Consider the following 63,749-nt stretch of genomic DNA (forward strand, 5'->3'; position numbering starts at 1 on the left):
GAGGTATTTAGAACTTAGTGAGTTAATATCGATTCATCGCCGAGACTCACTTAATTCTGCCAAGATGTCCATGAGGCACTCGAGGCCACCAGTGCCCAAGAACACAGCTCAGTGCGGCCGTGTCCCCGGCGCGGCCTTGCAGCCCCAGAGCCACCCCACCAGGTGGGCGGGGCGGACGCAGGGTGGAGGAGATGAGGACAGAGCGCGTCGGTCCCCGTGGTGGGCAGTGGGCGACCTGCTCTTCCCGAATGCAGAGAGAGAAGAAAGCCAAAGGGTCTGAGGCAGGAGGAAGGGGCTGTGAGGGAGGTCGGGGCACTGGCAGCGCTTTTGGCAGAAGGTCCTGGGGCAGGAGGAGGAGCTGCTGAGGGCAGACTGGAAGGTGTGGCCCCGAAAGGAGGCGGGAAGGGCGAGAGGCTGGGTCAGGACACTGAGGGTTGTGCGCCAGGTGCCGGGCAGGAGGGCCCAGGGGAGGCTCCGCACTGGGGTGGGGGGACCGTGAGGTCACTAGAACGGGACTAGGACGCTGACTTGCAGACATTCTGGGGCCTCGGCAGCTGGACACACCAGTCCTGTGGCCCTGCAGAGGGTGGCACTGTTGGTCTCAAAGCTGCGACTGCAGAGTCAGGAGGCGCACAGCCGGGCGTCTACGGACTGGGCTGTCCTGACACTCGGGGTACCAGCACTGTGCTCTGCTGAGCTGTGTCTCGCCCGTCATAATACTGTAGATAGATGTCTGGACTGGTCCCGGGAAGTCGCCCAAGTCCCGAGCATAAATCTGCAGAAGATTGTCCTGGGAACAGCATGGAGGACCCGCCCTCTGAGTCCCGGCCTCTTTGCCCCCCTCAAGCCTCAGACAAAGTGTCCCCAGTGCTGTCAGCCAGAGTTCACGTGACACCAACGAAGTCCCAAGTCGGCACAGACGTTGGAGGGGAGCTTTTGGGAATTTTTAATCTATTAGTAGGAAACAGCAACTGTTTATAAAACAACAACAGCAAACACCTGATGGGTGGAAGGCACAAGCGTTAGCCACAGCTCCGCATGTGCTCATGGGGGTTGTGGCCACACAGGGTCCCAAGGGCACCTCTCCCATGCCTGTTTGAGGCCTGAAAATGCTCCCTGCCTTTTCTGTGTCTGCCCCACCCTTGGGTGCAGTCCCGGGCTGGGATCCCACCACAGGCTCCGCATCCACTCAGCTCGGGATGTTTTTAAGTTTGGAGATCGTCGCATTCAGCGTATTTTTCAAATACACAGGTACAAACTGGGTTTCTCTCCGTTTCCATGAAAATTTCTTATGTTCAGGGAGCAACTTTGGTTAGTTCCGGGTTTTGAGTCTTGGTTTAATGTTAATTCAAGTCCCAGCATATGTTCCCCACTGATGAAATCCACTTGGACCGTCCCCCCCAAAATAAAACCTTGCTACCTCCAGATGTAAGGCCTGAACTGGTCTGATTCCAAAGCGCTGTCCGGGGGCAACTTCCCAGCAAGTGGAATCCCGACTGGAGTTTCTAGCTCATGTCTGGGCTTTGGCCATGGGACACGGGATGAGTTTTATGGGACCTGAGGCCCTGAGGTGGGATGGCTGCTGATCTCCTGGGCAGGGAGAGGTCAGAGGGCGGGGCTGCCATGTCGGTGGTCTTTGGACACCTGGGCACCCACTAGCCTGGGGCATCCACCATGAGGAAAGCACACTGGTCACGGGCTTCCAGGCCCAGGGCCCCTGAGGACTGGCCTGTGTGTTTTGCCTGCTGTGAGCACCTCGGAGAAAAGGGTCCCGCAGCACCCACAGCAGGAGCTGCGTGCAGCGGGGGCCCTGGGACCCGCCCCGGGAGGCCAGCGACGTCTGCTTGGCTGGGTTTCAGGTTCCAGCAAATGGCCGGGTTCACAGGAAAGGACAGGGCAGTTTTTAAAAAGGATTTTTCCAATTCCATTGGTGAGTCATTCTAGTCGGCTCCTACGCTTTTAAATTGATGAAAGACCCTAGGGGGCTGGAAAGCAAACAAGTCAAAGGCTTTGACAGCAACTTGAAGATAATTCACCCTTTAAAGACTTAGATCAGGATTTTCGAGCTCAGAGGACTGGTAGGCGTCTCCTCGCTGGTCACGGCCCCGACAGGCAGAGAGGCAGCTGCAAAGCTGAGCCTGGAGGTGGCTCCTCTGATCTCCTTGTGAGGAGGGACTCGATCGCAGCCAGCCGTCCAGACCTGCCCGGGGTGGAGTGTGGCTTTGCTGCGATGCCAGTCTTTATCTGGTTCCGTGTCTTCCTGCCAGAACGCAGAGCAAGAAGCAGGGCCCTCATCTTCAAGGAACGAGAGTGAGCTCAGGAAGCGGAAGAGGGGAGCTACTGGAGGCCTCCGCAGGCCTCTGAGCTGGTCCCAGCAGGGCCCCCACAGCCTCATCTCGCCCCCACGAGCCAGCCCGGTCTTTTCTAGGCCCTTGCTCATGACCTCAGTGCCAGGCAGACGTCCCTCCTGGGGGCCACCTCCCAGCAATGTGGACGTAACTCTAGGGAGGGAGGGTACGGCCTCGCTGCTACTTCCCACCACACGCAAGGCTGGTGGCCCTTTACGTCCCCCAATGTCCCTTTAGGATGTTTGATCCCTCAGTTAAAAGTGGTCCCCAGGATATTGACTATAAAGCTCTTTTTTTACCTTTGCAGTTCTCAGGGAGTCTGGGGGGCTGCTGGCACCGTGTAAATTCTAGTTCAACATTTTACTGTCTAATGATGAATGATTCCTGAATTTCATCACATCAGCAGGAAATAATTTAATAATTCTATTAAAACTCAGAAGGCACCGTGCATGTAGAGTTGCTCAGACACTGTCTGCCGTAGGTCCGGTTATTTTTCAAAGCTGATTAAAAGGAACACGCCGCTAAGTGTATGCTTGGTGATATTGTTGGTGCACATTTAGTTCACAGAATAATTATTTGCCAGATAACTATCTCACGAATGGGCTTTCTGTTTGCAAAGCATTTAAACGCCCAATTCTGTCAGCCTGGTCCTCCTGTCGCTGACGGGCCTCTGTCCCCTCTGCCGTCATTCTGTCCCCTCCCAGCCTGCAGTGGTGTCTGGGACAACCTCACATGCTGGCGCCCGGCGGACGTTGGCGAAACCGTCACGGTGCCCTGCCCCACCGTGTTCAAGGTGTTCAGCAGCCTCTACAGCAAACCAGGTACTTGGTTGTGGGTTTCTGAGCTCCTGGGGGGTTGGTTTCTGCAGAGAGACAGCAAGAGCGGGAGTCCCTTCCTTTACTGTGTGAATCAGGGAACCGCTGAGCCTCGCGTGCCCGGCTGGCTTTAGGAGCAAAAGGACAAAAAGCTTCCTGCTGTGTCGTCCACCTCGGAGCAGCCTTAGGGAGAGGCTGCCAAGTGAGAGCACCGTGTGAGCCAGACACGCAGACCCGGGGCCTGAGCACCAGCGTGGGTGTGGGGGCGTGCAGACAAGGAGCCGAGGGCTTCGGGCACGGAGGCGAATGTAGATACAGCCCTTGAACCCTCAGAGGGAAGTGAGGCTCCCTGGCGCCCTGAGTCTGGGGACAGGGACAGTGAGGGGCGGGGACGGCAGCCAGCCTCCCTTCATCTGTCTTCACTGGACTGACTCCTCAGCTCCCCTTCTGAACGGGCTCCTGTGACTTGAACACCTGCTGTCTCTCTGAGTTTCCGGAAAGTCGAAAGGTGCTGATACAGGCTGGGGCCACCTCTTCCTGGGCTCACTCACTACAGAGTCTCTGGGCTGGTTCCCCAGAGGGTGCTTTTGTTTTTTGCCTTGTTTTAAACAGTCCAGATTTTCATAACATGAAGGAATCTGTCTGGAATCATGAAAAAGAGAAGACAGCCCGGCCAATTTGGCTCAGAGGATGAGAGTCATTCAATGCACCAATAGGTCCCCGGTTCGGTTCCCGGTCAGCACATGTGCCCGGGTTGCGGGCTCAGTCCCCAGTCGGGGGCGTGCAGGAGGCAGCTGATCAGTGACTCTCATCACTGATGTTTCTCTCTCCCTCCCCCTTCTTCTTTCTGAAATCAATGAAAACATATCTTAAAAAAGAGAAGACGCACCTGGAAGTCAGGAGGGCTCTGGAGAACTTACCTTCACCCTGGGCAGGTGTTAAGGGTAAAAACTTGGAGAACTGGACTGTTGACGTCCTGTAAATAGTCTTGTGGCCGAGACCGGGGTGGAGAGAAAGGAGACCCAGGAAGGAAAGACTTTCTTTCATCCCCGCAATCTGCACGTTCAGACACCTGAACTTTATCTTCCAGGAAACATCAGCAAGAATTGCACAAGTGAGGGGTGGTCGGAGACGTTTCCAGATTTCATGGACGCCTGCGGCTACAGTGACCCTGAGGCCGGGAGCAAGGTAAGCCCCGAGGCTGTCAAGTCTCCAGTCCATTCTCCGGAGGCGCACGTGAACCGGTCCTCTGCCCACGAGAGTCATTCGATCCCCTCTCCTTGGAGTAGCAGCCCTGCGTCTTCCTGGCCACCTCGAGCAAGTTCGCAATGTCACCTGCTGCAGGGCGGGGAGTTAGCTGTGGTTTTGGAGGCAGAAGAGGCTGATTCTCTTCACCTGCAGCCAGAGAGTCTGGGAGGCTCCACCTGCCTGATGAGCCCTAATGAGCGTCCTTTCTGCCTCTGGGGTTTCTCCATCCCGGTTTACGTTCTCCGTGACGTGGGCTAGCGAGAAGCCTCACAGTTCTCTTAGACCTGAGTCAGGGGTGGGAGATGGGCCCAACTCTAGAGTTTCTCTGCAAACCAAGAGGCGGAGTCTGTCCCACCCGGTACAGGCTGGCTGGGTGACTTGTCCCTGGGCCGTGTTGGGGGCTACGTCTTGGCAGGCGTCCCCTCCTCGGGGCACCGTGAGGCAGCATAATTCAGGAGGTGACAGGTGTGACCACATGAGCCCTTTTTGCAGGGAGCTTCAGGTCACCTGTGGCCTCGGCTCTGCCTGGGCCTCTCTGCCTCCTCGGCCTCAGCACAAGGCCATCGTTCTCTCCTGAGCTCACCCTGCAGCCGTGTGTGACTGTGGCTTTATTCTGCAGTATTGGCACCTACAGATGTGGGCGGACCATGCCCATGTCCTCAGTCTGCCCTGGGTCACCCCTGGGGGCATTCCCAGCAATACCATTTATGAAACTTCTGGGTTCACTGGGTCCTGCCTGCGAGAAGCAGGGAGCATCTGTAAATTCTGATACTTTCCCATCCATTTGGAAGAGCAATTTTTCTTCTTAATTAGACATTTCATAGATTCTGCAGATTTCATGAATGCAGAGCCCCTGCTAACGGATTAGAAAGTCAAAATATTTTAATGTATGAAAGCAAAGAAAATGAGCACAAAACCACAAAAATTAGCTTCCCTTCCTCACTGCGGTTTCCATGAACACTTCGCATACGTGGATGTTCAGGGAATTATTTCAGAGACGAAATCCACGAGGCGCGTGTGCGCCCAAGGGCCAGGACTGGTCCCAGGGTGGGAGAGGTGCCGTCACGGTGCCAGCCGGGTCCCCAGCGGTGGAGCGAGGGGCCTGTGATGAGACCCGGCTCTTGCCCCCGGGTGAACTCAAGCTCCAGATGTCAGACCTCATCTCGTCACCCGCTCACCTTCTCCCAGGTCCGTGGTTTTAATTGGATTTCCTGCTCTCCCACAGCCACACTCTGGCCTGGGTGTTTCTCGTACAGTCTTTGTTGGTTTCAAAATTAATTCAAGGGAAAACAAAGTAGCCTCCACGAAAGCCACAGGGTTGCCTACACGTGGTGAGGGACTTGAACGATGAAATGAAGTCAGGAGGAGGAAGCCCCTGAAGAGGGAAAGGGGTCGAAGCCCACAGGACGCTCAGACGGCCACTGCTTCTGACCCCGGGAGGCCCCAGAAATCACGGGGGTTTGTTGTGGTCTGGGCCATATCTTCCGGTGCAGAGAAAACCTGACGCGGCAGGCATGGCTCAGGAGCCACGTGTTCCCGTGTCCCACCTCCCACATGCCTGGTTTTCCACCAAACCAACCTTCAGACACGTGCCTTGTGTAGAGAGCATTTCCATCTGCTAATCACGGGATGAATCCTATGAAGAGAACTTAAGCCCCATCCCTGGTCCCCTGGGTGCCACACCAGCAGCTCCTCTCCCCTGTCCCATGTCACCTGCTGAACGCTGCAGGGAAAGCAGGTCAGACTGGACCATGAGACCCTCTCAGGGGCCCCACCAATCATGGGAGCTGAGCGTCTCCTGCACCCGGGAGGTTGTCCTGGCGTTGTGTTCTCAGCCCAGGGCCTTCCACCTGGGGTCGTCAGCCTGGCCACCTGCCCTCAGGCCCTCCTGGCCCTTCCTGCCCCGGACCCTGGAGCTCCCCTGACCCTGGCCTCCTGACTTCCTTCATGCACCGAAGGCTCTTGAGCTCCCTTAGGCCAGGACCCTGCCTTGGTTCCCACCTACAGCCCAACATCCCCACGTCTGTGATCTCCCAGGGGTGCTGAGAGCCGGAGAAAATGGAAACAAGTAGAAATTTAGCAGTAGGTTAGTCTCTGTGGCCTCAGAGTATAATCCTTTCTCCTGAGTGTCAGGAGTCTTCTGGATGAATCTGGAAGGACCAGAGCTGTGCCCGCCCTCCGGGCTTCATCTCGGACCCCGTGTGTGACTCTGCCCACGCTGCCACCATGGCCCGCTGCCTGGCTACCTCGCTGAGGGACAGCTGCCCCACAACACACAGGCACCTACACGGGCGCCGGGCCAGGCGGTGTGCTCCCGTGAGGCTGTTATATATGAGCTGACGCAGCTCTTAAGTAAAGAACACTTCTGCTAAATTTAGCCAAGAGAGCTGCTTGGCCTTTCAGCCATCCATGCATCAAGCAGACACATTTCTTCCATATTATGCCATATTCCTAAAAATACGTCTGCTCTCGCCTCAGCCTCAGACCACTGCCGTGACTCGCTCCCCAGAGCCGCCAATGTCAGCTCTGCGAGGTCTCACCCTTGACAGCAGAGACCACGCCACCCTGGGCACCCACGGGCCCTGCCCGACCGAGCAGCCCGCCCGTGGGAGGCAGGGACAGGGCCCTGAGGATGGCGAAGGGCGTCTCCAGGGAGCAAACTTGAGCGTCCTCGGACCCACGTTGCTTCTGTTACGGCTGCCGACCTAAGTCAGCTTTGTAACCAGTCCAGGGCAGCTTCTCCGTCGAACGGCAGGAGGAGCTGCCCCTCGTGGTTCTTAGGGCCTCGTGAGTGCCGTCCACGCTGCGCGGCTTATCAGCAATGGGGTGACCCCAGGAGCAGGGACAGTGAGGCAGACGGGACAAGACCCGGCATAACCAGAATGGAGAATTAAGTATAAAAGTGAATGTTTGCTCAGGGTAACAAATGAAATCACTGGTTCCTGGAGCGTGAACACTGAGGCCGACTTGTCACAGGCGTCCCCGCAGTTGCAGGGTCCATGAGCCAGGGACCCTGAGTCATCGCTTCCATCAGCTCCTGTCCCTGGTGGGGAAACTCGGCCTGGCCAAGTCAGGTTCCAGCTCCCGGTTTTCGTTCTGCATCGGGCGGCTATTTTGTCCCAGGATTACTTTTGCCTCCAGAATTCGTGCTGCAGGTCAGGCCTCAGAGTTTAAGAAGAGGAAACGTATGACATCTGTTCACCAGAGACAAAAACTAAGTAGGTCAAGCCGTGCGATGGGCCCGCTGGGGCTGCATCCCCTGCCTGGCTGGATTTTAGGTTTCGCCCGTGTTTCGGGCTGACGGTGTCAATAATCCGGAGGCTGTTTCCTTGAAACAAGTTGAAAAGCCAGCCTGCCTTCCTCGCTCCCCCTGCGACCGTGCACATCTCAGAGAAAACAGCAGCCGTGCTGTTCGGACCCCACGTTCGACTTATGAAGATCTGGACAACATGTAAGAACTGGGACATGAGACAGGGACCGACACTATCCCCCAGGCGAGGAGACAGCAGCCTCGTCAGGGAAGGAGCCGGCCGGGCCCCGTGTGCTGAGGCTCGGCTCGGCTCGGCTCGGCTCGGCTCGGCTCACCCCATCCTGTTTTTCATGGGTTTTCTCTCTTCGCCCAACATGACCTGAGATATCTTAGGGCTTCTGTGCTGGAAGTTCTTGGTCAAATATCAAGAAGGGCATCATATTGCTGTTGTCTCTGTTTTTCAGCTAAAGGTCCGAGAGCGGGGCCCAGACCTCAGTCTCTCTGAGGCCGCAAAGCTCGGTCCCCTGCCCGGGGGTCGGGGCTCTCACACCGGCCTCCCTACTTCACCTGAGTTTGAAGACCTGGGACGACGGGTTTGAAAACGGATACTCTGAGGGAGGGTGACGCGGGTTCCACAAGGACCGTGTGCAGACGAAGCGCTCATGGGCGCAGCGGTGCGCGGGCAGGAAGTGTGCCAGGTCGGCGGCGCCTGCAGAAGTGGAGGCCTGGCGCCTCCCCGTGACTCCGTTCAGCGCGGTTCTGGCTCTGCCATCTCGTAGCGGATGTGTTGCCCATGTTTAGTTTTCTGTGCTTTTGAAAAGGTCGAAATATTTCGTTTCCAACGGAACTCTTATTACAAGATGAAATGATGGAAAGTCATAACCCCTTAATCAGAAAAGAAAATAGCAAATGTTTCAAAAACCTAAAATTAGAATTTTTGAGGACATTTTCCAAACCCTGGCCTATCATCTACTCTCTTCTGAAACAAAGCCGTCAGGCGCTGCAGCCTTGAAGCCAAAAGGAATGACGTCATTTCCACATCCCGGACCTGTCACCTCAGAAGGAGGTCACCTCGGGGCAGGGTTTCCACAGCCCGTTCTTCACTGACATGGGGCCCGAATCACTGCGAGAATTAAGGGAAAGAAGCAGAGAGCACGCACACGCACACACGCACGCACACGCACGCATACATACACACGCACACGCACATTCTCGCACATATACACGCACACACATACACATGTGCACACATACACACACGCTCACACACGCACACACACATGCACACATGCACATGTACGCACATTTTTGCACATATACACATGCACACACATGCACACACATACACACACGCTCACACACACACACATGCTCACACACACGCTCACGCTCACACAGAAGCAGCAGCGCTCTCCTCCTGTAGGAAACCTCCTTTGTTTCTCACGGGAGATTGGAACCAGGTTGGTGCCATCGGGTTGGTGCCGTCAGCTGGGGCTTGGGGAAGAACATGGGGTTCAGCTGTGTTCCTTGTCCCCCCCTTTTTACTGCTGGATTTTCCACTTTCTTTGGCATGAATCGTGGTGTTTTCAGAATCCTTGGACCTGAGACTGTCCCCTGGCCCCACGCTGGCCACCAGCTGCTCACAGATGCGTTTCTTTCTCTGTAGATCACGTTTTATATTGTGGTGAAGGCCATTTACACCCTGGGCTACAGCGTCTCTCTGATTTCTCTTACAACCGGAAGCATAATTCTCTGCCTCTTCAGGTAAGCAGCGCAAATGAGCAATTCTGCAAGGAATCCGGGATGGGGACTGTCCATTTACGACACCTAAGCCCTCAGAGGAGGAGAGGAGATCGGGCCTCGAGCCCTCTCTGCGCTAAGCCGACAGGGCGCCCTCGGGAATGCCAGTGTGAAATGTGATGCCAGTAGTTACATTTTCATTTTAATATTCTGTACTCCTTCTGTAAAGAGATAATACTGACTGTGGACAAGAATTCAGATCAACCATTATTTACCAAATACAGCTGTTATGCAAATGCTGTGAAACTATAGAAACAACAGGTGCCGTTTGGGCCACCGGTGCTCCACCGAGAGACACTCTAATGTGTTTAATATGAAGGTGGGAGTCAGACTGCCTGGGTTCAAACCCCAGGTCAGTCTCTTAGCCGCTGTGTGACCTTGGACAGATTACTCAACCGCTCTGTGCATCTGTAAAATGTGGATGCTGGTGGCACGCGCATGGCATGTGGTAAGCACTCTACATTTTGCCTGTTTTTTCCCGTGGCAGTGAGGTTAGAGTCCCTGCCTCCCACCTGAACTTGGCAGCCTCTTTGGTAACTAGAGACATATGTTGTGTGTCAGGGTTGGAGGATAGAGGCTTCGGTCCGCAAACAGAAGCTTCTGTCTAGGAAATGCTAATAAGCGTATTTAGGATTAAACCCGTGTCTTAAGCATCACTGGCACTAAGTAAAATGAATGATATTCAGCTTATTTTAATGGGGTTTTGATCACCACATATCTCATTTCTCTTTGCTAAGATATAGTTCACATGTTGACAGTACTGAGGTAAAACCACTGACGTGTCTTTAACCCATTAGCAGATCCATGCTTGAAAGTGAAATAAATGAGTAGAGACTGGAGAGGAATATAGCTGAGAAATGCAGCAAACGTAATTAAGTTACACTCATCATTTTCCAGGCATCTCGCCTGTATCAGGGGCTGGTGATTCTCAGAAAAAATAAGTGTACATTGAAAACTGGGCAACATCTATCCTATTCTAGTTCTTTAAAAAAAAAAAAGCTGGTACCACATTAATATTTGTTGCACTATCTTCTGTGTTTTACTATATATTTTTAAATCTTCAAGTTTTTCAAGATAACAAAGAAAGAAAACTTCAGGAGGGGAGGCTGGCCCAGGATAACAAACTAGGAGAAACATTTCTGGTTATTTTCAAAGAACTAAACAACCCATGTTCTTGTCATTGGCGGTTTCCTCGGATTTGTTCTATGTGACGTACTTAATAGCCAGCCTAGTAGCGTTTTTGGAATTATCAGAAATACGGATGTGATCTCTTAAGAGAACCTTAAGTGGTTTTATGAGTATTAAGCACAACCCTCTATACGTGGACATCATCAGTCACCTGCTGCTGAGACATCTTCGTTACAGAGGACGTATCTGCCTCGGGTGTCGTTCTGCTGCTGACTCGATGTGTCCTGGTTGCTAGAAACAGCTCCTGGAGCCGGGGACCCTTCTCAGCTCTGCCTCCGTCTCGGCCATGGAATTGCGGCTCCCTTCCTGCCTCCATCTGTCAGACGTGCTTGTGTAGCTGAAGCCACTTCCCTGGATAGCTGAGAGTGCTGGATTCAGAAGCCCTGTTTATAAAGATAACAGGCTCCATTGTCCCCATAATTACACCCAGGAAGAGAATTCTTTGTAGTCTCCCAACATTGACTCTCCGTCCTGGCCCCATAAGCTATGAAAGCATTAAGCAACCTTGTCATTTTAAGCACAGAGAAAGGGGCCAGTTATCCAGGTCCCGAAGTGCAGTGTGGGCTGGGATGGCAAGCACACCGCCCAGGCGTGGCTGGGTGGTCATGGCACCTCCTATCCTGAGCGTGTCCTGTGGGCACAGCAGCTCTGATCCCTGCAGGCCCGGGAGTAACGGCAATAGCTGCCAACACAGATCATGCCACGCATTTTACAGGCGTCCATAAGTTAGTCCTCACGGCCTCTCCACCAGATACGTGCTGCTAGTGCTCGGTTTCACCAGTTGGAGAAGGAGCCCAGGTTCCCTGTGCTGAGCCTGTGAGAGCAGAGCCGCCAGCTTTGGGGACGGGCATGGCCTCTGTTCCCAGCATCACCAGTTGCAGCCTGGCTTTGAGTTGCGTCTGGCATCCACTCAGATCTGTACTTGGAGGTGAAACTTGTAGATGAGCCACGAGTGATGGAGAGCAAAGCTCGGCAAGCGTGGCGTTTGCGTGGCTCGGTGCACTCCTCTCTGACAGCGACAAACCCGGACCCACTCCACGGGAAGACGCGGTGAGAGAGCAGGAGAAGAGACAGAGGGCGGAGAGAAAGAAGGGGCGGCTGGAGAGATGAGCACAGCCCACCAGAGAAGCCACGGGGAGCAAAGCAGCATCGGCTGCAGGGACGTGGTTTCTGAGGAGCCCCGAGCCCCCAGCGGTTTACACCACAGCGTAGGAGTCACAGCAGCTTTAGAATTATTCCTGAGACACCCAGAAAAACTTACATCGCAGTTAGTGTCTTCAGTGACTGAGGCTCCGTGGCAGCTTTAAACATATTCCGTGGCGTGTCGGCGGCTTCCCCTGGAAGCTTGATGTGTCTCCGGATGCACACATGCCCAGGTCGGGACTTAGGACGCTGTTCGCGCCAGAGCCTCCCTCCTGACCCCGTGTTCGTAACCGCGCCCCCAGGAGGTAGCCGTCATTCGGGTTTCTGTAGATGAACTTTGCCTCTTTATGAACATCTTAGAATCACACAAAGGGAACTCCTCTGTCTGGATCCTTTCATTCAGCATCTTGCAGGGAAATCCCCCGGTGTTTTCGCACGTGGTCATCCTCTTCTCTCACTGCTGCGTGCATGTAACACAGTTCGTCTGTCCTTCATCGGCTCGTGGGGATACGGTGACTCTCGGTGTGGAGCTGTAACAGTGAAGCTGTGAATATTCTTATGCATCATCATGTACACACTTCTTTAGATATGTGTTGTGCTTATATGTGTGCACATGTATAGCAGTGCTTATTTCATATTTATGTTTCATTTACTGGCCGGCCATAGGCTGTGCATAGGGTCAGTCTTTCTAGGTACCGCCCACTGATTTCCCAGTGGTGGCCTCAGCCATCCCCACTGAGACTTGTATGAGACTTTATTTGCTCTGCATCCTTGTCACCACTTATTATTGTCAATTTTTAAAATTTAACCATCCAGTTGGGTCTATAACAACAATATGAAATTGTGTTTTTTAGTTTGCATTCCCTTGGTAGATAATGAAATCATATATTTGGAAATCTTTTTTTTTTTTTAAGTATTGTTTCAAGTGTTTGCTCATTTTTTTATTCTGTTGTGCCTCTCTTTATAAATTGATTTTTAGGAATCCTATAGTGGAGTCTCGTCAGATATAGGTATTAGAAATTTGATCTCCAGTCTTTTGGTTTGACTTTACAGTCTCTTAATGGGTTTTTCGATCAAGAAAAGTTCTTGATTATAATGAAGTCATTTATCACTTGTTTTTTTGTGGTCAGTGCTTCCTGAGTCCTGTTTGAGAAATTTGTGGCATATTCTGTTATCATTGAGATATTTTATAAATTTTAACTTTAGGTTTATGATCCATCTGTCATTTAGTTTTGTGTATAGCATGAGGTGGGGGTTCAGTTCCATTTGTCTTTTTCAGAACGTGTGTCCAGTTTATCCAGGACCATTTCGTGAAAAGGCCGTCCTTGACCACTGTGTTGCGACGTGACTGTATCGCAGGACTAGACGCTCTGTTGTTCCATTTGCCTCGACTGTCACTGTGTCATTTTTACATTGTTGTAATTTCTATACCTTTACCCTGAGTCTTGATTTCTACCAGCGTGACTCTGCCGACTTTCTTTCTCATCAGGAAGAGTTTGGCCATTTGCCCTCAACATGTGGATTTCTAAAAATCAACTTGTCAGTTGCCATTTTAAAGAACTTCTGCAGGATTTCGTTTTGGAGGCATTTAATCTATAGGTCTGCGTGGATAGACAAGTGTCATTCAATTTCGAATCATTCAACTGTGACGATCATAGATCCTCCTATTTCGGTTTTCTTTCATTTCTTTCAATGATGTTTTGTGGTTTGGGCTAAAGTCTTGCACCTCTTCAGATAGTCATTTCTAGGGAATTGTTTATGCCATTTTATATATTCTGTTAAATTCTAATTGTTTCAAGGAAGGAGCTGATTTCTGTATATTAATCTTGGTTCAGCAACCTTGCAAAAATTCACCCAGGAGTTCTAGAATTATTCTGCAAATTCACAGAATCAGTGTTTGATGATCTGTCCCTCCCCTCCCCACACAGGCGGCTGCACTGCACCCGGAACCACATCCACCTGAACCTGTTCCTGTCCTTCATCCTGAGAGCCATCTCGGTGCTGGTGAAGGACGATGTTCTGTACTCCGGCTCGAGCACACTGCACTGCCCCGACCAGCCGGCCTCCTGGGTAAGGCTGTCCCGGGGTACGGGGTCCTCCAGAGGGAAGGGTCGCCTTCAGAACTCCTGGGAAACGATTCATCTGCTGGTTTCTCTGGGTTTTCTCTTTACCTTTTTGTCTCTTGTTAGGAGAGGATAGTGAAGATGAACAGAGAAAAGGGGGTGCCTGCGGGTGGGGACGAGCTGGAGAGGAGGGCAGAGGGCAGGCGAGGAGCCAGGGGCCCGCAGTTCAGTGCCCTAGTTACGTGTCTGCTGCTCGGGGACCGCGGTGCACTCCCGCTGTGCCCGTGTTCACCTTCCAGTGAGCTCTGCGTGCCACCGCCGTGGGTGCTGAGGCCTCTCTAGCACACTCACACCCGCCGTCAGCGTCTCCGTGTTGGGGGTCCTGCTTCCTTACACAAATGGGCGGGGGTGCCGTGTCCCTGAGCAGCTGTGCCTGCCCTGAGTTGTTTCATCCAAACAGAACGCGCTCTCTTGCCCTTTGGCGTCCAGGTGGGCTGCAAGCTGAGCCTGGTCTTCTTCCAGTACTGCATCATGGCCAACTTCTACTGGCTGCTGGTGGAGGGGCTGTACCTGCACACCCTCCTGGTGGCCATCTTCTCCCCCAGTCGCCGCTTCCAGGCCTACCTCCTGATCGGATGGGGTAAGGACGCCCTCCCTGCCCACCCACTGTGTGCCTGTGTGTGCCCGACGCCCCGTCCGCTGCCCACGAACCCCCAGGTCCCTGCTCCTGTCCCCTCAGAGGACACTGTGCTGCCCCGTGGGGAGCATTTCCAGTCATTTGAGGAAGAGCTTTTCCAGGGCAACTAACACTCGATCTCCTGGGAATCAGGAGCCTGGGTTAAACTGCTCCACGTCCCGCTGCTGGAGGGAACCCACATGGGGAGTCAGACAGAAGGCCCGGGAGGAGGGGCAGGAGGTCCCAGTGACACACCTGTTAGTGAGCCCCCCCGAGCCAGACTCAGAAAGGGGGCAACGCTGTGGGACACCCCACTCAGTGAGGGGCACCGTCCATGGGCTGGTGGGCACAGCCCCTTCCACGCTTCATAAACACTCACCAGGCAGCCCCGAGGGTCAGGCCGCGAAGAGTCGGCTTTCAGACGCACGTGAGTTACCGCCGCTGTTAGCAAGGAGGAGCGCAAGCAGGTGGTTAATGAGGAGTTTCCACCGCACGTTTCCTCATTGAGCCCTGGCTTGGGAAGCTGCTCCGGGCTAAGAGCGAGGGGCTATGGGTAACCGGGTGTGTCCCTGGGTGACGGGTGTGTCGTCTCCACAGGCATCCCCACCGTGTGCACAGGCGCGTGGACCGTGGCCAGGCTCTCCTTGGAAGACACGGGGTGAGTGCTTCAGAAGAGAAGGAACGATACCAATGGTTCCTGGCATCCGGCCTTCCTTCGGTGTTGCTGGAACAGCATGCTCTGCACCAACCGCCACGTTAGACCCACAAGTTATTTGATTTCTATGGGACTTGACCTTCCCCCTCTCCTGGCTTCTGGGTTCCACTGCGGTGTCACCTCCCCATTAGCAGACTATCGTGTTGAGAATAATAAAATGAAATGGAATCACTGGAGAGGGACCGATCACGTCAAGGTCTCTAAACATACAGTCACTGTGCCCTTCTCGTGGGCATGTGGGGACAAGGCGGGACCGCAGAACAGACTGGGGAGGTGGCATCCTTGGGGGGGGCTGTCCACGGGCTCAGGGAGGGCGAGTCCACAGGCCGCACACTTGTCCTCCTTGCTTCGCGGACAGAATCGCTGGTGACATCACTTCCCTTCTCTCCTTCCTGCAGTTGCTGGGACACCAACGAGCACAGTGGTCCCTGGTGGGTCATCCGAACCCCGATTTTAGTCTCTATTATAGTGAGTAATCTGCACGGAAGTGGAGTTGCCAGCTGGGCTGCACATTCGGGCAGAGAGGGAGCCGTTGTCCTGTGTTACATGTAACATCCGGGTCCCACAGTCTGCAAGAGCAGAAGCTCACGGGAGGGTGCCCCTCGCATAGCGGACTCTGCGCCCTCGGGAGGAGGTCCCGGTGACAGGACAGAGCAGAGAGGGAGCCCCCGTGTGTCCCCCAGTGGGGGGTCCTCCGAGGAGCCACACTCAGGCTGACCCCTAGGACACGCCCGGTTGTCCTCTTTACTTCTCAACATTAATTTACACAGCTGGGGTCACAATACGTGATGCAGCCGACAGACAATGTCCGGCTCCACGCTGGGCAGGGCCAGCTCTTAGTAAACGCAAGGCCCGGGCCCCATGCCTTCGAGAAGGGGTGGACTCAGGGCGGAGCCTCCCCCACCCCGGCCACACCCGGCCTCCCATGCAGGGAAATCAGGAGCAGACGTTCGCCCCTTTCCTGCAGGTCAACTTTACCCTTTTCGTGAGTATCTTACGCATCTTACTGCAGAAGTTGACGTCCCCCGATGTCGGAGGCAGTGAGCAGTCCCAGTACAAGTGAGTGTCGCTTCTGTCGGCCAAGACGCCCTCACGGGCCTCCCAGCCTGGAAACCGCAAGTGCTGGGACGAAGCAAGTGTGTGGGGAGCAGAGAAGGCTCCCGGGCTCTGGAGTCCGGGTCTCGCCCCCGGCAGATGGCCTGAGTTTTCTCTCTGAGGCTCGTTACAGGGACCTGTGTGCACAGTGTTGCCCAGGGCGGGGGGGGCTCAGGTGGGGCCCCTTCTCCACCTCGCGTGGGGCCCTCCAGGGGGCCTGTGCACTGGGCCCGTTTGCCCACTTTCCTGCCTGGTCATCTGATTTTTCTCTGGTCACCGTCCATCTGTGTTTTACCTTGTCTTCCTTCCCCCCAGACCACAGGCTAGGCCAGCACTGCTGTTGGGCCTTATACTTAATAATGAGGATGGTTTTATTAATTTCCACCGAGATCGTGTAGGGGAAATAAAGCCCACACCTCGAGCGTGAAGTAATGGCTAGTGTCGTGTGGGGTGGTGGGCCCAGCCCTCGGAGCCGCGGGTCCAGGCGGACCAGGGGAGGAATCACAGCAGCGAGAGCTGTGTGACCCGGGGCAGGTACCCGTGTGCCCTGGGGGTGGGCTCCACTCGCCAATCTCCTCCCAGCCTGGGAGACCACAGGCAGCATCCCTGGGGTCAGGAGCCCGATGCTGGGGTGCCTGCCGGCTGGAGGCCTGGGGGCCTGTGAGTCCATGTCCTCACCTGTGGAATAATCATGAGCATGTCACTGAGGTTATGGAGGCTCATTGAGTTAACATTAGAGAGACATCAGGGCTGGGCACTAAGTATCGTGGAAGAGCAGTGGACAGATACGTGGGATTGTGCCTGGGATGGACAAGGAGCCCCTTTCTCTGCCGGCCCACCTGGCACCGGGCTTCCCCATCGGACAGCGAGGGGCCCAGCAGCATCACTGTGCTCACCCCGCTGCACCGCTCGGGCCCTTCTCTCTGCCAGGAGGCTGACCAAGTCCACCCTGCTGCTCATCCCGCTGTTTGGCATCCACTACATGGTGTTCGCTGTATTTCCCATGGGCATCTACTCCAACTACCAGCTCCTGTTCGAGCTGTGCGTGGGGTCCTTCCAGGTGCGTGTGGCAGGGGCTGGCCCCATCCCTGTCCCCCCCGCCCCAGGGTGCAGCGCCCCTGACGACCCCTTCTCGCTGCAGGGCCTGGTGGTGGCCATCCTCTACTGCTTCCTCAACAGCGAGGTAAGAGGTCCTCACACCTTGGGGCCAAGTATGGACACGCGGGCTGTGAGGGATTTCCTAAGTGCCCCCCAATCTGGACCAAGAGCCCCGTCTTCTGTCTTCTGTCTGCCCTTCCCACAGCCAGGCGTCTGTGGTCTCTCGGCCCAAACAGCCACGGCCCGCTCACCCTTCCCTCCAGCTGTGACCACACAGCCTCTCTCCCCACTCCAAGCATCGCCATGGCCCAGCCTCCGGCAGGATGGGGTGTCGGGAGGGACCCCACCTCTCTGCACAGTCACCCTCCTGCTCTTTGACCCCGGATGTGAGCCCAGAGAGGCAGGGGGCAGATACACCAATAGGAACCACCATGCCCCTAAGATCCAGCCTAGGGTGTGTCAGGAAGTGTATGCACGTGTCCCCCTGGTGGCCCCGTCCTCTGCTCTGTCCCCTGAATGTCACTCGTTTCCTATGCACCATCGGGACATCTGAGCTGCGGTCACCTTCCCGGCTCCCACGCGTCCCCACTCTGACTGCTCCTTTTTGCACCTGCTGGCTGGGTTCCTCCCCTCCCATGCACCAATGCTTCCCAAGTCCCGAGTCCCCACCGACCTCGGCAGCAGGAGTGACAGGGAGCGTCAGGCCAGGCCACCGCCAGCTCCTGCTCTTGAGTCTCTGCCGCCCCAGCTGCTGCTGCTGTGGCCCCTTCAGGGCTCACGTGTTCCAAAGTGTCTGCAGGGAGCAGAGCCCCCAGCGCCCAGACGGAGGCAGAGGGCATGGCCACGGGGCGAGAGGGGCACACAGGCAGGGCGGGGACCCACCGGCAGCCTCACACGCAGCCCCCCGATGCCCCTGCCACGACGAGGCTGTCTTCCCTCACCCGGCCGCCCCTCCTCCAGCTTTCTCCTGCCGGGTGTGGCCGGTCCCAGCGCAGCACCTTCCACAGCCCAGCCACCTGTCAGCTCCGCTCATCCTCACCCTGGTCTCAGCCACTCCACCTGCCTGTCCTTGCTCTTTGCAAGCTCCCCGGAGTCGCCCTCGCTGGGGCTGTCAGTACACAGTGCTGCCTCCCGGGCTCCCTGGGACCTTTGCTGAGAACCTAGATCATTTGTCTCGGGCTCTGGGCGTGTCTGCTGCTGTCCTATGGACCGAAGGTGCCTGGAACCAGCTCCCAGCCTCCGGTTCTTTGGACTCTTCCTCGCCCCCTGACCCCCGTCTGTGTCCCCTCCCCATCCCCCCTCTTCCCAAGCCCATTCCTGTCGTCTGATGGGACTTGGGAGGGATGACACCAGGAGGGGCAGAAGGGAGGGGTGTTTTCTGCCGAGCCCCCCCTCCTGACCCCACTCCGCCCGCTTTGCCGACCCCCAGGTGCAGAACGAGCTGAGGAGGAAGTGGCGGAGCCTGTGCCCGAGCCAGCCCTCCGGCCGGGGAGACAGGATCCATAGTCTGTCCATCTCCAGGAACGGCTCGGAGAGCACCCTGCACTTCCACCGCGGCTCCCGCGCCCCGTCCTTCCTGCAGACAGAGACCTCGGTCATCTAGGGTGCCTGCCCAGCCCCCCCGAGGGCCAGAGACAACACGGACCCTGGGGTGCCCGGGTAGATCAGTTCCAGCTCAGCACACCTGGTCTTCGCTCGTCCATCGTGGAGCTGGGTGACCTCTAATTTGACAGGGACTTAAATCTAATTATTGTTAAACTTCAGCATTTAGGTGATTTTGTTCATAACGTTTGGCTGTGTAGATTGACCCATTTTCTAAGAGAATAGGGGATACCAGGTGACCCCTGAAATGAGATGCGCTGGCCCAGACTTGAGTCCAGCTGCTGTGGAAGGAAGACAAGAGGTTTCTAACCTGGATGTCTGTCCCCAGCAAGGAGCTGGGCCCCCTCTGCATGACTCCCATCCCTGCCCCCACCCGGGTCCCACAGGGGCTGCCCACTTGTCTGCAGGACACAGAAGCAGGCTTAGGACTTCCCTGAAATTGCTCCTGTAAACCAAGGCGGATCCCCCTCCTAGGCGTCCCCTCTCCCTGATTCGAGGGCCACAGCAGCAGGGAGCAGCATGTCACCCCTCGAGGGACCTGTGCTTTATGAGGGCCCCTCCGCCACTGAACAGCACCCCATGGAGTCGCCAGCAGGAAGCGAAAAGGCCAGCAGGCTGCTGGTCATCAGGACGACGCTGGAAATGGGGAGCACACGTATCCTCTTTGTCATGAAAATAGTCCTAAAGTCATTTCTGTTTAAGTGGAGAATTATTTTAACACAATATAAAAATGTCTGAGCGCTTCTGTCCGATGTTGGCAGCCAGTCCTGGCTTCCAGTCCTCTGACTTTGCAGACTTGGAGGCAGGTCTGGGGTGGCTGGGACTGCAGCGGGACAGAGGATAGAGGTCAGTGCACCCACATGCATCCAGGCACTGGCTGGACAGGCGCTGGGCCCACACCCAGCCCCAGGGCCTTGCCTGCTGCCCCCAATTCTTCACCCCGTGCACCACACCGGTCCTCTCAAAGTTGAGGCCATAAGTCTCCTTCCTGTGGCATCACAGACCCTGGCACCGTGTCGGCAACTAGAAGGTGCAGGGAGCAGGTCCTGGAGGGCAAACAGGGATGTGGGTCAGCACCTTGGCTGCATCCTGACCCCCGAGCCGGGCCCCACTCAGACAGCCTGGCCGTTCAGGCAGACTGCGTTTACCTGGGCTGTGGTTGTGCTCAGGTGTTAGGTGCAGGGACACCAATGTTTTCTTCCGCAGGCGGCCGCCGAGGCCCAAAGAGCTGACTGGGCACCTTGCCCAGGAAATGGAGAGGGAGCTGGGAGGTGAATATTTACTGACAGCAGGAGCGGGTGACCAGCCTCAACGTATCTTCTTAAATGTCATAAATGTGTATGTGGCCATGTGTAAACAGTTCAATAAATCTGATTTCATACCTGTCTGCTGTGTCAGTGGCCCCAGGGTCTCAGGCTGAGGAGGGACTCACGCTTTCAGCCGAGTGTGTCACACTCAGAGGGAAGCTCCCACATCTGAAGCAGCGCGTGGATGGGGGGGGGGCAGTGGGCACGCGGCACCCCAATGGCCGCTGGAAGCAGCCACCCCTCCCCCAGGCACTTGTGTACCCGACAGGACCCCCTTGTTAGAGCAGCTGGCCAGCAGTGACCCACGGGCTCCCGCAGTCCTACGGTAGAGTCTGCATGCGGCCACCCCAGCTCCACAGGACCTGAGAACCTGCAAACTGGAGGCAGGCAGATACCTGGAGTGTGTGCACGCCTGTGTGCATGTGAGTGCACATCCATGTGTGCATGCGAGTGTATGCCTGTGTGCCTGTGTGTGCACATCCCTGTGCATGTGTGCATGCATTTGTGCTTGAGTAACCCCTAACCTGATTTATGCCACAAGCAGAAAAATATTTCTAATAAACTCCATGCTCAACGAAGCTGCTTCATTTCAAGAGGTATAGAACCTGCTGCTAAAATTTAAATTGCCAAGAGGATGAAGTTAGAAATGAGCGGACTGACCAGCCTCTGGTGATTTTCCTCAGAGCAAAGCAGGCGGGAAGGAGCAGGGAAGGCAGGTCCCTTGTCCCTGCTCCTGGTGACCGGCACTGTGTTTCCCGGGAATGAAGAGGAACATGCTCCAGACACGTGGATGGAAACACGCACTTGGGGGGCAGGGAGTGGGCGAGTCAGGCGCCCCTCCTGCTGTGGAAATCGCCACACGCTCTCTTCTCATCAAGAATGGCAGGTTTTTAAGAGCCTTGTTTTCAGGTTGCAGAGATTACACAGAGGGGTCCTGTAACCTCAACTATCACCTAGAACCTGGAAGACTGATTCCACCCTCTGCTCGCCTCCCCTCTGGAGGTAAACACTGAGTGACCGGTGCTGTTCCTGATCTTCTCCGCGATGTCTGCAGGCCTCTCCCTGTCCCTCTTTGCCCTTTTTCTTCATGGAGATTAGGTCAAGTTATAAAAACGTTTCTGCAACTTTGGTATCTTAGTTAAGGCAAGGGTGTGGGTCTGGCCTGTACACTGATCACTCTACTTGTAACAGCTGCGTAATATTCCACAGCTGGACTGTGTCATCCATTCCCCCCTCTCCCTGTTGATGGAGTTGTTTCATGAGTGCTTTGCGTTGGCCCAGGTGTTCCCACAGGGCAAACCCCCAAAGGGAACATGCCAGTCGGGCACGGATGCTGAGCCCTGGGCCAGTGCGGCTGCCTTGAAGGCCGTGGTGGCTCATCTCTGCTGACACCACGGCTCCCCTCCGCAGCTCTGTCTGCCATCCTGAGGGATGGAAGCTTCCCCTCGAGGCTTTGTCTCAAGCTCTGGTGTGAAGCTGAGCCCCACCTGAATGCAGGTTCTGCGGCAATTTTACACATTAACTTCCCCATTCCTGGGAAACGGGGACACAGCTCAGCAGAGGCCTCAGCGATGTGCATCCCATCAACCACCGGCCCGCTCGGAGGCACCGCTGCGCTTGCGGACGTTACAAAGGATTTAGGGCACCTTTTATACTGAAGGGAAGAGGGAAAGAAAAGGACTCTGGCTTCCTTTGTCTTCTCCAAAGGTTCAGTGAGGACAGCGGAGCAGGGAGAGGTGGTCGTGGGGGGTGCCTCGCCCACAACAGCACGAGCCCGGCCGCCCAGGGAGACCGAGTCCGCACAGCGGCCTCAGCATGAACACCGTGCAATTACTGGGATCTTTTCTGCGCTCACATTCAATACCTGGAACTGGAGAAACAACGGAAAATAAACGATTGCAATGTAGTCAGAACATTACGAGACCAACTAGGCCAACCTCTCCTTTTGAGACTTAGGGTTTCACGTGTCGTGCTGAAGGCTGTAGGTGATTAAGTCTAAGAAACTCAAGCTTACGTCTTTAAAATGTTTTGATTTCACAGAGAAGGGAGAGGGAGAGAGAAACATCAGTGATGTGAGTCACTGACCGGCTGCCTCCTGCTCGCCCCCTGCTGGGGATCGAGCCCAAAACCTGGGCATGTGCCCTGACCGGGAATCGAACGGGTGACCTGTGTGTGCATGGGATGGTGCCCAACCAACGAGCCCATCAGCCCGGCCACGGTTTAAATAATTACAATAATGAATCTAGAATATGCAAGGTTGTGATTTTCATATAACGTAACTACAGTTCTCTCAGATATAAAACACACAACACACTGAAGCCGCCTTACAGATTGACTCTCACCCTGCAGGTTTTAATTTTATTAAGCCTCACCTGAGGATATTTTTTCCATTAATTTTTTTAGAGCGAGAGGGAGGAGAGAGACATCAATGTGAGAGACACATCGATTAGTTGCCTCCAGAACACGCCCCAACTGGAGCTGAGGATCGAACCTGCAACCCAGGTCCATGCCCTTGACCAGAACTGAACCTCAACCCTTTGGTGTGCAGGCGGATGCTCTAACCCCTGAGCGCACCAGTCAGGGCTGTTTGTGAATTTTAATGAAAGATAATGTTTAGATGATTAAATTTTTTGAAAAGCACTTAAATTGTATATAGAATCCTTTGTTTATATAATATGCATTAAAAATACTAAAAACAAATACACAACAGGTTACGGTGGTTCCTCATAAGTTATCTCTTTCAACTAAAGTGTAAGTGTCTCTATGGCCCAGGCAAGGTCCTTGGGACTTGGAGTGGACAACGGTGGACAAAACAGAGAGCCTGCCCCTGGGAAGAAGAGGGCGGCAGATAAACCAGCACGCGCCACAGTCAGGGCCGTCCGTGTTCGCTGTGCCATCAGGGGTGTGAGAACACGTCCAGCAGGAAGATGGAGGTCCCCCAACCCCGATATTATAATCAGAGAAAAAATACGATGAACGTTCTGGAGATGAAATTCTACAAAGCCCGGCTTAGGGGAGATTCCTTCTCACATGAGCTGTGCAGTGTCGCTGCGCGTCTCGGCTCATCTCACACCCGCACCACTGCCTGGGGTGAGGCTGTAACAGTGAGAGGCAGGAATACACACACTCAGAAGCTAATCTCAGGCCCCGGCTTTTTCTGTCATTTTAAAGGATGAATCCAAGTTAATGAACCTAGAAACGGCCAGTGATCGGGACCAGCTCTTTAGTGCCTCAGTACTCGGTAAGGAACTCCCACAACCCAGCAACAGAGCCCAACAGCCCAGTTCAAAATAGGTTTTCTAAGCTGCGCGTTTTCCAGGTGCAAACACGCGTGTGGGGCCCTGGGGACTGAGTGGGACGCTCTGCAGAATCGCAGACCAAATCCGCCCATGTGACTTAGAAGGGAACTCGCAAAGCGAATGCCGTGAAGTTGACAGATGTGCCTTTTGCACTGGGCCCTCCTCACCCCGAGTCTGGTGTCCTGTGTGAAGCGTTGCTTTTCCCATTTCCTTCACTTTCGGAAGATGGCCTGTCCCCAACCCCGGAGAGGAGGAGGGCACACCCACCGACCAGGGTTCGTGGCTGAGGTGGTCCTGGGGTGAGGCCAGGGGGCAATGATGGGCTAAATATGCAGAAACAACACTCGTGGTTCAAGTCTGCACCAGGCACATGGCTGCATCACAAAATGCACTTGAAATTTCAGCACGAGGAAAGCTGTCACCTCATAGGCAGGACTTGGGGAGCTGTGTGGGCCCGACTCCCTCACTGGCCTCGCCTTCCAGCTGTACCCCCACCTGCACCTCATAGAAGGATGACTGCCACCCACTCCCACGTCACACTGAGTTCCAGTCTTTAATCAGAGCTGAGAACACAAGGGTTGTTAGAGGGACCATGAAGAGCAACTCCTGATGCCGTCACTGGCTTGGGCATAGCTTGGGTGGCGTGCTGCAGCTAAACATCTTGGAGCAATTCCAGGGACCGAAGCTGCATTTACCTCCTGGGAACAAATGAGCCAAATGAAAAAACATGCTGTGGAGCCACTGTGGACAACACCCGAGACTTTGTGGGCAGACACAGAAGAGATGCAAAGAAAAGGAGGGATGGATGTAATTCTAATTTAACTGAAGTGGAATCTGAACGTGAAGCACCTACAACTATTTAAATATTTACACCAATCGCTGAGCCGGTTACATGCGAGAGAAAGAGCAAGGCTGACCCACAGGCCACGAGGACGACTGCGCCCACCTCTCCTCAGTCTGGGTGCGAGTCTGTGAGCTTTATGACAATGCAGAGAAATGGGAGCCGATTCCAGCCACTGGTTAATGAAGACCAACGGAGCTCTACTGTGTGCCAGGCACGGTAGCAGGGGCTTGGGGCCCAGTGGCCCCCAGGCAGGTAAAAGCCTCTGTTCTAAGTCAGTCCTGTCTGTAGTCATTTCATGCGTGACTAAGAGCTGCTCATGAAAGTACGTTTTCAAGGTGGACTGTTTAAAATTTGGCAGTAAATGGGACAGTACTTTCAGGCTGTTCTATAAATAAGTAAACATTCTCAGGAGAGAGTGTACTGGGCATGACTATTTCCTTTGAAGTTCAGAACACACTAAAAATGTTTCCATTCAAAAATAGTCATTTATTTACTGGGAGCATTGAGGTGGCGTTCTGTAAAATGAATTATGTACAGAACATGTGCATCCTATCTACATAATCCCCACGCCCACTGTGGCAGCCTCTGCGACGATGCCCTCACACTGGGGCCCCACAGCACTCTCCTCCCAGACACCGGGCCGCTCGCCCCCTAGAGTGCTTTCTGTAGAAGCAGCCGCAGCCTCCGCTGCTCGTCCACCACTGGAGTTGCCCACTCCCTCTTCAAGTACTGGACGTCCACTCGGCCAGAGGCTCTGGCCAGCACCAGGGCCAGGAAGCCGCCGCTGGTCTTCTCTGGGTCCCCGGTAACTGCCATGGTCACCAGCCTGAAATCGAGAGCACAGGGTGTGACTGCGAGTCTGTCACGTGACCCGTCTTCCTGGGGAGAAAAGAGCCATCTTGGTGAGTCAAGATGAAAGGTTAGAGCAGAAATAAATACATACCAGGCACCGTTCTGATTAGAGGTCTGTGGGGCTGACCACTAGTGACCATCACCAATAAGGACGAAGGACGCGCTTCCCAGACAGGCCAATTTGCGAGCCTAGGTCTGCAGGCCGGCTGAGGGCCCCGAGCGCCTGGCTGCCCAGCAAGAAACCTGGAGCTGTCCCAACAGCCCTGTTCCTTCCACAGTCCCCACCTTCCTGTCCAGGCCCCTCGCTGGTAGTCTGGTCCCACTGCCTGGGCCCCGGCTCTGGGACGAGGGGCAGGTGAGAACTCAGCCCTCATGAGACCACAAAGGAGCAAATCTTGAAAAATGACAAGTTGTGAGAATGTCCACCCCACTGAGTGCTTTAATACTGCTGTCCAGCTACTGCCACAAACTGGAAACTCCAGTAACGACACAGAAAGGGGAGGAAAAGGGAGGAAAGGGGACCAGGAGAGGCACGAGGAGAACAGAGCTGGCTCATCACTAAACTCTGTACATTTTAAAAAATCATTAAAATTGGTGGAGAAACACCTGTTGGTATCAGGGCCAATTCATTTTTTGTTAATCAATGGAAAAGTATCCTCAGGTGAAGATTTTTTTTTTTTTTTTTTTTTTGGAGAGTGGAAGGGAGGGAGAGAGAGAGACATCAATGTGAGAGAGACACATGGGCTGTTGCCTCCTGCATGCGTCCTGACTGGAGGCCAGGATCAAACCTGCAACCTAAGTACATGCCTTTGGCTCAGAATTGAACCCAAGACCCTTCTGTGCCTGGGCCCACACTGGCCGGGGCTATCAGGGACAAAATGTGCTTTAAAAACAAAAGTACTGATTCTCAGGTAATGGTGTTTTAGAAACTAGAGGGAGTGTGCCGTAGACCACTCAGGTGTACACAGAACCTGCAAGACCAACAGTGGACGTCACAAAGGAATCACAAAGGAGTCACAAGTTTCTTTATCGCACAGCAATGGGAACCAGCACCGTGTGAGTTCTCTGGTCCACAGGCTACTCTGCACTAAACTAAAATCAATACACCTTAAAGTGGTTTTTAAAATATGACTTAAATTTATAAATATAAAAATATTCATTAAGTAAAATAACCACATTTTAAAGTCACAAACCTGTGCATGAAGTAAAAGCCCCCCAAGGACACTTCTGCAGGAACGACCTGTGACAGGTCATCCCGGGTCATCCTAGGCCCACAGGGGCTTCATCAGACTTGCCTGTCTGGAGAGATGAGCTGCTTGGCTACAGGACCCAGATCACTTTGCAGCAGGTCCCAGACATAAATGCAGGAAGTGTTGTCCTGGACGAAGAACACAGCAGGCCGGGTGGGGGACCACTGCAGGCCGGTGACGGCGTGGCCCCCGGTGCTGTGGCCCCACTGCGCGAGAGGCTGCTCAGACATCAGCTGGTGAAGCCTGATGCTCCCATCGCCACAGCCGGCCTGGGGGTGGGGCAACCACAGGTCATAGCTCCGTTTTCTTTCTTACCCCACCTCAGCAGCCAGGGCAAGTTTTCAGAGCATTAGCTTTCTTTAGTTTGTACAGCAAAAAAATTTGATACATTTTTTGTTTTCAAAACATAAACTTCTAACATTAAATCTGCCCTGACAAACGACAAAGATGAGCATTCACCTTGGAGGTTCTGGGACGCTTCGCACACCTTCCCCTTCCCAAAATGGCTAATAGTCAACGAATTCAGCGAATGTCTAAATAGGTGTTTATTTTTAGCGAAGTTGAATCTCCCTGGTTCAAGCATGGGGCATTAAGATTGGCTCCATGAAAATAAATAAGCCACCTTTTAAAAAATACACATTTGCACCAATATATCCCCTTGGGTTGAAATTTCCATAAAACAAAACTTAGATGGTTTAGTAAAGGACCAAGTTTTTAGCTAAACAGAGACACTTTTAACTCCTTTTTTACTTTCTATATTTAGTCCATCACAAACCCAAACAAAGCAGAGGCACGAGCCAGCAACCACTAAGGGCTCTGTGTCTCGAGGGCTGAGTAATGAGCACACATCATAGGCGACGGGAGCCAGGCTTCCCTGCAGGGCCTGACCTAGACGTGGCCGAGCGCCAGCCTGTTTGAGCCTGGTTGAGCTGTGTCCTCACAGAGGGCCCTTCCTACTGCCTGGAGCTTGGTTTCCATGTATTTTTCCCCAACAGGAGCCAGGACTCCTTGGAGAAATAGCCGATTCCAGGGTTATTACACCAAAAAGCAAAGAAGGCTCATGGAATGGTGTCAGAAGAACATAACAACCAGTCCTAGGACACCCCTGGGACAACCTGAGCAGAACAGAAGCAGCAAATGGCTGTAAGCCACTGAGGGATTAAGGAGCCACATGCCCACACTTACACAGTACATGCATGCCTCCATGCACACCTACAAACAAGTCCACATACACACCTTACAAACCTACATGCATACCTACATAGGAGAGAGGACAGCCAGCCAACTAGTAAATGCGGAATTAACAATGGGATGCAAAGCCACCATCTGCAATCACCCTGACAACAGATGTGGCGAATATCACAGTGGATGCAGGGGAGGACATGAGGGTGCAGCTGAGGATGTGATGAGTGGCAGGGCCCTTGCAGTGCCCACCTGCCTCCCCACGGGATGCTTGTTAATGAGAAAGGGAAGATAGTGAGCCCTGTGCTGGTTTCTGCCTCATCCAGGGAGCCATCAGATGTGTGATGCAAAACCTGAATAACCGTGAGGAAACATCATACAAACTCAAATTGAGGAGAACTCTATGCCCTTCAAAGATGCCAAGGTCATGAGAGACTGGGGAACTGTCTGAGACTGAAGAGACGCAATGACTGACGAGATGCATGAGATGCATGACCTGGGAGGTAATTTTGCCGATAAAGGACATTACTGGAACAACAGTGACATTTCAGTCACATCTACAGGTCAGGTGATGGGCTGCACCTGCACCTGCCCACAGCAGCTCTGTGGCTACAGGAGAAACCATCCCTCTACTACTCAGGGATGGGAGTCACACCTGCAACTTCTGAGCAGGCGGCAGGGAGAGGACGAGCCGTGGTGGCAAGTGTGTGACGTGTGGGGCACCTACATGGGCAGGCAGGGGCCCTGTCTGCTGTTCCTGTAACTTCTTTATATGACTAAAATTAGGTCAAAATAAATTTTAAGAAGACCTACAATAGCCACAGAATGACCTGCACAGACAGGGCCTTCAGGAAACCACTCGGGGAGACGAGCAGACACCCCACACCAGCCCACTGGAACTGAGGCACAGTAAGTGGTCACTGTTAAAACCCCAATCCATCCCTACAAGTGTATTGCTGAGCAAACCGAGCTGGCACTTTGAAAAGACTTTCTTACCAGGAACACAGGTTCTCCAAAGGGGGAAAAGTCAACCACATTCACCATCACAGGCCTCACGCCTTGCTGCTGGGGCTTGAAGAATTTGGGGAATACTCTCAAATCCTGTCTGGTGCCGTGGCTTACAAGTCCCTGGTAATAAAAAGACATAGTGATTAAGGCAAAGGATTATGCACGAGGTTGGCTAAAGCTACTATTCTGGAAGCAATTAAAGCCACACTGTAAAAGCAAACAGCACATTCGTCTTTGACGACACTACTTATCAAGCAGGTGGCAGAGAATGAACCGGAGTTCAGAATGTTCCTCACCATGTTGGTGCCGACAATAAAGTGATTGGGATCTGAAGGCAGAAACTTAACGTTCAGTGTTTGTGTGGCTCCCCAAAGTTCATCACCTTTATGGGAGAGGCTGGAAAAAACAGCAGAGGTGAACAGATGGAGGGCTTGGGAACTGGGGTAACCAGTTATCACCTGTCATACACCATCAGGCAGGGACCCTCACATTTCCTGTGATTCTTAACCACCGGTTTCCCATTTCTGTTTCTGTGCTTTAGATAATTTCTTCAGCTACATCTAATACACTACTTAACCACGTGCTAACTTTAAATTTCAGACACATTTCTCTTCTAGAGCTGTCCTTCAGATTGTACGATTATCCCACGTTCTCAGCACGCGAATATCACATGCTGTGCAGCGGTCTCTGATCTCTCTGTTCACTGCACTGGTCTGGGGCTGTGATGTTAACGTCTCAGCTTTCGGATTGTGCGCTGGGGGTGGGACTTTCTGGGTCTCTCTCAGTGAAGGGACAGGGATCCCCGAGTCCTATGCAGGGTCTCACTTCCAGCTTCCGGCCTTGGTTGGGCAAGCCCGGAGCGCCACCACAGGTCTGCCCAATGTGGAGCCCACAGCAGTGGGGCTGAGAACCAGCCTCCACACATAAGGCTGCCTGCAGGCCCCACCTCCATCCTCGACCTGGCTCTTATAGACTCTCCTCATGTAAAGATCCCGTTGGCCGTTTCTACCTTATCCAGTGTATCTGTGACAGCAGAGGCCACTCTGCCCGAGTCAGAACCAGGAATCTGGCCATGCTCCCCTCACTGTCACTCAGAACTGCAAATGCTACTCATCCACTGAGGACAGCCTCCTGTCACCTCCAGGAGGCAGCTGAGCCCCCCAGGCTGCCCAGATCCTGGCCCCCCTTCCCTCCTGGCCCTCATCTGAGGGTGGGACCTAGAAACCGAGCTGGACACCTGGCGAGAGCGGGTCCACCCCTCACCTAGAAGCACTCGGTCAATTTTGTCCTTTAGCTGAAAGGGCACTTGGTCGATTCTGCCCATGTGGCCACCCTGGCCCAGACCCTGGCCTTTCTCACCCACCCTACAGCAGCCTCATGTCTCTGACTCCAGCCCCCGCCCTGCTCTAACCTTCCACTCCAAGTCCAAGGTGGCTCCCATCGCCAGCAAGACAACCGTCAAACCTCAGCACAATAAACACGCCCAGGGTCTGGCCACTGAATCAGGCCCTTCTCTCTCGAGGGCAAGCCTCCTGGCACTGCCCTGTGTCGTGCATCTGCTCCTGTGGCCAGAGCACACCCCTGGTTTCCCTCCCATCTCAAGTGTCACCTCTCCAAGAAGCCACCATTCACTCCATGCCCCACCTGTCGCCCCTGAGCTCCCACAGGCCACATGGGTGTCCCAACAGAGTGACTCACATGTGTACCATGCCCACAGTGGACGAGGGCATGCCACCCTCTGGGCTACTCCCCCCTTGGACTCCTGAGTTCAGTGACAGGAGGGGGCACAGGGCTGGAAGGACACCCTGGAAAGCTGTTCCAGGAGAGCTCCTGGGGCCAGGTGGCTGAGTCCTGTGTGAGTTACCTCCTCACAGCCACGTCTGTGCCTCTCCCCCACTGTAGGCCCGGGTCCCAAGGGACAGTGAAGACTCCTCCCACTGAGCTCCACTCTTCTGACACACAGGATACCCACCTCAGTCACTGTGACTACCTATCTGCATCCTCACAGGAGCCCAGTGTCCCCACTAGCCCAGGGTCACCTGTGGTTGGCTCCTAACATATGAGGTGGTTTTCTTAACCCTAACAGACCCTGTTGATCACATTTAAGTCGGCTGCAGGTGGTTTAGTCTCAAGGTCTATGCATTATCCCAGCCACAGGAGCCTGTCGATGGGAAGGATTCAGCCATCGCCAGCACCTCTCATGGACCATAAACACCACGAACGACATCTGTGTTTAATAAGAGCTTTCGTGCCATATTAACTTCCATGTCAATGCTCCTGGTTAGGGTTGCCTTTGTGGCCGTTATCGACACCGAATGAAAACGAGTCAGGCAGTGCCAGTTATAGGACAGACAGCGCTTTAATCATGGAAAAGCGGTCGGCTCGCCACTGCGATGCACTTTTACTCAGACTCGCTAATTACCAACTCCTCAGCCACCACCTGTGCCACCTCATGTCTGGGACACAGGCCTCTGTGGCCCAAGGGGTCCACTCTGGGGCTTACCTGCCACTCAGCCGAACCACAGAGCTGTGCACCAACTTCATCTTCCCTCCAGGTATTAACCCTAAAGGCAGGGAGGGGGCAGTAAGTGCACCTCTGAGCACAGGCATGCCCAGGTCCAGTTACAGTCACCTGGGGTCCTGTCTCGATGCTCCAACATGTGTTAGGGAACAAACCAGAAGGCAGAGGCCCCCGGTGCACGTGCGGTTCCTGAAAACCCCTCAGCGCTCAGTGTGGGAAGAAAGAACCTGCAGTTTGGAGCCTCTGGGAAAAAGACTGGTGGAATCAAGGTCAAGAAGCCCTTACTTTTTAGATTTGATGAAATAAAACAAGGGCAGCACACTAGGCAAAAAAATAAAATAAGATCAGTATTTAGATTCCTCGAGTTCCTCAGAGAAGCACAGGGCGTGAATGTGCACCTGTGGGGCTTTGGGACACCGGGTGCACCCACCCTCAGAGTCTGCCCTTCTCCCGACCGTGTGGAGACACCGCAACTTCCCTTATGACAACTCTGACCCCTGGGCCACTCACTGGCTTTGCTTCCTGTCTGTTCCCAATTGTATTCTCCTGTTTTGTAATTACTGCAAAAGGGGAACCAGACATTTATGCATCTTGAAACCCAAATTCTGGGTAAGGCACAGCCTGAAAAAGTACATAATTAAATTCAACCTGCACTGGACAGGGGACTATATAATCAGAGCGTGTCAATGTTGCTGTCACAGGTGGAAAGCAACTCTCCACTTTCCCAGCCACTCACCTGGAAGCCCAGGTGTCACCTTCCTGGGAAGCCGCCCCTGATCTGAGCCCATGCCCTTGATAAGTACCCCTTCCAACCTTGCTATGACCTGTCCCCTAGGACCGCACTACTCCCTGTCCACTCACCCTCATTTCCTAGCCTCTGGGACGGGACCAGGCTACTCAGAGCTGACACCTGTCAGCAAGTCATTAGTTCCAACTAATGCGAGTTCTCTCTCTGACCGTCCCCTAATCTAATGCACACCACAGAGCTGGGAATCACCCAGACGTCCCTGGCGTACAACTTAGGGAGCCAAGTGACATACAGACAAACGGAATTTACTAACCCTCGCTGGAAACACACAGCCAGAACATCACTGATCGTGGTAGCTGAGGTACCCACTCAGTGGCCGGGAAGGTTATAAATACATGATCTTAATGTTCATTTTCAGTAGCTAACTACTTATTTTTACAGTGGTTAATGGCATCTTCAATCTGTTCATTTCAGCAAACATTGCCTGAAATTCGTTTTTCACTTAATAGTTACCTAAATCACTTATTGAACCTGCAACATCTGCCTTTGGTAATTCAACAACCACCTAAAACAGAATATTGAAATGAAGGTTAACACACTTTATAGTTATGAAACCATCTAAGCAAAGCACAGGCCTAATCAGGCAGCAAGCTGAAGGTGCTAAGCACGTCGCTGCTCCAGGAGAAGGACAGCCTCCACCTTCAGGACCAACACTTCAGGTGCTGTAAACCCCTCCTCCCGTCCTGTCCCTGGGGACTGGTCCGTGGCCAGCACCTCGGAGCATCTGTGTGTCTTCTCGCCCCTGTCCGGCCCGGTCCCAGTCCACTTCCATCCCTGTCCCCACAGGAACCTGCAGCTCCTCGGACCCCATGTGCCCCACGTTCCCTTACATGCCCCACCAGCACCATCTCTGCTCCCAGAGCCGCAGACACAGGGCACTTGCCCGTGTGTCCTACTCACCCACATGTTGAGGACCCCACTCTCATCCAAGGAAGCAATGCGGAAGGACAAACCCGACATTTCTAACAAACAGAAGGGGAGGGGAAATGGCTGGTCAGCCAGGAACGATGGGCCGCAGCCTAAGCAAGGTTTTTGGCAGTGAGGGGCCACGCACCGTCCTGAGTGGAAAAGGGCGAGAGAGCAAAACTCTGCTTCTTGCAGCCGGACGCGGAGACGGGTTCTATGGCTTGCACAGGACTGCAGTGGTTCACAGAGGTGAGGACGCCATCTGGGGAAGGCACACAGTCACAGGGTGCGCAGTAAGTCACAGGGATACGATTGCTGTCACACAGGGATGAACACGGTGCTCCTGGGGCATGTGTCCCCCCATGTGGACACAGCTTCAGTTACAGGTGACCATCGCGCTCAGCATTACCATGAAGCAAAGACCATGGACCCCAAACCATCTGTGAAGAGGGAGTGAGGACATCCTGTCTACGGGTGGGAAGGCGTGAGGATGCTGAGACTCCCTGGCAGGAGGGGTCACAAAGAATGAAACCAGAGACACAACCTAGCTCCCAGGACAAGACCCTGGAGGGCTCCTCAGCAGCCACACGACAGACAGGGCTGGAAAGAGACACAGGACAGAAAGACAACCTGGAGCAGCTGCTTCTGGGGGGAGTGGGTCGCAGAGGCAGCTGATGCGGAGTCAGGGCAGACTGGTGCCACACCCCTGTCAGACACCGACACCCACAAACCAGACAACATAGCTCCGCTGACCTATAACCCTCATCTACAAAATGTCCAGGAGAAACAACCAAAGTCCACAAGAGTTCCTCCAGAAATACAGCTGATGGAAATTCTCCCCTAAAAGGGGCATGAAACAGAAAACCAAAGCCCCACCCTCCACCCCGCATCCCACCCCCTCGAAAGCACTGGGAAGCGTAGGTATAGCAAACACTCACAGAGATGCCTGGAATCAGCAACTCGGAACAAAAATAAAAAACAGCAAGAAGATGGGAAGTGGGGTTGAACGCAGGAAAGAAACGAAGCCCAAGTCATGGCGTGGAGTCGACGGGTGGGATGGAGGGAGGCAGCACCAGCAGGTGACTCCGGCTTGTGCCCGAGACCTGTGGGTCCCTCACTCCCAGAAGCCTATGAACCTTCGCAGGTTTCAGGAACAGGACACGACGGGAACTCAAAAGGTTCATCAGCAACATGGGTGGCACATTTGTAAAAGGTAAAAGGAATCTTTTCCAACAGCACCGAATCCATGAGGTTCCCACAGACTCACACATTCTCAGTCGCAGCAATGTCACCCCAAAGGGCAAAAACTGGCTGCTTGGGAAACAAGAAAACACGTGCTCTTTTTAGGCATGAAATACAGATGCACAGACAGTGAGACACGCCACGTATGTTTATTGAAATTTCATGGAGAGCTGATCAGGAACAGGAAGTTTGAGAGACTGAGAAGATAAGCATGGACTGGGAGAAAATACTCGTAAAGACACATCTGATGAAGGACTGGCACCCAAAATACATGAGAACCCTTAAAACTCAACAATAAGAACGCAAAGGATCCATTTAAAGATGTGTAAAAGGCCTGAAGAGACACATCACTGAAGACACTCGAAAGGCAGATAAGCACGAGGTGCCCTCACCCCGGGTCACCAGAGAACCACAACGAGAGCCACAGTGCGAGGCACCCCACACCTGTCAGAGCAGCTAAAATGCTGACGGGCCACGTGCCACCCAGGGTGCAGACCCCCGAGTGCCTATAGGGTAACGCAATGTGGAGCAAGCATACTGACAGGGGCTCACAGTCCAGCAACTGGGATCGGCCGGACAAGCCACCTGGCATTCCAGGAGTGGAAAGACAGTTCCGCAGAGGGGACTGAACTGTGAATGTGCGAGTGCGCAGGTGACCCACAAGTGCCACACGAGGAAGAAGCCAGACAGACTTGAAGGCCTGTGTTCCTGTGACTCCACGTACCTGACGTCTGGAAAAAGTAAAACAGAGACAGAAAACCGACCAGCAACGCTGGGAAAGGGAAGATGCAAAAGCCAAGTGTGGGTGTGGTGAGGGCTCCCGGGTGGGACAGAGAGAGACAGTGAAGACGACTGGGTGAGGTCACTGTGACTGCACAAGCCCCTCATGTCCCTGAGCAGCTGGCGTGGAGGGCAAGACAGGCATCAAGCTAATGGTGTCCAGGAAGCACTGAGAGCCCCAGAACACGAGCCCCTACCAAGTGGTGGGGAGTGTGGGTGCTGGTGTGACTGGTTGGTTGAGGCTGTGATTGCTTGGTTGGGGTTGCAGCTGCCTGGCGTGAAGTACTCCTGGGGTCTAACCAAGGATCCTAGCAGGTCCAGCTGTTCTGGTTCCTCTCGGGCCCCTGGGTGGAGTTAACTAAGCCGGGAGCCCTCACTTCACTGAGGATTTGGGATCCACACTGCCACCTGCTGGCCACAGGCTAACTGTAACCTGGACGCAATCTTGATTTTGTCAGAAGCCTTTTTTGCCCATAGCTCTGATCCCATCCTCTGAGGTAACCTGAATAAATGCCGAGAAATTTCAGACGTCCCTCGAATCTGTCATGCTTGTCCAGAGACACCCGCAGGGCAGGCGGGTCTCACTGACCTGTGGAAAATGTTGCTGTCCTGAACGTCCAAAGGCAGTCGCTCAACCTCACATAACGATGTATCCGAGAGTCTTCTCTTAGGTCCCACACAACGACCGAGCCGTGCACAGTTCCGGCGAAGAGCAGGAAGGCCTTAAAGGGGCTCAAGCAGCAACACGTGACCTAGGGAGACATGCAGGAAGCTCTCTGTGCCCATGTGTCCCCGTGAGTCTCCCGCTGGAAGCTGTGGGACATGTTAAGCAAGTCGTGTACGAGTGTCACTTTCTCAAGTGGAAAGCGGGGTGATAGCCGTGTGTAGTGTGGTGCAGGGCACATGGTGTGCACCACGACACCCATTCACCTCATCAGCAAAGCCATCCTGTCTCTCTACCACCTGGGTCGCTATAAGTTATTTTCAAGGCCCCCAAACTGACACAGTAACAGCTACTGCTCTTTCTCTACAGTGTTGATGGAAATCAACAGTTCTGAGGTCAAGAAGCATAAAAACAGAGTGGCCTGTGTGGTCACCAGACCATGGCCTATGGACCAGAGACCAGGAAGCACATGAGACCACAGGCTGAAATCTCAAGCAATTAAGAAACCTCTGCCACGTCCAGGACCCACACAACTCCAGCAAAAAGTCCCCTTCTGTACTCAGTGCCAAGCCCGGGGGTCCAGTGTCTTCACTTGGCTAGAGCCAAACTGACCCAGTTCCCAGGGGACCTAAGGGAACTAACCAGGTTCACAGTGAGTTAGTCCTCTGAACAAGCAATTTCTAGAGTCAAGACAGACACGCTCGTGTGTTCTATCACAACTGCAGATAGGGTTGAGGGAGACCAGGAAGAGAGAGAAAGGACCTTATAGGTCCCTGTCCTCCCGCATTCCCTGTGCCCAGCACCATGCCCCACCCTCCGGCCCTTCCTCCCAACCCCATGACTCTCCAGAGCTGTACCTGTGACTCACAGACCAGCACCTTCTGAGGCCCTGAGGGCTGCCAGATGTCCCACACGCAGAGCACGCACCTCCTGTCCAGTGAAGGCGCAAAGGCCTTTGCAGGCCGGCTGTGGACAGACACCACCGTCTGCCGCTGAGCCTTCGAGGCATGCAAGCAGCACACTTTCCGATCTGGGGATAGAGTAAAACGTTTTGGTATCTTACAGACCTGCCAGAACACGTGTTAAAGCAACACACTTAGAAACATGCAAGTAAGTTTCGGCTTAACGAAGAAACAGACGTGGTCCTTTCCAAGCTCCACATGCCTCAAAGTCTGCGTTGACAACTGTCCACACTGCCTCATGGTTTTGCTGAAAAGTGGTCCTTCAAACTTGGTACAATGCAGCCTAGAGCCGCTCAGCAGGCCCGTCAGGTCCCCAAGGCTTTCACACTGCGAAACTTCTCCATCGGGACCTACCTCACTTTGTTTCTCTCCCGAAAACTTTCCCGGTTGGATCTACTGCCCCCTTCACTTGTTTAGCAAGTTCACAGTCTGTCTGACCCACAAGGACTTCTGCCTGTCCACTGCTGAATCTCAACAGTGCCTGGGACACTGGACATGGGCAATTTCTCAAATGCAGGAGCAAACGAAAGGAGAGAAGCAGGCGCACTGGCTGTCACGGCCGCGGGTGAGCTTTCTGTGACGGCTAAAGCATCTCCTTCAGAGGCCTTGGTCCACAGTTGAGATGAACAGCTCCGTCAGACACCTGCCATCCAATCTCACTTCCTCCTGTCAGCTCAGAATTCATTTTACCAAAACACAAATGCAAAAAAACAAGAAAACCTCCCCTCTGTTCATGTGCGAATCTCACATGCCCTGCAGAGGGCCAGCCCTGTGAGGACCCCGACCAACACACACACGTTCCCCTCACGAGGGACTCTTGTGATGCCTGTGTCACCTGTACAAGCGCTTCCAGGCCTGTCAGGCACTGTCACTGGGCAGCCCTGGGAGAAGAGGCGGGTGTGGCACATGCACACCTGTGTTTTGAATCCTATAGATACAGTGATTTACTATTTTCTTAACTCTTATCTTTTAAAAATAAACACTCCCCAAAACGGTGAGCTTTTTTTTAAACTGCCATTTTTGTTCACATCAAATGTCCAGCACAGGACAGAAAAAGCTCCAGGATGAGCTCAGGACGTCTCCTCCTCCACCATCAGGACCTTGGGCCACTGTTTTTAAAGCAGAGCAGGGACCAGCCTAAGAGCTGGACAGGGCCCCACACATGCAGTTTGTTTAAACTGGTCTGAACAATCAATCCCGTAGAACCACACCTCATGTCTGATCGCAGGGCATTTCATGTTCTGAGACCACAGGCTACTCTGGGGCTAAACGAGCAGCCCCATGTGCAGTGCTGAGCTGCTGCTCAGACCTGAGCGCAGACCACAGCCGCCATCTCTCAATGCCCGCCCTGCACTGCTCCCGCTGTTTCTCAGGACTAACACAGGCCCTCTGCCTGTGTCACAGCAGCCCCCTCCCAATGGTCTCAGGAGCCTGCCCGCCTCACACGCACTGGGGCACCAAGCCAGGGTCAGAGAGCTCCTTGCAGGCTGCACCGCACATCACAGAGGGCAGAACCAGCAGCTCAACGCCCCACGTGGCATCACAGTCAAGCACACACAGGACGGTTCTTACACTGCAGGAAGGGCAGGCTGGTGTTCAGCTGGGAGGAGCTGTTGCTGAGGGGCAGGGTGCTGCCCTGCGCCCCGGGGTCCCAACTGGATGCTGCTGCCACACGGTCCTCTTCCAGCAAAACCGCAACCACCTTTCAAAGACAATGAGCAGCCCATAGTCAGCTACAGACACAGTCGTTACCCACTCATTTCACCCTCGTCTTAAAACAACTGCTTAGCCGCAAGGTACCACAGGAGCTGACAGAAGGAGACCACGCTGTCCAGCCTGCACAGCAGGAGGCGCTGACGGTGACCTTCCACTAAGCAGGCTCCTCGGGGGAGCTGGGGTTACGGGGACACGTCATTTTTTATGGTAAAGACTCTGCCAAGATAACAGGATGAGGAGATCAGCTGATTGCCCAGAGCTTCTTAACGAAACACAGGGTGTAAAGAAAGATCGAGCACAGGCCCCCAGTTCTCACTGTGCTGAGGACCCAGGAGGCGCAGAGCCACAGTTGCTGCTCCAACAGGGTCCCGCTCAGGAGGGTGGGTGAACAGGGCACTGCAGACTAGGGCAGTGTCCCGCAGCCCTGACGGACCGGGTGAGGGTCAAGTCCTCTGTCCTCACCACCCTCCTCCCCGGCCAGCTGCCTGCCGCTCCGCTGCACCTGCCAGCTCCGCCTTCGACCCCCAGGATTTACAGAGGAGGTCATTCATGCAAGTGTGTGGAAACAAGACCTAACAGGGCAGGAGAGGAGCACAGCGGCTGGCCAGACGGACCCACACGTCAGCCGCTCCACACCGAATCCTGAGCTGCGTACACACGAGCACTGTGAGTCAGAACACCGACTCCCCGAGTGTGGACCTTCTTCCCAAGATTCACACAGAGAACTCGGGGGGCATACGGTGACCACCACTTGTTCCACAGTGACCAAGGGGTGGGGCCCAGGGGCTCAGGTGACACAGGGGCTGTGACCTGACAGCTGTGGAGCAGTTTCAGATCTCCACGAGCAGTTTAAAAGTCCTAAGTTCATTGGTTTCAAACACATGAACTGCATGACACACAGCTGGCACCGGTGGGGACATAGTGGCAGCCCCATCCCAGTGCCTACCTGGCAGGCCTCCCGGAGGAACCTGGACAGCCTCAGCGTGTTGACCTTTGGCACCACTGCTGCATCACAGGAGTCTCCGCTCTCACCCCCTGAAAAAGTCAGAGAAAACCACCCAAGTGGGCTCTAAACAGCTACACGTCACACGTTCGAGTTCAGAGGTGTCACGATGAACACCAGGAACCCAGAGGAGAGCTCGGAAAACCACATTTATCTCTGGATCTACTAGTCATTGCTTCAAAAGCTGCACCCTGACGGGAGGAGAGATGGAGTGGTGAACATAACACTGCACACCTGAAATGTATACAATCTCGTGGACCTGTCACCCCAATAAATTTAATTTAAAAAATCAAAATCTGTGAACAGGAGCCTACTTAAAGTCCTTAAGGAAAATACAGGGGTAGGCAAAGAGTAGGCTTACAGTTGTGACACAAACGATACGGTAATTAATCAACACTAATACAAGACCTGCCTCTGCCCGCCCTGCATTTAAAGGCATCGATTATGATGTAAGTGCCACGTTTCATTTCCGTGGATGATTTCTGAGGGAGAGGCTTCCCTGTGGGAAGAGAGTAACACAGAAAATCCCTCAGAACAGGCCCCACGGGGAAGGTGACATCTAGCACATAAATAACAGAAAACCATGCGTGCGCAAAGCACTATTCTGGGACCTGCCGTCTATACGGATGTGAAGTGTCTGGTAACTGTACTTCACATATGTAAGTCTCTGTTGATGAGTACAGGCTATTCCCGAGTTAAAAGCAGTGTGTCCTGGAGCCCACTCTGAAGAAGCGTGTCTGGAACGTGGCCTCTCCCCTGCTGACCGGCTCCCAGCTCATCGCTCGGGCCAGCAGTGCGCAGGCTGGTTTGCTCCTACCAAGAGCGCCTGGCATTTCCACGGTGAGGTCCCAAGCACCACCCCCAAGAGAAAGACAAGAGGAACAAGAAATGCGATCAACACCAACAATAATGTGCAGAAACCAGCTCCCAGTGGTCAGGTTGCAAGCTGCTCACCCCCTGACACAGCCGAGCCCTCCCCGGGGTGCTGGGTCCACACATCCCTGGTCTCTGTCTCCTCTGTCTGCGCGTCTCGGTCGACGTTGTCGTCATTACACTGGACATAAGCCTTAAACACAAAGGGGCTGGACTCAGCACTGGGTCTCAGCCTCAGAGCAATGCCTCATTACTGAAAAGAAACTGTAAGCTTTTAAAGTTATTAATGACAGTCTTCTTGCTTTTGTCAAAAATATAAGTATCATAACAAACCACCATCATGCAAAGACTGTTTGGGTCTTAAACATACATGATACATAATAGGTCTGATTTTCTAAAGTGTTTTTAAAAAGTCACATGAAACAATTCAGCTTTGACTTAAAAACTGCCAAGTAGCCCACTGACCTTTTTTTAATCCTTACCGAGGACTTTTTTTCAACACTTCTCAGAGACAGTGGAAGGGGGAGAGAGAGAGAGAGAGAGGGAGGGAAAGGCACTGATGCGAGACACACATCGATGGGCTGCCTCCCCCTCGGACCCCAATTGGGGCTGGCATCAAGCCTGCAGCCGAGGTACGTGCCCTTGGCCAGAATCGAACCCGGGACACTTCAGTCAGCAGGCTGCCATTCTAACCACTGAGCCAAACTGGCCAGGGCAACATCTTTTTTAAGAACATATTGACTTTGCAAAATCAAAAGCGATCTTATTTCAAAAAGGTGGTGCTTCAGCAGACGGTTTTCTTACTAACAGGTCTGCGGTGAGGAAACCAGCAGAGAAGGTAGACAGTCTACCCAAGGTTAGAGAGCCAGCAGGCTTGTCGGCAGCTTCCTGAGGCCTATGCTGTGGCATCCCTCCTACTGAAAGACTGTCACTGACTGAGGGACCCAAGAGCACGTCGCCCGAAAATACTAAAGGGACAGAGAAAAACACAAGCGACGATCCTGGCTTCAAACTTCAGGAAGCTGAACTATCACAAAATCAATGACTAGAAGCACTCGGGAGCCTAGAGCTGCGTGGGATGGGTGGTGGCGACTTTGGGATAGGAGGATCCAGTGTAAGTCACTAGTGAAGGATTCGCCTCGAGGACAGGTCCTGGACATTGAGGAATATCCACGTGATGGAGGGCCTGGCACGAGGACAGAGAATACACAGGCAGGTGACAGGCGGCCAGACGGTGACACAGGTGGAGGCTGGGCACATGGGGAGGTGCAACGGAACAGACATGACTGGTGAGAGGGAATCACAGCAGGGGGAGCTCGGGACTCACTGGGTGCTCAGCACTGTTGATGCCACACCCTCGTGGGAGCCCCACAAGGCATCCAAGTGACATTCTGCTCCCCCCACAGCTGCACTCAGGTGTGGGAGCAGCCTGTTGCACGGGGCTCTGTGGACACCCGCACATCCAGGTCCACGGCGGCCATGTGACGAGTGCCCTGCTCCTCACTCCACCTCCTTTCCATGTCCCAAGCCTCACAGTCCAGAACAAGACATGCTGCGCACAAACCTGCCTTGTGCTTTACTCGCACTGTCCCTCGTCAAGGCCCTTGTACTAACCTGCTTGGTGTTCCTTCTCCCGAAGTCTCTGATGTACGTGTCATACTCGTTTACTGGTGGCAGGTCCAGGAGTGAGAATGTGAATGAAAAGTCGAGATCAATAAGCCGGAGCAGCTTCGTGCTGCGCGTCCTTCAGGTAAATTGGAAACCAGAGTTAAACGTGTGAAGCACAGGGGGCAAGCAGGAGAGAGCAAGGAACCTATGGAGCACAGACACATTTCCAATGGCTCCGACAGCGCTCCCGAGTCAACACAAAGCCAGGATACAGGTTCCCAGAACTTCCTCGAGGAGCAATTCAATCCCATCATGGCCTCCCATGCTGGGACCAGCATCACCTTTCTATGATGTCACCTGCGCTGTGGCCTGAGAATGTGTCCAGTGCGTGCCGCCCACTGTCCTTGAGGCGCTGACCTGTATCCACAGGACCTGACCGTGCAGCATCGACCAACCCATCGCCGCCCCCTCCCCCCAAGTCTCCCGAATCCCACACACTTGATTTTCCTCTGACCACAGACTCTGTCAGGCGTCTCAACTGGTCTCGTCTCCCAGGCGCCCCGACGCTGGCGTGCCGAGGTTCACTGTCCCCCACTGCAGCATGGGCTCTGATCCCCACGGCTGGTGCTCCATCACAGGTGTCCTTCCCACTCAACTCGGGGTCACTAACGCCGCCACCTTCCCGTAACTTACTCTCTGGGCAGCATGCCACCCTCCCAACTTACGCCTCCAGCCCACCCTCTCCACACCTCGCACCCACCACGTCCCTCCTGCACTGTCGTGGACAAGCTGCTCACAGCACCTTTCACTGCCCAGTGTCTGCAGGTCTGTGGTCACAGCCTTTTCATTCTTGCTGCTGAGCCTGTGTCTGGCTTCCTTTTTCCCTTTGGTCAGGATTCCTAGAGCTATAAATCTTACGTTTTCAAATAATTCCTTTGGCTTTGTTGAACTCAACTGCTTTCAGTTTTGTAGGTTTCTGCCCTTATCTTCTGTTATCTCGTCCCTTCTCGTTTCTCACTGCTCTCCCTCTGGCCTCGAGAAGACGTGTGGGCCACGGGTGTGTAGCCGTCTCCTCTCCAGTGTTTCGGAGGAGCTCCTGCTGCATCCCACATGTTTTAAAGTGCTGGTTTCCACAATCACTGTTGAAAACAGTTTCTAATTCCCACTTGACTTCTTTGCCCATGGTTTTTAAAAGTCTACTACCTAACTTTCAGGCTTCTGGGTACTTTCTATTACCTTTTAATTACTGATTTCCAGCTTAACTCCACTGTGGTCAGAAAACATCCCCTGTATCTTTTCAATCCTGTGTCCAGAGCATACAATCTTCTTGAGAACTGTTCTCTGTACCGTTCAAAAGACTACGGATGGTGCAGCTATAGGTGTAATTTCAATGTATGTTGGGTGGTTTTTGTTAACTCTGTTGTTTGATCTCATGTATCCCACTAAATCTATCAGCTACAAGAGACCCACGTTGCCAAGTCCCCGTCTGACCCGTCTCTGTCCTCTCCGTGCTGTGAGGTTCGCCTGGTCCACGTGGTAACTCCCAGGCTTGGTACACATGGGCCGGCCCTGTCACTGTTACCAAGTGCGCTTCTCGTCCTCTTCCTGCTGTGCCATCAGCATTACTGGGGTTAATGTTTGCTTGGGGTAGTTCCTCCACCTTTTCAACCTTCCTGTGCCAACACCTAAGGCCTGCCTCTTGGAAGTCACGTACACAGTAGGTTCCATGCGACGCCTTTGCGTTGCATCCGAGATGCCGCAGGAAGCTGGCTCTTCTCCATCTCCACAAGCCTGTGGTAAAACCGGTTTCCTCACACGCTGTCTCACTGGAGTCACAGAAGCTACTGACGATGTGAGTGAGGCCATGCTGTCCTGAGTGTCTCTCTCCGGGTCATCGACAGGTAATGCAGGTTCTGGTCCAATCTCCCACCCTCTGTGGCTGCCTGTGCCCCATGACCTTCGCCCCTCTCCCGACTACGTTACGATCACCCCCGTCTGTTACTATCCCGTTGCCTCTGCTACTTGCTTGTGACACTTTTTGCATCATCTTTTAGCGGCTGCCCCAGACACTCCAACAAGCCTTCCTGACCTACTACAGTCTACCCTAAGTTAAGGGCTGTTGCCTCTTCCTGTCAGGACCTCATCACAATTTACTGTCACCCCTCCCCTGCCCCAACTCTTAGACTGCGGCCGAGGTAATTTAATCCCACATACATTTAAATTCCACACACAGCGGCACCGATTCCTCCTCAGCACACGCTGGCCTTTCCTTGGCACTGCGTCGTGGCTGAACCAATGCATCACAAGCCAGGTTTTCCCTGCATTCCCACCAAAGCCTAAGTATCAGTTTTTTTAAAGCCTCATCTATTCCTAGGGAAAACTCATCGTTTGAATACCCATTTCTCTGACTACACGAAAGACATGACACACGGATTTTCACGTTTACTGACAGCCTAATGCTTTCTATTGTGTCCTTGCCTTCCTGGGTCCCCCGGGTGGAGGCTGGGGGAGTAGCTAAGAGAAGGGCAAGCTGCTTCCTTGCCCTCGGGCTTGAGTGGCTGCTGGGCCCCAGCTCCCTGTCCCGCTGACGGGTCATACAGTCCCTGCTCAGCTACTCAGTTTTCCCAGCACCTGTGAGGTCACCCTGCATCGCATGCTTACTGTAATGCTCCTGTGGTTTCTGTTTTCCTGCCTGGATCTCCAGCTTAAACTGACCTTTAGTTAGCTGTGCTTACTAAATTATTAAAAGTTTATGCATTAAGGATAGTACACCCCTATCATTTTACAATTACGTTTTCCAAATTGGTTAATTACCTTTAAATTCTGTCAAATTTATGGAAGATTGCACCTCACAGAAATTTAATATTTTATCTTTTAGTCTTAGAAACCCTTTCCTATCACTGAGAAACCAGGTTTGTTACCTTCCTTCACTCATTTATCCCTTCACCCCATTTGGAACTGGTCTTGGGTGTACTAAAAAGCAGGACTCTGTTCCCCCCATTTCCAGTTAATTTATTAAACTTATATCTAGTAGATCAGGCACTGCAGTTTGTATAGTTCTCTGTACCCGGATTTTCTTACAACCCACAGACACAGGCACCAGAACCCACTCACACCTATCAAGTGTCCCCGCATTTTTCTCAAAAACTTCTAAATTATTATTTATCGTCGATCTATTTGTGTTTCAGCCTCTGATTTGAAGTTTTCTTTTTAAGTCTTTAATATAATTTTTGATCCAAAATAACCCATGTGATATGTGTGAGTGGGGTTCTGCCTCAGCCAGACTTAGCACCTCCCAGGGAAAGTCTGGGACTAGCGGCACTGGATGCTGCGTGCTGGACACAGTCCACACCTGCTCTAACATGACAGCGAATGCAGGGAAAGGCAGCACACACTAAAGAATGTACAGTCAGTAGAGAAATGAAGTGAAAAGCTCTATTTTAAAAGTATATTGGAGTGACAAATCTCAGAGGGACAGAGGGGGACGGGTGGGTGGAAAGGGGGAGATTAACCAAAGAACTTATATGCATATATGCACAACCCAAGGACACAGACAATGGTGTGGTGAGGGACTGGGGAGGGGGGTGAATGGGGTGGAAGGGGTCAAAGGGGAGAAAAAGGGACACCTGTTATATTTTGAACAAAAATAAAAAATTTAAAAGTATATTGAAGAAAAAACACACGAAAACTCCACAATACCTTCCATGAATTTCCCAGGACACCTACTTTTGCTTAAGGGCCTGTGTCCGACTCTTTTGGCGCTGGGAGGCCGTTGCAAAATCCACAAAAATTCCACAAACAGGGGCTCTGGGAGGTGAGTTATTTGCATCTGTACAGAAACCAAACAATTTTTGTGAAACAAATATTCCAAGCAAAAAAAAGTCAAGAGTAAAGTGATTAGAATTGTATTTAATTATAGCCCACGACTAATGATCATAATGATAAACATCCATGAGCACTTAAGAGGCCACCTCTGCTATTTCCATCTAAAACTTTGATGCAACAAAGCAAAATTTACTGTGTATGCGCCAATCACACTATGGAGAGTTTCAGAAATACTTAAGAATTCCTATACGATGCAGTCCTACACTCCCTCCCCACTCTCCCCATCTCCCTCCAAAATGTACTCTAGTAAGGGAGTTGGGGCATGAGCCTACAAACAGCTAAAGCACAGAGACGGATGAAGTTAATGCTGATCCTTTCCAGGCGTGGGTCTTGGCCTTGCTCAGACCGAGACTAGTAATTGCACAGGCTTAACAGCTGCAGTCTGGGTGAGCAGCTCCGCCCACTGTCCTCTGTGCACAGGACAGTCCTCAGCTTGTCTCTGCCCTCTAAGGATCGCTGTGGTTTCCTGTGTGGATTTACCCTCACATTTGTTTAAATGTTTATTTCTATATTATGTCATGCCCTCTTGCAGTTTTATCAAATCCCCAGGCCCAGTGGACAGGGGAATGTGAGGCATGCAGGCTGGAAGGTCTGCCCGTCACCTGCTTTGTGCCCATGAGCAGGTTGTTCATGTCCCTTGCTCATGTGCCAGCATGTCTACCGCACACGGCAGCGTGGCTGAGGAGGGAAGCGGACTGGTGGGTAAGGAGAGTCCTGCCAGCTGAACTACCACACAGATACCAAGAGACAGCCTTAACAATGAGGACACTGGGCAATGTTTAACATCATAGGATTAAGATTTGAATAAAGATGCCCCTGCCGCATGGCTTGCAAATGCCAGGCATCAACACTCAGTACATACTTACTCACCGACCAAGTGAACGGTTTACCTTTCGGAGGTGTATGAACTGCTTCAAATACCTTGGCATAACCTAGTGCCCTGGAAAAACTTACTCATCAAATGGTTTCCTATTGCCCTGGGGGGGGTGCAGCTTATAAGCAGACACAACAATAAGGGTGCGGCAGGGTGTTGCACAAAAATAATACCGTGATGGCTGGGGCCAGACAGCAGGACACAGAACACAAATCCTCTCAGTCACCAGGTGATAGTGAGTAAGCAGTACCAATACTAACGCACTACACTCAAGACGTGCAGACACTCTTGTAAGTACCTTACGTGTATTGACTGATTTAATTATTCCTCACAACCCTACAGAATGCCTTGCCCTTATTTTACAGAGAGGCCAAGTGCCTGCCCAAGGTCACAGCCATGACAGAGCCAGTACTATCGAAGGCCCCTGCTGCCCCAACAGCAGGTAGGACGGTGCTCTGCTCGGCCAGACTGGCTCACATTAACTGGAGCCTGCAGGGCAGCACCTATTCTGTCTGGACAGCAGTGTGATCAGAGGGAGTCCTTTCAAATAAAAAACATGACAAAAAAACAATGCCTTCACGGGGGTTCTAAATTCTTATAAATCAAGCTATTAAAGACCACAGTGCACAGAGTAACGTAGGGCATGATTAATAAAAAAAGGTAATTGAGAGATGTGCTCAGGAACTTAAAGTTTTGCAGGCTTCTCAGCAAAGGCACAGCAGGCAATGAACGTGCCACCTCCCCCCATCCCAGTACCTGCTGCTCCACAACTCGAGGTCAGGTCATGGAGGGCCCTGCTGGACACCACACCACCAGGACCGCTACTCCTGGCTTCGGGGACGTGTTTTAGCTATGAATTTGGAGAGTAGTCTATAAATGGCGCCACCTCAGCTCAGTTTCACTACCTCCGCAGCAGGCACAGATACGAGGGTCATAACTGCTCTGCCCAACCATCACTGGATTATTGCATCATGTTAACTGCTAGTCATAATTAACTGCATTACTTACGATTTACTTTACTAGATAACTTGAAGTAGCATACCACCCAATAATAATTTTAATGTAGTCCTAGTTAACATTGCGCTATTTTTAGTGATAATTTTTTTTATCGAAATGTCATAGTTTTTTCCCCTATAAGTGATTTAAAAATATTTACTCCAAGTATCACTACCACGACAAGAGGTCAAGAATTTCTGAGCAAAACACATTTCTAATGTTATAAAGAAAATTCCTTGAAACACACACTCGAGGGCCACGTTCCTGAGTCCTTCCCACCAACTGCGCTGTCCCTGGTTCTGCTGAGGCTTCTGAGGTTCCTGTGTGGACACTCAAGGACAGTGGCATCAAAGAAACAAGAGAATATGCTGCATCCGGGCAGACTGACAGCACAGAGAAGACAAGCAGGATGGACCAGCGTGAGAGTCTCTGTACTGATCAAGATTCACAGCCACCTCCAGCCCCAGGCCCTGAGCAGATGGGTGACCTGAGCTCCTGTTTGTAGATAACCCTCAGCTCACTAGTGAGCAGTGTCTCTGAGTGCCTAGCATAGCACAAGATGCTGGGTGACGGCACCTGGCTGGAGTAACAGGGACTTGGGGCTGGCCTCCTGCGAGCACGCACACAGCAGCATCACCCACCTACCCGTCCCCGCTTCCCGCTCCACTCGACCATGCTTCTGAAACAGCTTGGACGACAACTCGCCAATCCTTTCATTTTCCGCATTGATGGCGTTCTGAATTTCTTGTATCTCCTTTTTCCTGGCTGGAGGAAGTTCTTCCGTTTTCTCTCTTGGCTCTGGCTCGTTCGTGCTATCATCATCACAAACCTCAAAGTCATCTTCATAGTCCTACAAGCAATAATAATGTTTTTGGAAACTTTAAGACATACTGACTTTAAAGAGCAGTTTTATAAAGCAAAACAATTTATAATTTAAACCAGACGATGTCAGCATAATGGCAGATAAAGAAGGCCCCTCTGTGTCTCCCCTCAACTTATCAGTACGACATCTATGATCCAGCAGCCAGGGCTCCACAACACACGTGAGACACCCAAGCATCAGCACATCTGCAGGTGGGTGCACTGGAAAGCAGAAGGCGGGGCAGGACAGGGAAGGACAAGGACGGTGCCCACAGATACAGTTCAGTGGCCACTGTGGCCCCAGCTAATGCAGAGCAGTGGAGGGGTCAAGGGGCGGCTTCAACACTATGACCCAGCAAAGGGTAAGAGGGGCAGAAGCAGCCTCGATGCCCAAGAATCCGGCCCCCTCCCCTCTAACAGCAGCAGAGATGCACCTAAGGCCTCCTGGCTACAGCACAGGGTGCAAGCGGCCACAAGGAACAAGGGAGCAGTGCTGTGGGCTCTCAAACACAGCTACCCCACCCCTCACGTCCCCCCACCACAGTGGTGGCACCCCAGGACTGAGGCAACCCGGACACAGTGAGGACAACCACCACACCAGTCACCCAGGTGTGAATTGCACAGATAAAACCACAGCCCGCCCCACAGCACCACCCACGGGAGAACTAAGGGGCCCTCTGACTACCAGGCTGCTCAGTGGTTGGGCTCAAACGCAGCTAAACAAGACCTCAGACTTCAAGTGCACGGCAGAGGAACAACCCATCAAGCACCATGAACAGCCACGGTGCCGTGGTAGCAGAGAGGTAATGACAGGTCTCCGGAAACCCAACTAAAGCCACAGGAGACTGATTTCAATGACGGAGAACTCAGGATGGCCGTCACGAAGAAACTGCGCCATATGAGGAAAATCGGGAAGGAAGCTCGTGAGCTCAGGAATAAAAATTAACGAACAGAAGGAGCGCTTTACCCAAGAGACTGAAACTGTAAGAAAAGAACCAAACAAATCCTGGGGCTGAAGAGCTTGACGGATGAGTAAAGAATGGATTAGGGCACAGCAGGCAGCACAGCCACACGGAGAGGGATGTGTTAGCCTGCAGACAGACGCCTAGAAAAGATTCGAATGGGACAGAGGGAACTAAGAAATAAAGGAACGCTACAATAACCACCTGACCCCATTAGAAAGAGCAAGGAGGGAGGGGAGCAGGAGGTTGAGGGCTTCTGAAACCTAGGGTAGGGAAAGAACATTCAACTGCAAGAAGCTAACAGAACACTATCTCAATGCAAAAAGACTTTCTCCAACACACTGCATTAGAACTGTCAAAAGTTAATGACAGAATTCTCAAGGCAGCCAGGGCAAAAACAAAGAAAACTCCATCAGACCATCACCGTACTTCTCAGGAGAAACCCTCAGGCTGGGAGAGGAATGGTATACCCAAAACACAGAGAGAGAAACCACCAGCCAAGAATCAAACCCAGCAGGGACCCTTCAGGAGGAGAGAAAAGAGCACAGAGGGCGCGCACCACCTCAAGACCCATCACGGGAAACGTTTACAACGGAAGAGCTCTTTTACCCAAAGCAAAAAGACAAAGGGCACAAAACTGCAAGAAAGCTGACAACAGACAGGCTGAAGCAGGAAACCGCAACTCTACTTCAGACCAGGGCATCGAACGCTTATGACAACGGTTAAAGGGAAAAGGCAGAGAAGCAGCGCGGCTGCTGCGACGCGTTGGCGAATGCACCATAAAGCATAAGGACAGAGTGTGACGACAACACGCAACGGGAGGGCTGAACTTGTGCAAGCGAGCGAAACGCTCTCAGAGGAGCACGCACTGCTTCATCAACGAGACGTTTTATACAAACCTCACGGTAAACCCAAAGCAAAACCCAGGGCCGGGACCGAGACATTCGAGGAGAGGCAGTGAAGAGCGCGTCACAGGAGACCACCTGGCTGAAAGGGCGGGCGGGCAGGAACAGGAGGCGAGAAAGGGCGGAGACAGAGCGACCGGGCCACAGGAGAGAAGGGCCGTGTAAGTCCCGGCAAACGCCCGCCACCCCGCGGCTGCCCGGGGATCAGACAAGGCCCAGCCACACGGCGCCTCCCGGGCCCTCTCGGCGCGGGGGAAGGGGGAGGATGACGCTCCCAGCAAGGGGCCCGCGCCGGCACCAGACAGGGTAGACGAAGACAGGAAAGGCAACGCGGCAAAGACGGGCGTTTTATGCCGACGAAGGGGACATTCCCCCAAGGAGAAGTAACACTTGTTAGCATACACGCGCCAATAAGCGGTTAATGTTCAGAATAGTTAACTCAGCAGCAAAAAACCCCACACCGATCTGTTTAAGAAACGGGCAGATGATCTGAACAGACACTTTTCTAAGACAGACACACAGCTGGCCGCAGCCACGGGACAAGATGCCGAGTGCCACCAGTCCTCAGAGAGACACAAACCAGGACACGACGAGACGCCGCCTCACACCTGCCGACTGGCTGTCACCGAAAAGACGCGACGCAGCCCAGCCCGTCGGGCGAGGGCGTGGAGACGCGCGAACCCCGCGTGCGCGGGACCGCGGCAGCCCCGTGGGGAGCAGGAGAAGGTTCCGCGAAAATCAGGAGCACACACCCTGCGACCCCGCTTCTGGCGACTATTAAACACAAGACAGCACGCTCAGAGGTACACCCGGCCCTGCGCTCGGCGCGGCGCTCCTCACGGCAGCCGAGGCCTTAAAAGCCCGCGCCGCGGGCGGACAGCGGGGAAGGCGTGGCGCAGGCGCGGCGCAGGCGCAGGGAGGCACGTGGGGAAGGCGTGGCGTAGGCGCGCACAGGCACGTGGGGAAGGCGTGGCGCAGGCGCAGGGAGGCACGTGGGGAGGGCGTGGCGCAGGCGCAGGGAGGCACGTGGGGAGGGCGTGGCGCAGGCGCTAGGAGCGCAGCAGCCACGTGAGGGTGAGGCAGCCGCCGCGAGGGAAGGAGGCTGCCAGGCGCGCTCGGGGAAGCGGCCTGACGGGGAGGACCCACGGGGCCTACGAGGACCGTGAACCCAGGAAGTAACGAAGGCGCGCGCAGAAACAGGCCCCCAGCAGGCCACAGGCGGCGCTCCGGGAGGGGGCGGGGTGGGGGGCGCAGGCGGCGGGAGCGCCGCCGCACGGAGCCCAAACTCCCTCCAAGTCGTCAACCAGCACCGCCCCGATACGCTCCACCGTCAGAGAGGTTACGTCCGAACATGGAGGCACGCCGACAGCCCCGCCAGGGCTCAGAGCCCGCGCAGGCGCCCGCGCGGGGCCCCGAACACGAGTCTGCGCACCGCCGCGCCGCTCCCCGAAACGGGCCGCACCCACAGGCCTGCGCGCCGAGTGCCCCCGAGCAGGTGCGCCCGTCCTGCGGGGCCCTGCACGTGCACGCGTGACACCTGCACGTATGTGCACGCGTGTACACACACATGCACATGTTTGGATGCACTGCCCTTAACGGGTTAAGTTATAATGTCATTAATTACATCACACTGGTCAGCATTGGTAGACGTATAACAAACTTTTTACAGATAACAGACTTAAACAGATGTGGAATCTTAACAGTAGTAAAGAAAAAGCGCCACAAGTTACTAAAGCTGATTTTAAGAATTATTTTAAGCCAAGAAAAATGGTAATGTTTATACATACTTCAAAATCATCTTCAAAACTGGCTGTATAGTTAACATTTTCTAAGTCCATGTCTTCCTTTTCAGCTTCCTACAGGTAAAAATCAGACACATAACAAAAAAATTCAACCATAAATTTGAACTTTACAAATAGGCTGGGAAATACATGTATTCTGAAATTCCTTTGAAGTTGCTGACTTAAAAATGTAAGTATAAAACTAACAACCTACCTTCAAATTCTTTAAGAATTTGCTACCTCATTAGTATGACCAAAAAGAGAAAGCAGTTAATAAACATATCCTTTTCGAAAAACTTCAGTAATTCTGATGGCTAAAGAAAAAAAGTGTCATACAAATAAATTCCAAACTTTAGCACGGCCTCTCCCTATTCCGTGTCCTACCCATGAACACTTCCCTACGTTTGCACGGTCAGGAACACACACACACACGGCCCGTCTGAATGTCACCTGCTCCAGTTTTTTAATCTAGAATGTCTCTTATGTGCCTCCAGGAATCAGCACTCCAATGAACCATCAGGAAAACGGAGATGCCAGCTAACCTGACTGCAGTGAGATCAACGCAAAGGTCGTACCTTCCTTCTCGAGTCCTGATCTCTTCCACTGTTCCTCACTACACCCTCTGCATGCCTAGAAAGAAAATATGACCAAAATTAATTAAACCAAAATTAATTTAAAAAAATAAAACATTCTACGTGTCAGCGAAGGATCTTCTCAATATCTGACGAGGTTAAGAACTGCTCTAGGTGGCAAGTTTCTAAAGTGAGCTTTATTAGAACTGTGAATGCTAAAGTCTTCCCAGCGTGTTTACTATTTCACAGTAACCAGAGGAGACACAAGATATCTTCAGATAGAAAAAACTGTTTTAACAAACTTTCCTGTGAATCTACATCCTTATATGAATTCTAGAAAATTCCTGTAATTATATTAGTCAATCCCAAATGTTATTTTAGGTTTAATAAAATACTTGAATTTCCAAAAGAAAGATTTATCTTAAAATGTTCTATTTTTTAATCATATGCTCTATGTTATTTGGTACCTAAAATTAAGGCTTTCAAATTTTGAAATTGATTTTCAATTTTTGGTATGTACATTCACCCCCGTTCACTGTGGCATGTGGACCACGAGATGGCTGAGCACAGTCTCCCTGTGCGGTCCATCTGACTGCAGTACAAAGGCTAGGAATGTGCCCCCAGGGTTTAAGTGCTGCCTTTGCTCAAACTTGTAAAAACTCAGGCAAGGCACCTAGCTGCGTTTTCCTAATCTGTGAAAAAGAATTACCAAATACGGTTGCCACAAAGAACAAATTAAAATTTACAGCTTATATACAAAATAAGGTTATACACAAACTCTAATCTGTAATCTTCACAAGACCCACACACAAAAAGGTACCATTTCAGTGAAGAAAAGGCCCAGAGAGTGGCAGACAGGCCATTCCTGCTGGCTGGTGCAACGCCCTCACTCTAGATACTGGCAGGGCCTCACTGCGGCCACAGACCAGGGCTGGGGCATATGTGGCATGTCACATGTTTATCGGATGTGGACCAACAGCACCCTGCAGATGCTCTACCCTCCCAGGCGGGATGGTCCTGCATGGAGGGGCTGTCTTCTAAATGAGTTACTCCCCAAAGTGAGTTCTAATTTCCTAATTTTGTATGAGCAAATATTAAAAAAGGCAAAATAGGACCGATAACTCGTAACCAGTTTCCAAGTTACCTAGTGCACCTGAGATATAATTTGGAGGGCTGAGCAAGCAAAGTCTGTCAATAATTTATTGCCATTTACTGGCTATAATTAGGCCCAATAAGAAAAACTCAGTTTAAAGCATTCTGTGTTATACTTAATAATCAACAGAAGGATGCGCATTCCTTACTGGCCACCAGTCGAGTCTCTCTTTGAACTCCCACCTTGGTTTCTGTGTTCACCATTCTATAAAAGAAAAAAAGTTCCATGACCATTAATCAGTAAATCGTGATCAATTAACCGTAATTAATAACCTGTAAAACAAGCAGAGACTCAAAATTTAACAGCAGCACTAGGCCATGGGTATTTTTAGTCAATTAGATAATTATGTAAGGGGGTGAAAAAAGTTAGATATCCTAAAAGAGATGCATTAGCTCAGTAAGAGAAAGTTCTACTTTTCAACTCCACATTCTTTTCGGAAGAGTAGGACTAGATCATTACACTGCTTAAATTTAACTTCAAACATGAAATGTGGCTATTTCATAGATCCATGCACCTGTAGGAAAAAAATTCAAACAATCTTCTCTTACATTAATAAACTTTTTAAAATAAAAAGCATTAGATTGTAGAAATGAACATGCAAAGGTAGGCTGTTTAAAAAGGGAGACATGGGGCCCTGGCCGGTGTTGCTCAGTGGTTAGAGCATCAGCCTGTGGACTAAAGGGTCTCGGGTTCGATTACCGGTTAAGGGCACGTACCTTGGTTGCAGGTTTGATTCCTGGCCCCGGGGAGGCAATCATTTGATGTGTCTTTATCCCCTCGAGGTTTCTCTCTCTCTCTCTCCCTCCCTCTCTTTCCAAAAATCAATGGAAAAAAACATCCTTGGGTGAGGATTTACTAACTAAATAAAATATCAGCTTCCTCTACGTTAAATTTCAAAACTTTATGATAGATTTCTGAACATGTGTTGAAAGTGCTTTCTGTGTCCTAGGTCAGGAATCTATGTACTGACCACACAACACAGACACGAATCGCATCTTACAAGGCAATGGCGCTCAGCCCACAGGTCTCACCATGGCGACACTCAAGCGTGCCTTCTGCTGCAGGGGTGCTGCTCAGGGCAGCCAAGGGCATGCAGCACCAGACCCCATACCTTGGGCTCCCTTTTCCTGTGCTCTTCTTTCGATGACCTCTCTTTCCTGTCCATGCTACTCTGGTGCCTCTCATCATCAAGGTGAAAGCCTTCTTTATGTCGTTTCTCTTTGTGTCTTTTTTCCCCTTCATTTTTGGAGAGCAAAATGCTTTTTTCCTTTGAATACTTCTCTCTTTTTTCTCTTGTGCTGCTTTTCTCTTGATGATGCTTTCCTCGATCCGGATCTTTGTGCCTCCTGTGTCTCCTCTCCCCGTCCTCTTTATAAAGCCAATAGTTCAGGGGGTTGTCCTTGCTGTCACCATACTGCAGCTATGAAGGAACACAGTGAAAAGGGCATGAGCACAGAAGACATGCACGCTGTCTTTTGTGCACGTTACAACAAAGGCGAGGAAGGTGGAACCACCATTGCCCTCCCTCCCCCTGTCCTCTGGTCCTCTGTCTTGCTGCAGGGACCTCCCTACACAGGCACTCTGATGATACGCTCTGCAAAGAAAAACCCATAGGACAGCACGACCCTATAGCCCACCGCCCTCACCCTGATGTGGGAACCATGTCCCCATCCCAGCACAGTTCAGGCCTCCTCTAATCCCTCCTTGTTGCACTTGTTACCCTCCCCGCAACTCCTACGCATCCCGAGCTACACCAGCATGCAGGCTCTCCTGTGACCCCTCTCATCACAGGCTGTCTCTGAGGCAGTTCACGAGCCTGCACCCTACCCACAAGGACACTCCTAAGACAGGGCACTGTGGTTTAGTCATCACTGTACCCCAGACCACTATGGACACTCAGTGGTAACGTGACACCCATCAGAAGTGGTGGCTGCTGGTATGCAGGACAGGTTGTCAGTGCATAGTGTTTGGGCTCAAACTCCCGGCTCTGGGAACATCATCAACATGTCCCTACAGAATCCCAAACTGAACCTCCGCTCACCAATCGGCACTCCCTGGTAGCCTGCTCCATGGTTGAGGGTCCTGACTGCATGGCTCCCCTTGTCTCCATCCCCCATGCTGCTCTCCTCTGGTGGATCCCGGCAGTCCCCATGCCCCCACCCACTCTTCCCAAGAAACACCGACAAGCCCCAGACAAAACTCCTGTTTCATTGACCACACGCCCACCACCAGAGTAAGTTCTATGGAAACTAAAGATTTAAGTGCTAAAAAAATTACAAGGACTCAGAACAAAACACAAGGGACTACTTCTACAATGTTGGTGTGGTGAAGGGGCTCTATACCTCGACTACCTCATAACTTTAAACTTAAAATGTGGAGAATTCCACAAGTGAAATTCAAAGCACACAGAGAGCAGCAACACCAATGGAGAACAGAGTTGACCTTTAAAGTGCCCTTAGATGAAAAAGATTCTGCTAGAAAGCAAACAAATGCAGTAGGCAGGGACCAGCTGTGCCACAGGTATCAGACACCAGAGTGCAGAAGGACACACCTGCCACCAACCTACAAATGCCATCTACGCCCACCCTCCTGAGTCATGCCACCGCCCGGGACACGTATGCTGAGGACGCAGGGATGCCCTGATGCCACAAATACCTACAGCCTCTATGCAGGTGAATGGGGACGTCTACATTGACTCTGATCTAGCAAGTACACTTCCAGAAGTGATCATAAGGACATCATTACAATCAAAGGCATAGTTTACCCCCGGATGTCTTCTCAGGCCTTGAAGTCTATGCTAATGATAACGTGCCATCTACCTCGCCGTGTTGGGGGCCTGGGCTCAGTACCTTCCTTTCTCGGTATCTTCTTTCTCTCTCTTCGTCTCTTTCAGAGTCCTCATTTCTCCTCTCCTTCTCGTCAGTTCTGACTTTACTTACTACAAAAAGAAAACATACTTTTAACATCCCCAAACTTCAGACATCAGAAAGGCCTCCTAACATCTTGCTGCAGTCTTTATTGTACATACTGCATCACAACCCTACGCATTAACCCATGGAAACACATTCTACTAGAACACATTCTACAGTCTCAAGAACAGAAAGTCCTAGAATCCAGACTAAAATGGAGTAAAGGAGATGACAGTGGAAAACGCTACTGAAGCAACCTAGCCAATGTACAACTAACTACTGGAAATTGGGGGCACCAGCCAAACGCACACCTTCAGGGTTTCTGTATCTCTGACAGAGGTGCTCAGGGCAGCACAAGTCGTCCAGAAAAACGGGCCCCATTGGGCAGACATTTCCGTCAAGTGCTCAGCTGCAAGGGAGTCAATGCTACCTCGGCATGAGTGGGGGACCCCACTGCTGAGGGTGCTGCAGAGGCAGGAGGCCCCTGTGAGGAGGGTGCCACCTATGGTCCATTGCTGCCACCCACCCACACCCACCACTTACTCGAGAGGCCATAGGGACCAATAGAGCCACACACAATCACGACACACACAGTTCTGTCCAACAGTGAACACCAGACTTTCACTTTTGAATTGGCACAGACAAAAGTCATTAGGCTTAAAATGAAGAGAATCAACACTTTAAAAGTTGAGGACCAGTTTAAATATTCAGATAAATAGCCAAATATTGCTTAAAATAAAACTGACACTTCCAAGGAATTCTTTTACTGAAGAGCATAATTTTTGTTTATCTACAATATGGATTGAGATTGAGATAATTAATCTGGAATATGTTTCAACAGTAAAACTCTAGCAAATGATGAGAAAATAGTTACTCCTTTCATTCACTAAAATGAGTTTTAAAATAGAGAAAAGGAAACCACCTTGCAAAATGCACAGTTCAGGGTGGACACAACCAAATACAAAGCCGAGAGGTCTGAAAACCGGGGGAGACAAGGACATGGGGAGTGAGCACTTCAGAGGAGCTCGCCCCACATGACAGGCCGTGGAATGGGGACTACACAGCTCAGGACACACACCTGATCTCATCCTGCGCTCAGGCAGGGCATGGTGCGGGGCTGCAGGCTTGGGCTCCTCCCTCCGCACGTGGTGCTCTCTGTCGTGTTCTCGGTCCCTCTCCCGGTCTTTGCCCCGGCTCTGGTGCTTCTCTGAGTCATGCTCTCGGGCCTTGTTCCTCAGCTTCTCTCTGTCCGGGTCCCGGGAGTCCCTTCTCCTCTCCCGTGGCTTCTCCTTGTCTCTGTCCCCATGAGGATGATCCCTGGAGCTGTGGCCATCTCTGTCCACCACCCTCTCTCTGCGCTTGGTGTCTCGGTCTGGGCCCCTGGGCTTCTGCTCCTTGGACTCTGGGATGTCTGTTTCTGAGTCCTTGTGTAGCTTCTTCTCCTTCTGTTTCTTGTCTTCCCTGGGGGTACCTGACTGTGCAGCCTAGAGCAAGAGAAAGGAAGGAGTTTCTGACAAAACAGGTATGCTCAGTGAAGGGCCTTAAAAAACACAGGATGCCACTGTGTGTGTGTGTCGCCCACCCCCACCCCCCCGGCCACATAGGTGGAGTCACACTTAGCATTTCTATGACTGAAGACCAGCGCCCACGTATGAGGCACATTCGCATTTGCTGCCAAGTCAAATCTGAAACACCACACAGATTAGAAAAAAAAAGAACAGGATACTGAAGTGTCAGTCTCTGAGACACGGCCCACCCAGGTCCCACCCAAAGAACAAGGACCTTCCTTATAAACTTCTCAGGGGGTCTCCATTGCAACCCCCAAGCCTCCCTCCACACACAGGCACACGCACACAACGCACAGACCACACACCTACACCCACAGCCTGGGCTCTCAACCACAACAGACACTGGACAGAGCTGGTGAGATACAGGCTGGGCTAGGAAATGCTTTCCCACCACAGACCCAGAGCTACTAACCACATGGCTTTACCTCTGAGTCAAAAACACCCCTGAAATGAGCCACATGGAAGCAAAGTAGTACAAGGCTGAAAACCAGGAAAAACTGTCCCATTGGACCCAGCTCAAATCTCTTAAATACATTACCAAAAGGTGTTTTCTGAGGTCATCTGCTTTCCATGTATCGTCTTTGGTTCTTCTCTAAACAGAAAAGTATAAAGTTAGAACTTTTCAAGTTTAACCAATTTTGCAAGCTCTAGCAAGCTCCTTTTCATTAGACCATTTTAGTCAACAAGTAGTCCTTAATATGCAAGAATTTACTGTCTATATACCAGTATAAAAGGTAATAGAAATACAGATTTTTAAAAAGTATTCGCTAGTCTAAAATTAACTATAAATTATTACAGAATGTGTTCCTTTGGCTACTTCATAATGTAAATGTCCATGTTGCTTCAAGGCTCAGGCTAACTGTAGGTAACATGAAGTCCTCACCTTTTCCATGTCACTCTGTGGCCTGTCAGCCCCAGTCCCCTGACACTCAAAAAATTTAATTAAGCCAGTGCTTCATTCATAAATATGAAAGGTCGGTGAGGCATTTGAGAAAAACCAACATAAGAAAGAGAAAAATCTGCTTGGCCACTGGCTCAGTTGGTTGGAGCATCCTCCTGGGCACCAAAAGGTTTTGGGTTCAATTCCCAGTCAGGGCACATACCTAGATTGCAGGTTTGATCCGTGGTCCGGCGCGGCAACCAAACACTGATGTTTTCTCTCTCCCTTCCCCCCCAAATCAATAAAAGCATATCCTCGGGTGAGGATATTTTTGTAAGAAAAAGAGACAGAGAAGAATCAAGATAAACAAATAGAAAAAAATGACCCAAGAAAATAAACAAAAGTTTTTATAGTATTTAAAAAAAAAAAAGGCATAAAAGATCCTCAGGGCGATTTTTTAAATATTATAAGCACATGTTAAAACTTACGCTACAAAAAGGAGCAATACGAGAACAAGAACTGGCAATACTAAACAAAGTCAAACACGCGAGCAGATGAAGCTAAGGATGGCGCAGGAGCTCTCCCGGGACAGACAGACGTACGCGGGCAGAGAGGCGGGCTGAAGCCGGCGCCCGCGTCCGCCCGAGGCCGGTCCGGGCTGCACCGAGCAAGGGCGGGCGCGGGCAGCTCGCACACACTCGAGTTTTCCTTTTCAATGCGACGATCAACCACCATCCAAAGTGGACGACGCCCCGTGGGCCCGACAGCACTGCTCGGGTCTGCAGCGACCGCTGCTCCGGTGACCGAATCGCGCCTTCGGGTTGACAGCCAGCCTAACAAGCCGCGGACACCACGCCGCTGGGGACTGGGAAGCGGGAGCGAGAGGGACACAGGCAGAGGCCGCAGTCCGCGGGAGAGCGGCGCGGGGCAGGGGCGGCGAAGCGCGCCCGGACCTGCCCGCCCGAGTCCCAGGCTCAGTGGTAACGCGAGTCTGGCCGGCCCGGGGCCGCCGGGTGACTGGACACGGAGGGGACTGGACCAATTAACGGCGTTCCGCAGCTTCCCAGAGATTCCGCCGCGCACTCGGGACCACGAGCGGCCGTGGGCACCCACCTTCCTGGGCTCCATCCGGCTCGCAGGCGCGGCCGGGGCGCCGAGGCCCGCGGCCTGGGATCCTCCGCGGGGAGCGTCACCGACTCCTAGCAACCAGCGGGCGCGAGCAACCCGGAGCCCAGCGGCCGTTGGCCCGGCATGCCCCGCGGCCTCTCCTAGTGCGTCTGCGCGTTCCCGACTCCTAGCAACCGGAGGCGCGAGCAGCCGAGAGCCGAGCTACCGCTGGCCCGGCATGCCCCGCGGCCTCCCCTGGCGCGCCCGCGTGTCCCCGACTCCTAGCAACCGGCAGGCAGGAGCGGCGGAGGGCCGAGCGATCGCTGGCTTGGGACTTCCCTGGGCCCCAAAGGAAGGGGCGCTGAAGGAGGCTGGCGAAGTCGGGGGTCCCCGCGTGTGGGGTGGCCGGCGGTACAGCACTCGGTGCGTGAACGGAGCTGGATTGGCCCCGCTGTGGGGCCCGCAGGAGCGGACCTAAAGAGAAAAAGGAGGCAGGGCAGCCGGGTAACTGGCTCCACTTAGCCTGGTGGCACCTGGCTGGGCAGAGGCCCCCACCTGGCTCTTGGAAAGGTGGAGTGACCAGGCGGTGAAACAGTGTCAGACCGCGCAGATTTTCCCTCGGTGATTGGAAAGGGCTTTTCATCTGTATAAGACTTTGCACTTTACAGATCATTTCCCCGTTTGTTGTTGTTTGATAAAACACACCTGTTGGAGTGGAGGTATCGATGCACTTGAAAAAGCAGTCGTTGAAAGGACTGTTCTGGCCACCATGGCCAGAAGAATATACCTAAGGAACAAACAGTAAAGGTAGAACAAGATCTCTACTGTATAGGACAAGCCCGACAAGCTAGCCCAATAATTACCCCCCCTCCCCCAGTTCCCATAGAAAGAACAAACCAGTCACACTCCAGCCAAGCATAACCCCATTACTCATTATAAAACATTGTGTTTAAATCATTCCTTTTGTGTTGCTAAAGGTCCCCCCTTGTTTCCTATACCAAAAACTGACATCCTGACAAATTATTGGAAACCCCTTTACTGCATTGCCTTTATGGTTACTGAGCATAGAGTAAGAGAAGAACTGAGGGTCGGCGCTGCAGTTCGGCTCTTACACGGGTGAGATGCCACAACTGTAGCTGGTGGCCAGCTAATAAAGGCTCCAAAATTCAAACACAAACTCTAGTGGTCATCTGTTGCAGGTCACCCCAGAACAAGGATGACTTTTCATGTGACACGGGATGAGTGCGACCCCACGGCAGTTGAGCATCGACCTATGATCCAGGAGATCCCGGTTCAATTCCCACTCAGGGCACACGCCCGGGTTGCTGCTCGCCCCTCAGGAGGCAGCCGATCAATGACTCTCATTATTGATGTTTCTCTCTCCCTCTCCTTTCCTCTTTCTGAAGTCAATAAAGACATATTTTTTTTTAAAAAAAGGAGAAGAGAGCTGAATCATGAAGACAAATGTTCTGCGTCTCAGGTGTATTTTATCATGTGCAGGATGGATTGGTGCAAGTCCCATTCCAGTGAGGCACCACTAACTTACACTCAGCTGTTTCCAAACACTGTTTTGCATTTTAGTATGCAAATGATGCTTAGAAAAGATTACACTTAGAAAAGATTACACTCAAAGTTTTCACACACAGAAAGTGTAAATTCTTAAATCATGTTTTAAGCAATGCATCAGTCTGTTCTTTTGATACAAAATTTATTTTTCAGACAGTGTACTTTTGAGTCACATACTATTATGAACCAGTTTACAGTTTTATGGTTCCATCTATGTGTTCCAGATACAAAGGCCATTTACTCAGCTCCTTACCTTAAAGAAATTAACATCCAGAAAACCTTTTTTATTTAATTATACTCCGGTTTTGAACATATTACTCCTACCTTTTTCATTTCCACTCATCAGCACTTAGGAAGAACATAAAAGTTAGGAAAGTTTCCCTGGCTGGTGTGGTTAGAGTGTCAGTCTGCACACTAAAGGGTTGCAGGTTGGATTCTGGTCAAGGGCACATACCTGGGTTGCATATCCGATCCCTTGCCCCAGTCTGGGTGCGTGCAGGAGGCAACCAATCGATATTTCTCACATCAATATTTCTCTCCCCCCGCCCCAGTCCCTTCCGTTCTCTCTAAAAATCAATGGGAAAAATATCCTCAGGTGAGGATTAACTAAAAATAAAATAAAATAAAATAAAATAAAATAAAATAAAATAAAATAAAATAAAATAGAATAAAATAAAAAAATAAAATAAAATACTAGTGAGAGCCTAAGAACTGAACGGGGCCTGTTATTAGACTCGGTACAGATGTGCTCTACCATGCTGGTATGACCAAATACAGGGAAATGGGCTCACAAAGGCAGCTGAGGCTGGGAGGCTGATTGAGGTACCACACAGACACGTCTCTTTAATGTATTTTACATCCCTAGGCCTCCAGGTCAAATACTTTTATCTCGGACATGCAGGATTTCTTATGTGGTTTGTGTTCACACAAGTCTTTATAAGATGTGATTTTGCAGCTCTTTAGAGGAAAGGCTCATGCTCCTTCCTGTGTTTACAAGGCAATTACTTTGCACGTCATAACTTAGTCATGAGTGGAGGGTGGCATTTGAGCATTAAGCTGTTGCATAGGAAGAGGGTTGAGACTCACCATTTTATATATAGCAGTGAGAAAAAGTAGGTTTACAATTGTTTATAAGGAAAATGATACAATAATTGATAAATAATACAAGAACAAACTCTGTCTTGTGTACTTACGAGGGTAAACCTACTATTGCCCACCCCTGTATTTACAGCTTACATAATGTAATTTGGTGAAGAGCAAAAAAGGGAAAACCACTTCCTTTGAGATTTAGTGCCCTCCACCGAAGTTGAGTGTTTTAGACCCTAGAGCAAGGTTTTTGAGAGATATGTATGTGTCTCCATAGCAACACACACACGCATACATTATTACCTACAGACTCACAGATGAGGGCAAGACAGGTGTGTTTGTTCATTCCGCACCTGCCTTGCCAGGCACTGTGCCAGCCGGATGATATGCTGATAAAACCAGTAAATGTGGTTCTTGCCCTCAAGGAACTTAAAGCCTAGTGGAATTACTAACGAGACTGGCAAAGCCACCAGCGCATGCCCCTGCTTCGCCCACCCCAAAGTCCGTGTTAGTAAGTCTGAGTGCTCCAGTCTAACAGGGCAGATTGCAGCTTAGTCATTTTTTAAATCCTCGCCTGAGGGTATTTTTTTCCCTTTGATTTTTAGAGAGAGTGGGAGGGAGGGAAGAGGGGGCAGAGAGACACACATTGATTGGTTGCCTCCTGCAACCGAGGTATTGCGCTTGACCAGGACTGGAACCCGTGACCCCCCCGCCCAGGGCTGACGCCCAGCCCCTGAGCGCGGCGGCCCGGCTGCAGCTCCATCCCGCGCCCGCGGTC

General features: G+C 52.3%; 2 protein-coding genes across 3 annotated transcripts in view; one reads left to right on the forward strand and one right to left on the reverse strand.

The window, feature by feature from the left end:
* The window catches only part of VIPR2 (vasoactive intestinal peptide receptor 2), a 24,311-nt gene extending 5,269 nt beyond the window's left edge, over positions 1-19,042 (forward strand). For both annotated transcript variants that reach the window (XM_087821341.1, XM_087821340.1), the window contains 11 exons: positions 3,053-3,169; positions 4,254-4,351; positions 9,328-9,425; positions 13,721-13,862; positions 14,345-14,495; positions 15,129-15,189; positions 15,645-15,714; positions 16,214-16,305; positions 17,272-17,401; positions 17,483-17,524; positions 18,869-19,042. In XM_087821341.1, coding sequence (XP_087677467.1) covers positions 3,053-3,169; positions 4,254-4,351; positions 9,328-9,425; positions 13,721-13,862; positions 14,345-14,495; positions 15,129-15,189; positions 15,645-15,714; positions 16,214-16,305; positions 17,272-17,401; positions 17,483-17,524; positions 18,869-19,042 — 1,175 coding nt within the window. The remainder of the gene's footprint in view (positions 1-3,052; positions 3,170-4,253; positions 4,352-9,327; positions 9,426-13,720; positions 13,863-14,344; positions 14,496-15,128; positions 15,190-15,644; positions 15,715-16,213; positions 16,306-17,271; positions 17,402-17,482; positions 17,525-18,868) is intronic.
* Positions 19,043-25,052: 6,010 nt separating this feature from the next.
* DYNC2I1 (dynein 2 intermediate chain 1) lies at positions 25,053-60,420 on the reverse strand. Its single transcript, XM_016196933.2, has 24 exons — positions 60,326-60,420; positions 58,871-58,924; positions 57,843-58,248; positions 56,705-56,793; positions 54,967-55,275; positions 54,004-54,059; positions 52,706-52,760; positions 52,137-52,205; positions 48,267-48,471; positions 45,593-45,695; positions 41,873-42,002; positions 40,340-40,451; positions 39,329-39,417; positions 38,239-38,368; positions 36,562-36,734; positions 35,630-35,792; positions 33,167-33,280; positions 33,013-33,074; positions 32,566-32,617; positions 31,287-31,347; positions 29,080-29,179; positions 28,772-28,903; positions 26,639-26,862; positions 25,053-25,317 (listed from the first exon to the last, which is right to left on the reverse strand). Exons 1-24 carry the CDS (start codon positions 60,338-60,340, stop codon positions 25,143-25,145), a joined length of 3,078 nt encoding a protein of 1,025 aa, XP_016052419.2. The 5' UTR covers positions 60,341-60,420; the 3' UTR covers positions 25,053-25,142.
* Positions 60,421-63,749: the final 3,329 nt, after the last annotated feature.

Source organism: Miniopterus natalensis, chromosome 10, assembly GCF_054644295.1.
Source record: "Miniopterus natalensis isolate mMinNat1 chromosome 10, mMinNat1.hap1, whole genome shotgun sequence".
Taxonomy (NCBI): domain Eukaryota; kingdom Metazoa; phylum Chordata; class Mammalia; order Chiroptera; family Miniopteridae; genus Miniopterus; species Miniopterus natalensis.

Excerpts from the sequence above, each read along its gene's own strand:
- DYNC2I1 (XM_016196933.2), bottom strand. Across the intron at positions 38,369-39,328 it reads TCCTCCGGGAGGCCTGCCAG|GTGGTTGCGGTTTTGCTGGA; the intron begins GTAGGCACTGGG and ends TGTCTTTGAAAG. Across the intron at positions 33,075-33,166 it reads GCCCTTTTCCACTCAGGACG|AAATGTCGGGTTTGTCCTTC; the intron begins GTGCGTGGCCCC and ends TCTGTTTGTTAG.